This window comes from Pyrus communis, chromosome 17 (genome assembly GCF_041283825.1).
Source record: "Pyrus communis isolate YQ-2024b chromosome 17, ASM4128382v1, whole genome shotgun sequence".
Lineage (NCBI taxonomy): Eukaryota > Viridiplantae > Streptophyta > Magnoliopsida > Rosales > Rosaceae > Pyrus > Pyrus communis.
In genome coordinates, this window is record NC_142581.1 from 23,674,705 (window position 1) to 23,746,793 (window position 72,089).

The window sequence follows — 72,089 nt, forward strand, 5'->3', positions numbered from 1 at the left end:
CATGTGTGGGACCTGTGGATGCAAATTTCTTCCTTCTTGATCTTGGACAAAATTGCACCTACAAAACAAATAACACCTTTGGTCAAGGCCAAGAACCTCACGCATCCACGATGAATAGGGAAGGGGGCTTTGGCCGAAGAACCTCTAATGCCAAAGTTAGAATTTTGAGAGAAAATTGTTTTGGGAATTTTTGAGTGTTTAGCAAGAGTCAAGACCTATGTTTTTAAAGTAAATGAGGTTGAATATATAGTGCATGGCCGATCCCTTTGGGAGAGAAGGTGACCAGCCTTTTGTGTATTTTTTGGGTGTAATTGGTGGTTTAATTGGCCATTAATAGATTAATTAGGTAATAAATCGATTAATTAGCCAATTAACATAATTTAAAAAAAATGTTTTGGGGGTTACCTTATGGAGAGGATTTGATGAGGATGGATGAAATAGGTTTAAAAATAAATACCTATTTGGGCACTTTTGACTTGATAGTGGGAAGTTTGTCCACTGCTCGTACGGAGGAATTCTGGTGCTCCTCAAGGATAATGTTGTCATTTTTGTCTAAAAATCCACGTATTGCCTCTTGATTATTTTTGACTCCACAAATGCCCCCACACCTGTTGGGCTACTCGTAGGAAAGGGCAGCAGGATTAGAGATCTTGCTTTAGGAAACGTAGGATTGTTTCCTATTTTGATGTTGATTCCCTCTTTAATAGGAAATTTGATCCTTCTAGGAAAGGAAAATAAATTTCTCTCAAAACATATTTAAGTCCACCTTAAATGGGTTATTAAATTAACTTTGAAGAGCAATTTATTCTACCTTACAAGAGAAAGAGAGCTTAAAGGATATTTGTTCCCCCTCCTCTAGTAATCTTCTACATATTGCATGTGCAAAGAATCGTCTTTCGTTGCTTTCTTTGTCTTCTCCGCGCCACACCGAGAGAGAAGGTAAAGAGGATCAAGGCGGGTACTTTGGCTCATCTGATCGCTATCGTGGAGCCTACTATGAATGAAGGTGGAAAGAAGAGATTTTCCCTGTCTGCTCAAGAGATGCTTGTTAAGAATAAACTGAAGACTTCCTCCGCTGCTTGTGAGGGTCCAGCTGCTGTCGAGAGGCTTGTGATTGACATGACTTCTTCCAATGGGAAGAAAAATAAGGCTACTAGATCTGAGCCTGTGGCACCTTATATGTCGAGCATGGCTAATTCGATTGTTGATAATATTGCTCAGTGTATAGGTCTTGTCATGCCCCTAGTGCCGAAGTTTATGCTAAGACGTCCGTTGGGAGCTAAGTCAAGTTTTCCTTCGGAAAGGCTTGCTATTATGAAAAGTGATAAGGTGGACTCTGTTGCTAAAATGGCGTTAAGTCTCATTCCCTCTGCTGTTGAGACTGATTCACTTACTGGGAAGGATGAGACTGCTCGTGTGGGCAGCTGTGAGAAAACCACTAAGCCTGCTTCTGGGAAAGCTGTTGAGATCTGTGTGCTTTTGAAGCCAGATCTGCTTGAAGACATAGATGTTTATGCCAAGTTTGTTGATGGCGTTAAAAAAGGTTGTTTGTCCAAGTTTTTTTGCGAAGCATACAACCCAATATAGAATGACTGTTCTACTTGCTATGATGTAGATACAGCAAGGCTCCCAAGAAGGTGGTGAAGATTATGGCAGCTGAAACTTATTCCTCGGCCTAGAGGATCAAGAGGTTGGATTCTGAGCTTGTTGTTTTGAATGGGTCTAATATTTCTGCCCCCACTTCTCTGCAGCTTGAGACTGCTCGTCAAGAGATTATTGACTTGAAGACTAGGCTTGATGTAATCCAAGTTAAGTATGAAAGTGCAGAGAATGAGATTGGATGTTACATACCTTAGATTCAAGATCTTGAGTTTGCAGTTTCTGAGCTTCGTTTCGCTGCTTATACAAAGGATAAAGAGTTAATTACTGCTTATAGTCAAGTAATCCACTTCAAGAGAATCATCGATAGGCTTGAACCCCAAGTTAGTCTGTTCGAGGAGAATGAGTAGCTGAATGATGATATCCTTGAGGTTTCGAGATTTTCTCTATTTCTCCAGAAGATTTGCTTGCTTTTACTTTTGAGGCTTTCATTAGCGAAGTAGTTGAAGAAGTTGGTGCCCAGGCTAAGGCAACCGGGGGTGAAGCGCTGGATAATGCCACTGCTAAGAGCGTCGTGGCTGCTTAAGGTGTGGCGACCGAGTTGTTGTGGGATGTCCAAGCTGCTGAAGTGTAGTCTTCTAAGTAGCCTTTAGGATTTTCTTTGTTTTTCCTTATAGCTTTTGTGTTTCTTGAACTCCTTTGGCCTTTACTAGTTGTTTATAAACATGCTTCCTTTGCTTTTCTTCATCTTCGTTTCTTTTGTTCATACCCTAACCTTTAGACTTTGTAGACCAATGGCAAGCGTGCTACTTTTCTATAAGCAGCTAGGCCTGCGTAGCCTATGCAGCCGTAGACGTTGGTGTAGAACTTTGCAAAGTTGTTAGCCAAAGGGTTGGCAGCCGGATACCTTACTTACAGAAGCAGACAAGTTTGCGTAACCACTAGTCTGTTAACCTTAGCTTTCTCCAATTTCGTAGGTTGCGTAACAAGTATCATAACACTTTAGGACTTGGTATAAGTTGTTTCGCGCTTGGTAGAGGTGAAGCTTATCGACTACGTAGCATGTCGGCAGTGGATAAAGCTTCGTATATGCACGTTAGCTTGTTTAACCTTTCACAAGAATGTGCGGTTGTATAAGTCTAGCGTGGCTTTACTGTTCGAAGGGTAAGCTGTGGGCAGTCTTTTGGAAACTGTAGGCAACCTTAGTGCACTCGGTAGCGACTTTAGGATTCCAGGGTAGCTGTCCATCGAATGTACTGTGTAATGTGCCTCATTCGTCTCTAAGGCCCGATTCCCTACAGATTAGGCCAAGAGACCCAAAATCTTTCAATGGCTACTTCTAAGAATCCCGCCGTAAACCATCGTGCATCTAGTTATACTAGGGTAGCCAGGCTCATCCATATCTGGATATTCGGAGTGTAGAGTTTATCCTTCCTTCTTGGAGAGCTGACCCATGTGGGTGTATGGGAATTGGTTTACCCTCTCGCACTGGAGAGCATAGTTGGTCTCTCGGGAGGCGCAATTCCTGCGATGAGTCTCTAAGAAGGGCGTAGTCTTCTTTTGAAGTGAAAGTATGATCAATTGTTGTAAGCATGCAGCCAAGCCAAGTTATGATTACTTATGAATTCCTCATTAAAAAATGAGTGAAACAAACGAAAACTTAACTGTAAGGTAGGAATTGCATAACAACTGGATAGTCTTCAGCTTGTGAGGTGGTGCCCATCGAGTTGCTTGAGTCTTCAGGCTTTGACGTAGTGGGAGGTCACACATACTTCCTCAGATTGTAGGCACTTCACTGCTTTTTGATCTTTTTGTCGTTTCATGGTGGCGAGGGTATGATTACTCTTGCCGCCTACTCTGCTGATCTTGTACGGACTTTCCCAGTTGTGATCCATCTTTTTGGAGCCTTCTCTACAGGTAGTGATGAAGACTTTGCTTAGGACCAGATCTTCCGGCTGGACCTGCCGAATCTTGGCCCTTTTGTTGTAGTTGGAGAGGAGCTGCTGCTGGTAGGCTGCGATGCAAGTGATGATCTGCTCATACTTCCCCTCTGCCAGATCTAGGCTTATAGCCATCTCCTTACTGTTCTGCTCAATGCTTGGTAGTAGAGCAATGATATTTGGCTTGATGACATAGGGATAAATGATTACTTCTGAGCCAAATGCCAAAGAGAAATGAGTTTCACCGGTTACTCGTCTTTTGGTGGTACAATATGCCTATAGACATCTGAGGAGTTCGTCTAGCCATTTTCCCTTCTTGTTGGTGAGGGATTTCTCGAGGCAGTCGAGGATCATCTTGTTGGATGCTTCGGCCTGCCTATTACCTTGGGATATCTCGATATGGACTTGTTCTGCTTGATGCCATACTTTTAGAAGAACTTTGCCACATCTTTGCCCACGAATTGCCGACTGTTGTCAGTGACGATGGACGGAGGAATGCTAAATTGGTAAATGATGTTCCTCCATATGAAGTGCTTTATGTCTGTCTGAGTCATGGTCATCTTGGGCTCTACTTCTACATATTTGGTGAAGTAGTCAGTTGCCACGATCATCATGCCCCCAGTAATAGGTGGCATAAGTACTACCAGGTCGATTACCCATTGCATAAACGACCAATGACTCGTATGTGGGTGTAGCTTGGTGGCAGGTAGTGCTGGTATTGGCTTGTAGCATTGGCAGCGGTCGCACTTTTGTACTAACTCCTTAGCATCTTGGTGCATGGTAGGCTAATAGTAGCATGCGTTAAGAGCCTTTTGTGCTAAGGATCGACCTCCGGAGTGATTTCCAAAAACACCTTCACGGATTGAGCTTAGAACCTTCAAGTCATTGGGATGCACTAGACAGTAGAGACGTGGTTCAGTGTAGGCTCTTTGGATGAAAATGTCGTTCCACATGTAGTAGCGTGCTACCTTGATTTGAAGCTTCCTAGACTTCAATCTTTCCGTAGGGAATGTGCCATTGATCGGGTAGTCTACAATTAAATCTTGCCAGTTTGGAGTTGTACTAACCTGTGACACCTCGGTTGCTGGCTTTGCCTCTATGCTTGGCTTGTCTATATATTCTTTCGGGATAGAGCGTTTGAGTTGGTGGTCAAAGGCAAAGCTTAGGACAGCTAGTGCGTCCACGTGAGCGTTGTCTGTCGTAAAGTCTTTTGCCATTCGGAGGCTTGCTAGTAGGGTTTCGTAGTTGTTTGGTACTTTGAAGTCTAGAGTGATTGTCTGTTCGGGTATCGAATCATCTGGGGTGACAAGGACTACGCCTGCTCTCAAACCTTTGTAGTTGAATGAGCCGTCAACATGCAAATGGTAGAAGTCTCTATCGGGTAAAGCAAGCGCAGCTAGGGCATGCTCAGCTACCTTCAAGGCGTTGTCGGGCCACTTTGTTGTGTTGTAAATCCGTGGTAGGGAGTCGTGGAGCTGGCGCCATATTACACGTAGCAAGAGATGCTCAACTGCCGGTATTGGACCATTCTAAAGTTAAATTATGGAGTAAGGGTCAGCTAGGGCCGTGTGACATGCAGTAGAAGGTAGTGCTCAACTGCTAGTACATGTTGCTCCTATGAAGAATCTTTTCGGATACGAGGACAAAACTTGCTTCTGAGTGTGTCCTTCCAGTGTTCGGCCAACCTTGGCGTGTTTTTTGGGCCGAGTTGTTGCGTTCGTCAATAAACTTTGCATCCACCAGTGTCTACACCTTTATCGTCGTGCGTCTAGATTGGGCGAAATACTGTGTCATAAGGATAATTATGTGTATCTGAAGGTAAAACTTAAGCTTTCGGGTTACAACAACTATCGCCAAAGTTAGCATTTAAATTTCTGGTAGCATCGAGGAGAGCTTTTGAACTGTGGAATACAGGTAGTTAAGCCCTCAGCTCTTTTCGTATAATGGTAGACCTTATTGCTGCTTTAGATACCGTCAAACATGTGAATAAGTCCTCCACTGCTTTCGATTTGGATAACAGGGAGGTGATGTCAGGTACTTCTTTAAGTACTTGAATGTGCATTAGCAAGCCTCATCCCAAAGTGCATGCTTCTCTGCCAAAACGAAAGAGTCTGCTAAGGTTAGATTTTCTTTCATGATCAATTTTCCGAATAGCAGGAGGTCTGATGTAAGTCATTTTTGGAATGCTGTTTTAGCTATCAAGTCGTTGCATCCGACTATCCTTGCCTTCTCTGCTTTGAACCTCTTCACATAGTCGCAAAGCGATTCCTTTGGGTTCTTCTTGATATTGAATAAATGGTCCGACTTCTTTTTGATCGAGTGATAAGATGAATATTCTTTAGTGAAAACCAAAAAAAGTTTGTCGAAACACTGGATGGATTGTGGCGGCAGGGTGTAGAACCAATCTTGTGTCTCGCCTTATAGAGTGGTGGCAAATATCTTGCAAATGAGATCGTCGTTGTTTCGATAAAGGATCATTGCGCTTCGGTAATGCTTTAAGTGTCTCTCCGGATCTTCATCCCATTTGAAAGATATGAAATGTGGCATGCTAAACTCGCATAGAGGCTCTGCCTGCTCGATCTCGTCCATGCAGGGTGACCTGCTTATGTTGGTTATGTTTCGTCGTAGTGCCTGGTCGACGACCTCGTTGCATTGAAAATTACGTAATCGCTTGGTCAATAGTCTCTCTACTTCTTCCTGAATTTGCCTTTGTTAGGGTAGCAAAGCTCTCAGCTGCCCCCAGCCATGACCTGCTGGTCTAGGCTGCTCTTCGATGTGTTTGGCTCGTCTATGCCGTGGGTGCGATGCGTGTGGTGCATTCCTAGCAGAAGAGCGGGTTCTTCGCAAGCTGCTAGTTGAGCTTAAGCAAGATTGAGTGACTATTTCTCTCCGTCTGTCGTGCTGCCTACTCTGATGTAAGGTGAATAATGCTCCTTGCGGGCTTAGCCGCGAATGAATACTTCACCTGGAAGGTTGCTCATGTTGACTATCGGAGTATGACCTCAACCATGAATGTAGCTCATCTGTGGGCCTAGTTAAGAGTGCACACTCCTTCACGCACTAAGACGGAAGTATACGCTATCTTGAGGGCCTAATCGGGAGTGTACACTACCTGAATGCTCGATTCTGTCTTTCTGGGGCCTTTCATGGGCAAAGTTTGGAATTTGTAGGTCACAAGCTCACATGCAATTCATCTGGGGACCAATATCGAATGTTGGGTGGGAGGTGGAGACTGCTGGTGGGCTTTAAAATGTTCATTCAAAAAAATAAAAAATAAGAAAATGAATCGAACCTAAATTGAGTTGACAAAATTGAATCGAAATTAAACCGAATAAAAAAAAAATAAAAAAACCAAAAGAGAAACTGAATTGGTCTGAATAATGACTTCGGTTTAATTTTTGGTTTCGGTAAAAAATTGAATCATTCAGAACTGAACCCACATCTACGCCCATGTTTAATATTGGCCTTTGATCTATCAATAAAAAAAATGTTGACCCTTAATTTTGTTTGATTTATTCAATCCAATGATCATAAATAAAGAGTATGACAAGTGGGAAAAGGCAAGTGAAGAAGATAGTTAGCATTCATCTTGCTTTGTAGTTAGTCATGCTTTATTATAATATTTTTGATCTAATTTGATTAATACGCACTAGGGAAAACATTTTTGCTCATTACCCCAATTGGTGATGATACTCACCATTATATTTATCACGTTAGATGAGTTGAAATTTCAAAATCTATGTTTTAGACACAAAACTCAAAATTTAATTAAAAACATTAAAAGATAAAAATATTAAAATAATTTAAAATACCAAAACCATTAAAAAATTATAATAATTCATTTACTAATTTGAGTACTAATGTTTCAAAATAATAATTAATTTACAAAGTAATTTAAAACTATCAAACACATTAAAAGATAATTAATTTATGTGACAACGTGGTATGTATATATTAATTTAGTGTTATATTTTTCATTTGATTATTTATTTAAAATATAATTTCTTTAATGAATAACGGGTCAGGTCAAATTTCCAGTAAATATTAACAGATCGAATTCTGATCAAGTCATATTACCTTTTTATTTTAACGGATATTACATAACATAATCTGTTAAAATGTCGAATATAACAAGAAAAATACACAATACAAAAAACGCAACAAAACTACCAGATCTACTAAAAACCTCATGCTTTTTCTCTTTGCGTAGTCGTGGTTATATCTTCATGTACTCTTCTTTAACAAAAATATTCCTTCTCCACGTGGGTTCCACTAATGTTATACTTTCATGAATCTAGATCCTCTTTATGAAGATTTTGAGGATTCGTTTATCGTACATTGTACAATCAATTTTAATCAGATACTGTTTGTGTTCAATTTTAAATAATAAAATTTTAAATAATTTTTAATCACACGATAATCTATCTTATAAAACTTAATACAATGTCGTCATGAAGGAATGGAAAAGTGTAGTTAATAGTCTATCTTATAAAGCTTAATACAATGTCATCATGAAGGAATGGAAAAGTGTAGTTAATAGTCTATCTTGGAATGGAAAAGTGTAGCTAATAGTCTATCTTATAAAGCTTAATACAATGTCATCATGAAGGAATGGAAAAGTGTAGTTAATGGTCTTTTGCTTATATGTCCCACCTGTTTGTTTGGTAACATGCAGCAGTAATGTGTGTGTGAGATGTATATGTAACCATCCAATAAAAAATAACATGCAGCAGTAACATGCAGCAGTAATGTGTGTGTGAGATGTATATGTAAGCAAACAAAAAATAACCATCCAAACAAAAAATAACCATCCAAACCAAGAACTCACCAGTAAGCAAGCAGAATATGATTCAAAATCTTCCAATTTCCAAACTTTCTCAGTAATAAGTGGCTCCGGAATCTGAAACCAATTCCCAAACAATCAAGAAAATGCATATAATATTCTTGGAAATGCAGCAATGCAAGTAAATGCAATCAGAATTCAGAAGTGTCCTTAAATAGCCTAATAAATAACACTGAAGGTTCTCGGTTTAGTTTGCAGTTTTTCTCATGTACTTCAAATTTCAAAATTCAAATCGTGTGCAGGGCCTGCAAGGCAGTAACATGCAGCAACATGCATGCACTCACCATTCATGACATTTTACCAAAATGTTTCAAGAAACTATGCTCTTTTCCATAGGCTAAAGAAACTGTTTTCTGCAATATTGGCCAAGTACTTATTGTGTGTGTGTGTGTGTGTGAGATGTATATGTATATGTATTATATTATATATATATATATATATATATATATATATATATATGCAGGCAGAAGGCCTCGGTTCTCATTCTTGCATTGCATACAGGTCCTAACTTCTAATCCCATTAAATCAGAAAATATGATACATTTTTAAATACTAGATGACAACCATGCATTGCACCACATGCATCCAAACCAAGAACTCACCAGTAAGCAAGCAGGATATGATTCAAAATCTTCCAATTTACATCCAATGTTTGAAACTTCAACGCCTACTTGACAATAAATACAATAAATATTACACCAAAAGCCATGTGTAGAACATATATAAGATATTCTACAAGCAAGTGTTACAATAAGAAATAAATACAATAACTCCCGTCTCACAGAATTCAGGAATGCTAATGAGTCTCCTTTCCATTTAAACCAACAAAAGTCCCTGTTACATACATAGAAGGTGAAAGCACATGCCTAGAAAACTTAACTCTTCCACTGCATCATAATTCAGCTTAGACAAAAGAAGTAAGCATGATACAAGGCAACTATATCAAAAGAAGTAAACAGTTGATGCTCTTGTGACCTTTATTGTATTTATCTTTTATAAGTCGACCTTTCTAGTATGTCGGGTAACAAGATTAACCTTAGGAAGTCAAGAGATGAAATGCTCAAAAGCGTTGTTTCATTTTTAAATCAAATCCGAATCAAACTGTTTAAAAGAAAATGAGATCAACCGTTAACATTGAATCCTTTTTACTAACTTGGCTTTAAGTAAGCATCTGAAGAATGGATATACTTAAAGACAGAAATCTGAGTTCAAACGCCTAGGGGTGTTGAAAACCAAGATCAGACATGAATGGCCAACCATTTCACACCCACAGTCCCACTCACTCATCTCACACTCACTCACGAATTTTAGATACATAACGAAACAAGACAAGAACCCCAACCTCAACATAGCATACCATTTCCTACCTACATTACCAATAAGGAAGCCTTTTCATGCATGGTACCAGTAAAATATGGACCGACAATCCAACACAACGAAATAACAAAATGAGGCGTGAACGAACAAGTAAAAGCCACAAGTGTTAGATACAATATTTCTAACAAGTTACAGAGGAAATTTTCCTTTTCATAATCAAAGCTCAAAAGAGGCGCTACACCTAGAAATGATGATTCTACTCAATAGAAAACTATAATCATGCTGTAACTAGTGGCTTCATCCATGAGGATCTGGCAAACAAAGCAACAAAACCCATAAATTAAATGTCTAAAACAACCTCTTTAAAGTTTAAACCCAGAAGAAGCTATTAACAATTTTAGCTTACATGCATTAAGATTGCAGCTTCAGCCTTCAATTACCAATTTTAGTTCACTGACTGACCATATAATCGCAGCAGTCCATATAATCAAATCGCAGCTTCAGCCTTCAAAACCAATAAACAAGTTTCTGCTAGTAATCAAATCGCAGCAGTCCATATAATCAATCGAAAAGCTTATGCAATCATAGCCCCAAAAACCCTAAATTCCCAAATCAGAAACCCTAATTCATAAATTACCTAGGAATTTGCAGGATGATGGTAGTGTTCTCGACGGCGAGGTTGGTGTCGACCGTGTGGTGGTGGTCGGAACTCACGATTGGGAGGATTGAAGGAGAGTCAGGACTCAGGAGACAATCCTGCGATGGTGATGTCGACAGTCACTGACTCACTATGAGTCTCAGGGAGTCGAGTCAGTACTCAGTAGGGGTCTGAGACTCTGAGACGAGAGAGGAGATGAGATTTGGGGAGTGAGGTCTGACTCTGAGACGGTCGAGCGAGGTCTGAGACGAGAGAGGAGAGGAGATTTGGGGAGTGGGGTGTCGAGTCGAGTCAGTCGACTGTGGGTGTGGTGTGGGAGTCTGGCAGGCAGAGACAGAGTGATTAGATTAAATCAACGGATCAGATTCAATCAACGGATTTTTGGAAGGTGGAAACGGTTCGGGTCGGGGACCCGTTTCTCAGCAATTAGGACCCGTCCCGCCCCGCAAATGACATGGACCCGACCCGCCCCGCCCCGTTTCAGAATTTTAAAAACAAGACCCGCCCCGTACCGGCCCCGAATCGCTTGGACCCGCCCCTACCCGCGGGTCCAGGCCCCGTTTGCCCAGCCCTAAGTCCTAGTGCTGATCCTACTCAACTCTCGTACTAAATTCTGTTTTTCTGGGGCCTTGCATGCCCAAAGTTTTCAATTTGGTTTTTTTAGAAAAAACGATCCCTGAGATTTGCATAAATTCTCAATTTGGTCCTTGAGATTTAAAATCAATAGAATTGGTCCTAAGTTTGTCCACCATCAATCATTTTGATCATTCTTTGAAAAATCTCCATTAAATAAGAATATAATGACCAAAATACCCCTATTTTTTGTCAAATCATTTTGGCACATTGTTTATTAAATTAAGGGTATATTTATCATTTGGATCCTTATTTAACATAATTTTGCACAGAATGACCAAAATGATTGATGATGGACAATCTTAGGGACCACTTCTATTAATTTCAAATCTCAGGGACCAAAGTGATGTGTTATGCAAATCTGAGGAACTATTTTGGCTAAAAAAACCTTCCAATTTTTATGTCACAAGCTTATAGGCACTTCATTTGGGGACCATATTGAACACTGGGTGGTAGGTGGAGGCAGGGGCAAAGCCACATAAGAGCGAAGGGGGGCGGCCGGCCCTCTGCTTGCCAAAAAAAAAAGTCAGGAGTGAGGCTTAAACCCCTCTGGTTCGGCCGAAATCTGGGAACCACGGTCGTGCTAAGTGATTCCTGCACACAGGGTTTTTTTTTTATTTTTAAAATCCAGGCCAAAACGACATCGTTTTGGGCCTGGTAAGAAAAAAAATATTGTTTGGTAAACGGCGTCGTTTTCCATTGATCAAATAAAAAAAATTAAAAGAGGGAGGGACCAGTGGTCCCCATCCCCAATCCCACCCTGTTTCAATTATTACTCCCCACCTTCCCAGATTACAAATCTCATCCCCCCCCCCCCCACCCTTACCCTCTTCCCAGACTTCAATTTTCAAAATTGTCCCAAATCCCAGGATTGAACACAGGAAAGCACAGTAGCCATCCCATTCCGTTGGCCACCAAGCTCCAGACGCCACGCCAGCCACTTTAATTGAGGTAAATTTTTCATTTTTTATTTTTAATTTATGGTTATCGATTATTGAGTATTCATATAAATACTATGATTATTGATTTTTTTTTTTTGAAGTACGTAAAAGAGGATTCATACATTATATATATTATAGGAACTTGAATCACATATGGTCTACCAATAAAAATTGATTGAAGTAACCATTATAAACCCTAATCAACTTACTCAATTTTTAATTGTTGTTTAAAATAAAAATTGAATTCTTGATTATTCATGTAATTGTTCGTATTGATTAATTAAATTCGTGGTTTGATTAGATATTACCTATAGTCTACTCTAGGATTAAGAGTCTAAGATTTTTTTTTTTTTCTTTCATTGTACAGTTACGTAATGGAACTATACTATAAGAAATAGTGCTTAAATCCGTCTCTAAATATTCCGGATAGTCCTCCTCTTCCTTCAAATATTCTGGGTAGTCCTCCTTCACCTTCAAATATTCCAAGTAGTCCTTCGAGTATTTTGGGTAGTCCACAACAAAGTGAGGTTACTGAGTTGGATGAAATATTAGCTAATCTTCCTGCAAACCCTAGACAGAGACATCGAATGCTTGAAAATGAACCTTGTCAACCTAACGTATAAGTTCGGCCCCCTCTCAAGAATTTCTGGCTTCGCCACTGGGTGGAGGCGGCTAGTGGTGTTTTATGATTTTTTTATATTTTATATTTTATATTTTTATTTTTTGTAGAAATAGCAAGTGGAATTTTTTAGGCTCCTTAAGCATTAGCAAGCTGTGAAGTCTAGATTTTTAGGTTCGGTTTTTCTTGTCAACATTGTAAGTGTACCACATACTCAATCTAGCTTTAGACTTTTTTCTGTTTATGGATTGTGTCTACTGGGAAGAAAAGTTCAAGGATGTGGCACATCTCACTTCAAAATGTTTGTTCATGCAGATGCATTTCATGCCTACATTCATGTTACATTTTGTCTAGCTTATTTGTCTAGTCAACCACGCGCGCGAATTTCTAGCAAGCTTGACATGCAATTTAAGACTTGCCCACATAGGCTAACTGATAGATTTTTGGTGTTTGTCTGTTTTTCACCCTTGATCTTTTCAGCTTCTTTTGAAGCTTGACGCGTGCCCTATGTGTTGAAAAATGAACCAAAGGAAAGGGATCCTCTCCAGATCCCTTCCTCCTAATTCACCAAGTCTAGGGATCCGAGTCATTGAAATTTGATCAAACGGCTACAAACAGGGATCCACTTTAAAAGTTATAATAACTTTAGCTGTTGAATCAAATTTCAATGGGGCGGATCCCCGTACTTAGTGGATTAGGAGGAAGGTATCTTAAGAGGATCCCTTTCCATTCTTAAATATACCAATTTGTTAAAAATGCACCCATTTTTTAAATAAAATTGAATACAAAAGGTACATGACGAAAACTAACCGTACAATATACGATAAACGAATGCAATGAAGTGATATCTGAAATCCTCACAAAGAGAATCCTCATCCGCGTTCAGCCCCAAAAAAAACCCAGCCAAACAAACACGCAAAAGGCATAGACAATGAGGTATAAGCAGCAACAACAAAAAGCTAAAATCCAGCAACGTAAAATACCTGTTCTACCGATTTCCGTCTCCCGTAAAAATCCTATAGGCTAGAGGACCAAGTGTTTCTTCTGTTTTGTTTTAGGACCAAGTGTGGACTCCGTAAACTCACAATAACAAATGTTCCGTGTTCATATTAATAGAATGAAATTCTATCTTTATTTGAATTCAAACAAAATTGAATCGTTGAATCGTATCGGTTGATGCGTTTAGAATGGTGTAGTGTGTAATTATTTTAAAAACTGTGGTTGTAAAATAGCTTACGTGGCTGTGAGAGACTAAACACTAGTGGCGTGTTTACGTAACCGTAATCAAAATAGAGGAATTGGATTGAGAAGGAATTGAATTGTGGAGAAATTGAATTGATAAGGAGTCAGAATTGAATTCCCGTTGAAACTATTTACTTAAATGTTCTAGAATCAAAGTAAAAATGAAATGAAATTCATATCAGTTGTTTACTAATTTACCTGAATCGGAATAGAAATCAATATAATTACTAAAATGCCCTTTAGTTCTTTATTTTTATTTTTATTTCATCTATATTTATTTTTAATCACATTTTCATTAGTTACTTTAAAATGGACTCAGATCCAACGGTCAAATTATTTTCACCTCTTTCTCTCTCTCTCTCTCCCCGCTCAACTCTTCTCTTTCTCCCTCACTTAGAAGCACCCACCACCACCACACCTGCATCTTCTCAATCTTCTTCAACCTCAGCCCACCCCAATTAAATTCCTTGTTTATTTTGTATTTCTTATATTCGAATCTTTAATTTTTGCTATATGTTCAGTGATATTTTTGTAGGTCCTTTGAATTGGGACATTATTCAACACGAAGAGGAAGAATTTGCAACATGGGAGGTTGGGGTGGGAGAGAGCCGGAAAGGGTTGCTGGGTTATGTAAGATGTGGAGCTACAGTGCGAGGGTGGATGTCCAGAAAAATATTTTGAAGTATTTATACATCTATTGGAGATTAAATTTAGAATTGGCTAAAATGGCTATTTCTTTAAGGGCTTGTAGAAGGATCCAACACTCGGTGGAAGACCATAGTCACGATCAGAATAAAAATGGAAGTTTTATGGGGAAGTTTGGGATGCTAGTTCAAATTCATCTTCCTAGTTCCAACACTCGGCGGTGCTGCGTCTGTCGAAGCATCTGCGAAGCCTCTTGACAAGAGGGTATAATAGGAAAGAAGAAATGCATTCCCGATCCCGGAATCCAAATACCTCACCCATGGAGGGAGTCCAATTCCTCCAATTTCAGGAATTGAATTCCATTTTTCGTGTGGGTCCCACACATTGTTGATTCCTCTAAATTGTAGTAAACACAAGAGTTATCTGTAATCAGAATTGGAGTCCTTATTTTCATTCCGATTACGGGTGCGTAAACACACCCTAGGAGTATTTTTGCTCATCACTATTTAGTGTGGTGTATGCTTACTACCGTATTTATCATTGTTAAATTAGTTTGAATTTCAAGATTCGTGTAGTAAATAAACACAAATCTTAAAATTCAAACTCATCTAATAGTGATAAATAAGGTGGTGAGCAAAAATGCACCCCCAAATACTAGGAAGGAGGTATATAGTGGACTGAATCCATATGAGGCCTTTAAAATTGGACCTATATTAAAACACCGCTTTAATAAGGATATGGATCTCATCCGGATTCAAATTGTGAAGATCATAGGAATCCTCACATCTTAGTTATTCATTGTACATCGTACAGTAAAAAATTACTTGAATTTTATTATTTAAAATTAAACATAAATAGTACTTAACGAAAACTGATTGCATAATATACGATAAACAATTAAAATGTGAGAATGTTTAAGATTTTCATAAAATAGATCAGGAGAGCATCCTCATTCCTTTACTAAAGTATGCATTTCTTTCCGCACTTCCAAGCATGAAATATGGCTTCTTCCCAAGAAAATGCAATTTCCAGTAATTGGAAGAGTCTGTGGAAGATACCCAGTCAAAAAGTAATGAAGCATTAAATTGAAGGTTGATTGGAGAGGACACGGCAGGATAAGGTCTGCCTTTAATTTACAGTAGATTACGAAATGGACTTTATCGTCTCGAGCCGTAGACTAGATTGTACGCAACCAGCACGAAAAAGAGCATGCGGTAAGAAAATTTTACGGACTGATACTAAGAGTAATTTCAATAGAAATGTTAAAATAGAAATGTCAAACATTGTTTTGATATTTGAAATGGAAATGTCAAAATTTTTCTTTTTTCAACCGAATGTTATTTTGTTATAAATAATAAGAAAAACTAATGAAAATAACTTAAAAACTATGAGCTTTAACAATAAGGACAATATAAAAGGTAAAGTAAATAGTATCATGATTAAATTTTTAGTGTAAAAATATGATTTTTCGTTAAAGTAAACAGTACTAGAAGTTTTTTTTTTTTTTAAAGTTCCCTAAATAATATTATAGAACTCATAGTATTTATATGAATAATCAATAATCATAGTATTTATATGAATAATTTATAGTAGATTACGAAATGGTCCTTATCATCTCGAGCAGTAGACTAGATTGTACTCAACCAGCACGAAAAAGAGCATGCAGTAAGAAAATTTTACGGACTGATACTAAGAGTATTTTCAATGGAAATGTTAAAATAGAAATGTCAAACGTTATTTTGATAGTTGAAGTGGAAATGTTAAAAAAAAAAATTTTCAACCGAATGTTATTTTGTTATAAATAATAAGGAAAATTAAAGAAAAGAACTTGAAAACTTTGAATTTTAACGATAAGAACAAAATAAAGGGTAACGTAAATAGTATCATGATTGACTTTTTTTAGTTTAAAAATGTAATTTTTCGTTAAAGTGAACAGCACCGAAAGTTTTTCTTTAAAGAAAGTTCCCTAAATAATATTATAGAACTCATTATAAAAAGAAATCAATTAAAATAATTTTCAAAATATATAATTAGTGCATTAATGGGATTGACATAATAAAATAAGAGAAATTTTATTCGAACTCTTATAGCCTCTTTCTACACCCATATTATTTTTAACTAAAATACTAATATCTCATTAAACCCAAGTTTACCACCTCATCTATCATCACAAACTCAATTCAACATGTAAAATTTTCTTTACATCTATTTAGAAAATAAAATTCCAATTGAACATAAGCATAAAGTCGTATGGCCTGCTTTCGTTAGTGTAATACAGTATTAAATCGTAATTGATGTAGTACAACATTATTCTGTGTAGAAATTAATAGAATTTCTTAAGATGATGTGCCCCATTGCTGGAGCTGCAACGTACATCACATGGTTGCTAGCTAATTTGTTTGTACTTTGGTGTCTCTTTGTGCACTTCCATGCATGAAATATGGCTCCTTCCCAAGAAAATACAATTTCCAGTAATGGAAGAGTATGCGAAAGATACCCAGTCACAAAGTAATGAAGCACTAAATTGAAGGTTGATCGGAGAGGACACGACAGGATAAGGTCTGCCTTCAATTTACAGTAGTTTACGAAATGGTCCTTATCGTCTCCAGCCTTGGACTAGATTGTACGCAACCAGCACGAAAAAGAGCATGCGGTAAGAAAATTTTACGGACTGATACTAGGAGTATTTTCAATGAAAATGTTAAAATAGAAATGTCAAACGTTATTTTGATAGTTAAAGTGGAAATGTTAAAATTTCTTCTTTTTTTTCAACCGAATGTTATTTTATTATAAATAATAAGAAGAACTAATGAAAATGATTTAAAAACTTTGAGTTTTAACGATAAGGGCAAAATAAAGGGTAACGTAAATAGTATCATGATTGACTTTTTAAGTTTAAAAATGTAATTTTTCGTTAAAGTGAACAGTACCGGGAACTTTTTGTTAAAGTTCCCTAAATAATATTGTAGAATTCATTTTAAAAATAAATCAACTAAAATAAATTTTCAAAATATATAATTAGTGCATTAATGGGACTGACATAATAAAATAAGAGAAATTTTATTTGAACCCTTATAACCTCTTTCTACACTAATTTACTTTCTACACTGTTGACCCTAAAAACTACCAAGCCTACATGGCGCGTAGGCCGAGTAATTAATAAGCTAACTACGTCCTTCGGTTGATTCGAGGCGTGCCAACTCATCGGCCGAGCTCGACCGAGGAGTAAAATATGTTGATGTTACGTTGAGTGCGCTGTTGACTTCTTGATCTTGCGACTACGGCTGAGGAAGAAACACATCTCGGCCTTCGGGTTCTAGAGCCTGAAGACAAAGCTGCTAGTTCTGCAAAGTTCAATATCAAATTTGGCTTCCAATGTGCTGAATGGAGTAACCTGTAACACATCACTTCGCCGAGAAAGCAATGAGATGACCTCTACCAATAAGGATTCGAAAATCTTTCTCGACTGAGACTTGGATAGATAACCAGTCAGCCTCGACGCAGTGCTGTTTATCCAAACTGAAGGTGCTCTACGGTCGGCTGATTCTACAACAATAGTGTTGTTTATCCAAACTAAAGATGTCACCAGTTGCCTTCATAGTGTTGTTTATCCAAACTGAAGATGTGCTGGCGGAAAAAGAAAATAAAAATCTCAAGGTTGTTGAGTGGTTTCGCGTAGAGCGAGAGTTTGCGCATGACAGTTTGTGTGTTGAATTGGAGGGGTTAAATGTTGCCTGCGACTCTGTATTTATAGCTCCCATATTTTTTGCTTGGCACAGCTTGATAGTGTAAAAACTGACTGAAACTCAAACTTGTAGAATGACTGATCCACGACATAGGCGCTACAGCCTATCTTCAGATGATTGACTTTTCAAAGATAATAAAAACCCAACCTGACTTATACCATCATGACTAAAAGCCTAGCCTACCTAGGCTTGCTTATCTTATCATAATTCCATCACCTATCCATGCATCCTGATCCCCATTTAATGAATTTCAAATTCATTTTAATTCATTTTTGGCTACTTGTCAATCTGTCATCACCACCTCACGCCAGACATCCCAAATTAATTTGAACTGTACGCTTGCTTGGGGATATAATCTGCATCCTATCCCGTTTAAGAATATGCCAAGATAATTCATATTAAAAGATAATTATTATGATAAAAACCATTATATTATCCTTTAACAATAACAAAATTATCTTCACTTTTCTATCCGACGGTTGGGAGCTATGCTCACTCAATGGCCTTGATTGCACGGGCCGATGGTGTAAATTTGGGTCCAAGCATTGCCCTCTAGTTTCCTTGATTTTCAGCTTCTAAGTCGAATCGTTAAGGAAATTAATTGTTCGTAGCCAACAAAATCTCGTCGTATCGCTGAAAAAAAAAAACTTTGTTCCTTGGCAATAACATGTCTGTTTTGCTAATGTTGTGGTCTTCCTCGACTGCCACAATTCTATACAAGGCTCGGCGACTTTGCCAAAAAAACCTTCTAATTACTTCGACCATCCAACTCATACGGTCGAATTACAAATGGGGCCGAGAAGAACCTGATTCTTGGTAGCTCGGCCTATCACCCATCATGAATGTTGCAATCACTTTTCTGAAACAATCACATGTGGATAGCTCGGCCAAGTTTGGCCTGTCATTCAGCCATACACTCCTCAGCATTATTATATATATAACCAAGGCCATAAAAAACAAAATCAAATCTTGGCATATTGGCCTATTCTATCCAACTTGGAATGATGTTGTCAACCATGCATATTTCTATCACATTTTATTCTTTTTTGACTCCCAGCTTCACCAAATAGTCTATGGTAAACTCACCGAATAACATCCTTATTTATTTGATGCTTTTTAAGTCCAAAAACTTGAAGAAATTATGGGAAAACCAAAACAAGTGTCTCCATTGAGATTGGGGCCCGAGACAAACCATTCTTGGCAGCTCGGCCTGTCATCAATGAAAGTTAGCAACTTAGCAATCATGGTAGCACACATTACACAAAACACTTTTTCATGTAAGCATATATATTTACTACAGGCCGAATGACCTTATGGTAACTTATGTCGAACACCAGCTCATGCTTGCCGAGCTCGGCAAACAGTTGGCTCTATATATATATATACACCTTAGTTGGGGCTTTAAAACTTCAAAATCACCATCCATTGATAACATAAATAAAATAAAATAAGCTTGTTTTCTCTATAAAAGCTCTTAGGCAGAATGAACGTATGATAAACATTGATTATAACTAGGATTTAATTATTGCGTGTGGGTTTATTGATAAATTTTAGTTTTATGTTGATCTTATTGTGTACTTGATGGTAATTATGCAATATGATAAGAAAGACAATTCACATTTAAAGTTTAAGTTAGGTGTAGGAAGAGGTTATATGAGTTCAAATAAAATTTCTCATAAAATAATTAAAAATTATTTGACATCATCTTTTCTTATATGTAAAATTGAAAAAGTAAAAACTCATGTGTCAATCCACATAGGATTGAGATATTGGTTGGAACTTGCTCCTACCTTCAAATTTGATTATATGTCATTCCGATTAGGATTTAACATCTTTTTTGGAGATGGTCTAAAAGCTTTGCTCAATCACCTAGAGGCCTCATGGGTAGTGGCAAAGCTAGGAATTCTCGGGAAGCGGGGCGAACTTATATGTTAGGTTGACAATGTTCATTTTCAAGCATTCGACGTCTCTGTCCGGGGTCTGCATAAAGATTAGCTAATATTTCATCCAACTCAGTAACCTCACTTTGTTGTGAACTACCCGAAATACTCGAAGGAGGACAACTCAGAATATTTGAAGGTGAAGGAGGACTACCTGGAATATTCGAAGGACGAGAAGGACTATCCGGAATATTTGGAGACGGATTTAAGCATTGTTTCTTATAGTATCGTTCCATTACATAACTGTACAATGAAAGAAAAAAAATATCTTAGACTCTTAATCCTAGAACAGACTATAGGTAATATCTAATCAAACCACGAATTTAATTAATCAATACCAACAATCATATGAATAATCAAGAATTCAAATTTTATTTTAAACAACAATTGAAAATTAAGTTGATTAGGGTTTATAGTGGTTACTGCAATCAATTTTTATTGCTAGACCATATGTGATTCAAGTTCCTATAATATATATAATGTATGAATCCTCTTTTATGTACTTCAAAAAAAAAATCAATAATCATAGTATTTATATGAATAATCTATAACCGATAACCATAAATTAAAAAAAATTAAAAATTTACCTCAATTAAAGCGGCTAGCATGGCGTCTGGAGCTTGGTGGTCAACGAAATTGTCACATCCTGGCCCGAGCCCCCACCACATCCCGGGCTTGACTCCATCGTAGCATGATATTGTCCGCTTTGGGCCCCAACCACGCCATCACCGTTTTGTTTCTGGGAACTCACATGAAAACTTCCCAATGGGTCACCCATCCTGGGATTACTCTCGCGCGAACTCGCTTAACTTCGGAGTTCCTACGAAACCCGAAGCCAGTGAGCTCCCAAAAGGCCTCGTGCTAGGTAGAGATGGGAATATACATATAAGGCTTACAGGATCCACTCCTCTGGGCGATGTGGGATATGTTACAATCCACACCCCTTAGGGGCCCGACGTCCTCGTCGGCACACTTCTGGTCAGGGATTGGCTCTGATACCAAATTGTCACATCCCGGCCCAGGTCCCCACCACATCTCGGGCTTGACTCCAGCGTAGCACGGTATTGTCTGCTTTGGGCCCCAACCACGCCCTCACGGTTTTATTTCTGGGAACTCATACAAGAACTTCCCAGTGGGTCACCCATCCTGGGATTGCTCTCGCGCGAACTCGCTTAACTTCGGAGTTCCTACGGAACCCGAAGTCAGTGAGCTCCCAAAAGGCCTTGTGCTAGGTAGAGATGAGAATATACATATAAGGCTTACATGATCCACTCCCATGGGCGATGTGGGATATGTTACAGAACGGGATGGCTATTGTGCTTTTTTGTGTTCAATCCTGGGATTTGGGACAATTTTGAAAATTGAAGTCTGGAAAAAAGGTAAAGGTGGGGGGATGAGATTTGTAATCTGGGAATAGGGAGTAATAATTGAAACGGGGCGGGATCGGGATTGGGATAGGGATCGGATGGGGACTAGTGGTCCCTCCCTCTTTTAATTTTTTTTATTTTTATTTGATCAATGGAAAACGACACCGTTTACCAAATGAAATTAAATTTTTTTTTTTTTTACCAGCCTGGATTTTAAAAATTTAAAAAAAAAAAAAAAAAGCCCTACGTGCAGAAATCACTTAGAACCACCGTGGTTCCCAAATTCCAGCTGAACTAGAGGAGTTCAAGCCTCACTCCTGACTTTGTTTTCCGGCAAGCGGAGGGGCGGCCACCCCCACCCCCCCCCCCCCTCCCTTCACTCCTATGTAGCTTCGCCCCTGCTCGTGGGATTGAATTAGAATAACACACTGTATTTGAAGTATGTTGAACGAAAAATTAAGGATAAAAGATGTTGCAGTAGCTGAGACTCCTCACAGAGTTGCAGGTTTTCGACCCGACCAGAGGGGCGGACCGTTTCCTGAATATACAAATGTATCATGAAACTCTACGCCTTCTGTTTTCAATAATATTGATATTCAGGAAGTTGTATTATTACACCACAAATTATTACTGTTAAAGGACAAATGCACTTCCTGTAGGCATACGGCAAGTATTTATCGTAAACACAATATCTTCAACTTGCGTGCAACCTTTGGCTGCTAAACAAGCCTTGACTTATACCATTGTCTTATGCAACCATCCACAATATGCACGAGCTTCTCATTGAAAAGAAAGAATGAGAATGTTCTTCGGATTCTCTGTATAAGGATTTTGAGAATCCTTCAATTATATTCATTCATCGTATATCGTGTAATTAGTTTTCATCATGTACTGTTTATATTCAATTTTAAATGAAAAAATTTATAATAATTTCTAACAACATGATGTACAATAAACATACGTGATTGGAAGATCTTTGAGATCCTCTCATTCGAAAAAAAGGTCATGAACACGCAATTTACAATCTATATGGCAGTCAAATACTAGCTAATCAAAGGGACTAATTACAAGATCATAACAGGGACACGTTCAAGCTAACAATAGATCAACATTCGAAGCGTACGTGGACAAGTTTTCTACCATTAACTACTTCATCCCACACCATTGTTTCACACTGTTGAAAAAAAAGAAATATCTCTGTGAATACAGACAACTTTTAATTAAACGACCATCTTCTGAACTGTCATTTCCAATTTACCCCTTTCAGAGGCGAAATGTAACAGTTTGTATTAGTTATTACTTGAATTAGTAAGAATTATAGTCAATTTGAAGTTTAGGCTTACATTTGTTCCATAGCATTTTTGTTCATAACCGTAAGTTAAAGTGTATGTTTATCATGCACCAAATCATATCTTACTTAACTTTGGTTATTTTTTTTTTTAATTATAAAAAATAAAAAAATAAAAGAAACACTTAATGCAAACGTTAACTAAAATTAAGTGAAATGACACGTATCAGATGATTAAATGTAGAATAAAGATACATCATAATTATAGTGGTAAGTAAAAACACTCTCAATTTTATTCAATTTTTCATTAAGTAGCGTCATTTAAGAGTCATACGATTATCTTTCGAGGGCACAAAGTCTTTACTAATACAGGACTTAATATTGGCAATGTTCCTTGTATGTTATGATTTTGAAACTTTCGTAATATAGATACGGACAAATCGAATTTATATTATACGACGGCAATTTGCAATTAGGACCACCCGGTCAGCATTGCAACCGAGGTTGATGAAGGATCCTTTGAATTCTGCAATAGTTTGAGTTTTGTTCTTGTTTTGTAAACGAAAGGTTGAGACTAGAACTATCTTATACGCTTGATGTTTGCCATCTGTCATAGGCTCATGGCAGATAGGTGTGTCAAGTTGGTCCTGTAGATTAAGGAAAGAATATTTGGTGAAATTGAGTTCTGCATTACACATTTATACCGGATTGGATCAAACAAGATTAGGCTATCTCCAATAATTATGTCACTATACATACAAAGAAAAAAAACTAATATCAATCAGTTTACCAATCAGCAGCTTATTTCTTGGAATCCTTTTCAACTGGTTCTTGAAATAAGTGGTCCAAAAATGTCGGATTAGAATTATCTTTTCCTCTTTTTATCTCTTTTCATTTATTGTGCTCACATTCTCTATTTTATCTTTCTTTTCTATAAAAAATTAATATAAAATGTTGATGTGACTTAACCGTAACGTTCAAATAGAAAAAAAGAAAAAAAAAAAGGAAAAAATATAAGAGAGAAAATCCTACTTCAAAAGTGATTCCTTATTCAAATGTCAAAACAGACCAACATCACTTGCGCCTGTTCATGTATAATAATAGCTTTTCACAGAAAAGATATAATAATATAATACTATTATGTGATCAAACATTTCGAGCATACGTGTACAAGTTTTCTACCATCAACTATTTCGTTTTCTACCATCGACTATTTCGTTTTCTACCATCGACTATTTCGTTATGCAATACCAGGCTAGTAATTAGTTGACAATTCAAAATAAAGTAATTAGTTGACAATTCAAAATAAAGTAATTAGTTGACAATTCAAAATAAAGAACACGATTTTTTGAAAAAGAAACAAAGATCCGCCATCCAGAGAAATCGACAACTCTAAATATACATAGAAAGATCCGTCATTAACCCAAAAAAAATAGTTGGCAATTAATGTATTCAACAAGATTTGTTAGTTGACAATTCAAAATAAAGAACACGATTCTTTGAAAAAGAAACAAAGATCCGCCATCCAGAGAAATCGACAACTCTAAATATACATAGAAAGATCTGTCATTAACCCAAATGAAAATAGTTGGCAATTAATGTATTCAACAAGATTTGCAGAGGTCGCTTTTAACGTTTCGTTAAAGTACTCTTCGTGTTATACGGGATGTCATTTTTAATACTGCATTAATTCTTAATAAAATCGCTATCGTTTCGTTTTGTTCTAAAAATAAGTACATATTCTCTTCAATGCTCCTGCATGAAGAGGTGGAAGTACAAATTTACTCTTAAAGGACTAGATTGACTAATTCCTACTAATTTAAGGGGTTAAACAACATTTTATTCTTGTTTAATAAAAGGGTAGTATTAATGAGATTAAATTTATAAATCAAATTTTATAAACTAAATGATATGGATATTGATAATTAAGGATTCGTTTAAATGTGCTTTTAAAATAATTGAAAGCGCTTTTAGAGAAAATGATTTTGGATCCAAAATCACTTTTAAGTGTTTTTTTTACAAGAAGTACCAGTTATGTACTTCTTCTAGAAAACACTTTAAGTGTTTTTCCACCGTTTACTAGCATTTTTACTAAGGATTGTTTCCAAAAATATTTTTAGTTATTTTAAAAGTATATCCAAATGAGATTATTACTTACATGTTGATTAGTGTGCTTATTTCTCATCAGTGAAATATCATTTGAATTTGTACATTTAGTATAAAAATTTAATCTCCTTACGTTATCATTAATAAAAAGAGAGGACGCTTAGCCAAAAAAAAAACTAAAAACTAAAAAAAAACTACTCTTCTAAGCAAAAATAAATAAATAAATGAAATCCACTCGTTTTCCATTTCAAACATGTTTTTCATTTTAAGTATACTATTATTTTCCACCACTCTTTTTCCTTTCAAGCATGGTGAATTGAATTCAAATTCTTTTTCCTTTCTAAATCGGCTTCTAGCCACCGGCATTTTCCTATTCTTGTGGTAACGTGTACAAGCTTGAATCGTCGGTTGTGAGTCCAAAAGATAGTACACTTTTTAAACATAAGTAATGATAGAAAAATTAAATTTGTAAATAATGACATTGAAGTTGATGATTGAATTATTATTTAAGCGTTAATAAACGTATTCATTTATATTGGTGACATATCATTGAGTTTACAAATTTTATCTATAAATTTAATCTCTCTAAAATTATCCTTTAAACATTACTCTAACATCTTAACTAAATTTGCAAAAAAAAATAATTTCTACGATTTTGTAGTCACTTAACTAAACCAAAATCTACCCACAAAAATAAATGTTCAACAAATTGATGTGTATTTAATTAAATGAAATCATTAATATCGCGACCTGCCTGTAAAATAAGTACGAGTCACGGAAATTAACAACTTGCATGTGGTGAGCAAGTTCTGGGTACTGTCCATCCACGTCATCCCTCTCGCAAGCGTTACCGCGGGCTCAACCAAACGCTTCTCGACCCAGAGAACACGTTCAAATAAGACCGCACAGACATAATGTTAATAATGTTATTCTTATCGTATTTTTATATCATAATTGTATATCATCTTATGTGATATATGATGTAAACAGCCACATCATCTAAATTAATTAATATTTAATTTTAAAATATTAATCAATAATTAATAAAAATATTATTAATTAAATGATAATTGTGGTATACGAAATGTTTTCTTCTGCCACGTAAGATTACACAAGTGTTTTAATTAATAAAAAGATTGAAATTAAATGATGTAGTATGTACAACTTATCTGCTATCTAATATGGTAAAAAAATATGATATAAAATTGTAGTAAATATACCATTACCAGTATGTTATCAGCTATATAATACGCGCTCATTGCATGAAGCTAACAGCATAATAATCTCTGGCCTTCACCAATTTACTAAAACATGGCGGTAAACGTTAGCGTGAGGGAGTCAACAATCGTCAAGCCGACAGAGGAGACGCCGAAGCAGGTTCTGTGGATGTCCAACTTGGACTTGGTAATTCTGGGCAAGCACACCCCCAGTGTATATTTCTACCGGCGAAGCCAAACCGGCAGCCATCATGGCAACTCGTTCTTCGACCCGGCGGTGCTCAAGCGCGCCCTCGCCAAGGCCCTCGTGCCCTTCTACCCATTGGCGGGGCGCCTCCAGCAGAACGAAACCGGCCGTTCCGAAATCAACTGCAATGGGGAGGGGGTGCTGTTTGTTGTGGCGGAGACCGCTTCCGTCCTCGAGGATTTTGGCGATTTTGCGCCGACTCCTGAGTTCCGGAAGCTCATCCCCGTCGTTGATTATTCTGCTGGGATTTCCACATATCCCCTCTTGGTGGTGCAGGTATGTATATGTTGATCTAGTGCATCTTTGCTTCCGCGTCAGGTGGTGATAATACTAACCTGTATTTATTATAATTGGATTACTTTAAATTTTGAGATTTGTGTTTATTTACTGTACAGATCTTAAAATTTAAATTCATCTAACAATAAGAAATAAGATGATGAACATCATCATTACTTGAGGTAGTGAACAATCCCATAACTTAAGAGTTAATTGTAGCAATAATTATTGAACTTTACTTATAGTTTTACTTTAGTTAATAAACTCTCATATATATTAATTATTGAACTTTACTTGTAGTTTTACTTTAGTTAATAAACTCTCATGTGTGTCTGTGTGTTAGTTTCTTTAGTTTTCAGACTTAATAATATGTTGTATCTTGATCATTTTCACTAACGGTGTCTAATTTTTCATTAAAATTAAGGTATATTAAGAATTTCATTACACATCAATCAAAATAAATTTAAAAATGAGAGAAAAAGAAGACCTAAGAAAATCATATTTCTTATTCTAAGAAAATGAATATATAAGTTTTTTTTTTTCCTGTAATTTAATATGTGATTTGTTAATTGTTTAAGTCCGGTCACAGTTTGATCTCATACCAACTTTCAAATAACATTGCCTAGCTAATATTTACAAGTTTCTAAAGTTCAATCATTTTTATTTAGTATTTTTATACTTCAGATTTCATTTTGTTTTAAGTTATAGATTTTATTAATAATTTTTTTATTTTTTAAGTTTTTGTTTTTTATTTTTTATTTTTATTTTTTTGAAGTTTTAAGTTGAAAGTTCTAATATACCTCTGTATTTTTATGCCTTTAATTCTTTTTTTTTTTTTTTTTTTGAACTCGTTCAACCCATTGGTGTTCATCCACATAACAACACATCAATCGAATTACAAATTACGCACTAATTTAATGAAGATGTGAATAATCTGTTGGACAAAATGTATGAATTAAAAATAATTTTCTAGAACTTAAAAGTCCAGTGCGAAAAGTTTAAAACCTCGTAACCCAATTTGAGAATCGCTCTAAACGTTCAACTGTGCACCAGAGCATGTGTTGTACAATGTTTAAAGTAGTCTAATTAGACGGACCAGTCGTTAACCAGAGTAAAATTAAAAGTAAAAAAAGAACAGAAAAAATCTTGGCCTTGCATTAACTTGTTTTTAAGAAGTTTAATTTGACAGACTCGTTAACCAAAATTAAAAACCAAAGTAAAAAAAAAAAAAAAACAACAGAAAAGTCTTTTGGTCGCCAACATAGGGCTGGTTTGGTATTGCTGTGCTTTAAAAAAAAGCTGCTTCTGCTGTGCTGTGAGAATAAGCAGCTGTGAAATAAAGCAGCAGAGTATTTGGTAAACTTTTTTGTAAAAGTGCTTTTGAAAAAAAAAACAGTATTAGAGTGCTTGGTAAACTTTTATGTAAAACAGATGTGAAAAAAAGCTGGTTTTTCAAAGCTAGGTTTTGCAGCTTCTTGTTTTTGGCTTTTTTTCATCCAAAACTGTGAAAAAAAGCTGAAGTTGAGTGTTTACCAAACACAAAAACAGCTCCCAGCTTTTTTTGATAGCAGCTTTTTTCAGAATCACCTCAGTACCAAACCAGGTCATAGAATGTCGGTAGGAAAATTGCCTACCTACTTGTCCACTTGTCATTGATGAGAATATGGTTGGTCATCAATTGAGGCAGCAGCATGTGTGGGTCTGCATTCTTTTCAGGTTTTCAATGTAAAAATGCAGGTGGCCGTGAGAGCACGTCATTAAATACCACGAGCGCTTTTTAAGATTAAAACCACACGAGAAACGCTACAGAGACTCTGACTCTCTCACTTTTATCTAATCGTGTTTTTAGTATAATGTTTCAATGTTAATATGGAAATGAATTTTAAATTATAAAATGATAGAGAATTTTACTTTAAAGTAGTCTTTTTAGCATTTCTCAAATGGGGTTCTTTTATGCACAATACTATTGTTTATATTGAAAGTATATTTCTCTATGATATATTTATTGAGTACAATTTTTGTATGAAAATTATCTTTGTAATATAATATCATCTAACAATAGATATAGAAGAATTTAAAGGAAGATATATGTCAAAGAAATAACAATTTTACCCAAGAAAAATGTAAGCATATAAAAAATACTGTACTATAGAAAGCGAAAAATATCTTGGATATTTTTTTAATTTGTACGTAATCAGTTATGCATATATTAGAAATATATTTTTTTTGGAAATATATATAACTGAAAGTTGTGGGCTCCTTGAAGATGGGCCATGTCACATGCTATTCTGGAAGGACACTCTTGTTTTTTACTCGAAGTCAAAATAATAATGTTCCGTACTATGATGAGCTGGAGCGTGAATGGCGGTGATCAGTTAGATAGTCTCAGACTTTCACGCTCAAATGTAATTTCTGCAAGAGTCTGAGGGCCTTCAACTAAGTTTCCTAAAGTAAAAGTAAATCGACTGATAACTTCATACCATTAATGCGTACATAATTGTGCGAGATTAGTTTGAAACAAATTCATCACTAAATTTTACATGTAAAACCAACTTTTGCCTAACTTTCTTTTGAACACGGGTTACTCTTACAATATATTTCTCTCCATTTACACTGTTTGCAGGTCACATACTTCAAATGCGGTGGAGTGTCACTTGGCGTCGGCCTGGAACATCGGGTGGCAGATGGGTGCTCAGGTCTCCATTTTGTAAATACATGGTCTGATATCGCTCGCGGACTTGACCTTACAATCCCACCTTTCATCGACCGGACATTACTTCGTGCCCGAGACCCACCTCAGACAACATTCGACCACGTTGAATACCAACCTGATCCGCCCTTAAATACTCCTCCGCCGAGCACAAAAGATGGTGATGCTGAGAGCACAACAGTCTCCATTTTCAGATTGACGCGGGAGCAACTAAGCGTCTTGAAAGCCAAGTCTAAGGAAGAAGGGAACTCAATCAACTACAGCACATATGAGATGTTGGCAGGCCATGTTTGGAGATGTGCAACCAAGGCACGTAATCTCCCCGATGATCAAGTGACCAAACTGCATGTTGCGGTTGATGGACGGTCCAGACTGCAACCCCCACTCCCACCTGGTTTCTTTGGCAATGTGGTTTTCGCAGGCGCACCATTCGCTACAGCGGGGGATCTCAAATCGAAACCAACATGGTATGCTGCAGGCCGTATACATGATGTTGTGGTGCGCATGAACAACGATTACCTTAGATCATCTCTTGATTATCTTGAGGTTCAACCTGATCTGTCGGCCCTTGTTCGCGGAGCTCATACTTTTCGGTGCCCGAGACTTGGGATAACTAGTTGGGCTAGGCTGCCGATCTACGATGCAGATTTTGGTTGGGGTCGACCTATTTTCATGGGTCCTGGTGGAATTGGATACGAGGGGTTGGCTTTTGTGTTACCAAGTCCAACAAATGATGGGAGTTTATCAGTGGCCATCTCCCTGCAGTCTGACCATATGAAATCATTTGCCAAGTTGTTGTATGACATATGAGGAAATCAAATGCGTGAACCATCAGCCTGAAAATAAAATGACGTGTTTGTGTCTTCATTGGTAATGTACTCTTGTGGTGAACTTCTTGTCTGAGTTGCCTCCATGTTTTCTTGAAATAAAAGATAAAACAGTTTTTTTAATCGGTTTGAATCCCATGACCGACGGGCTAGAGCAAAATTATTTTATTGTGTGGCTTAGCTTAAATCAGCTCACCCGTATAGGTAATTTGGTTTTAAAACATGTGTGAGTGAGAAATGTAAAAAAAAACCCACAGTTGGAAAAAGAAAAAAACCAACATCGGCAACAATAACTGAAAAAGAAGGGAAATCAGAGAGCAATAACAAGGGAAAAAGAGAAATATTTCTGAGTAAAGGAGGGATTCGCGTCTTCGTCTTCGGGTACATGAGCAAATGGGGGAATTACACAACTTAACCGAAAAAAAAAAAAACTTAGTCACTAGAACTAAATAAATCCTATTACTATAAATAAAGGTACCTCTCTTTCTTCTCTTTTTTGCCGCCTGCCCTCTCCCTCTCTAATCCTAAATGTTAACTACATTGTAAAATATTAAGAATTGGTACAGACGAAGAGGAAGAGGAAAATGATAGAGAGAAACAAAAGAGATTATAAAGAGAGAAATATGATTTGTATTAACTGACTAAATGAAGATTACACACACTGTTTTTATAAAAAAAATCCTAACAACCTTACTAACTATATTACTAATTGTATTACTTTTTTACCCTTAATACTCCCCCTCAATCTCAACTGGGGAAACCCAGTTGAGATTGGACAAACATCTACAATCACTATTATGAAACCCAGAAAAACAGAACAGCTTGAACCAACTGCAACCTTGATTTTGCAAATACGGAAATTCTCTCGAACCTTTTCTGAATAAAGAGTTTGTTATAGCTGCAGAGCAAAGGCACGAGTGTTATATCAACAAGAACCTTTTATGACAGATACAAGCTGCAGAGCAGCGGTGAACATCAATCTACCCCAAATATATTCATTGACTCACTACAACAAACTCATTCTGCCCCAAACTCAATTTGCAAGCTCAATAGGAAGCACATCCAAAAGTCTAATATTCCTCTGCCTTGTGCAGGAGCTTCAATTAAATGACAGCCTCTTGTAAAGTTGTAACACACCCTCATGCCGGTTATAACAATTTCTTGCGGGTTTACCCTTCGCGGGATTTACCGTCAACAACCTCATTCAACTTGGCTTCGGCCTTTAATATTTACAAAAACAGAAAATCAACAAACTATAATGTGGCATTGACCTTAATTATAGCACCACAGGATCACCCTTTGTGGATTTTACAAAAAAAAACACCTTCTTTGAACAATGGCATCGGCCTGCACAATTTCAACAACTGAAAATCAACATCTATGTAGGATTACCCTTCGTGGGATTTACCTACTCAAAACACGAGATTACCCTTCGTGGGATTTATAGTTAACAACTTCTTCTACCCTTCGTGGGATTTACCTATTCACATCACAAAATTATCCTTCGTGGGATTTACCGTTTACAACTTATTCAAACTTCATCGTATAACCGGACTTACAGTAGATTCATGCTAACAACTGAGTTGGTTAGACTCTGAAATTATAGGCTGAGATAAGAAAAGATACAGCACAAGGAATGCATGAACAATAACAAGAAGAACTTGGTCTAGGTTGGTCTTATGGAAATTATGTACCTGTTGATCACCTGTCACCAGTCCTGAGCCTCCGAGACTCCATTCAGTTTCAAGAACCTGCTGCTGCCCTATATGCCCAAGAAGCCACTGCAGTACGACAAGGCATGACCCAACAGACACAAGAACGAGGCATAGGTTCATACTATGGAATTCATAACTCTGTCACTTGTAATATCCCAAATATCACAAACACTGATCTTGAAATGAAGAATCTTGAAAGCAAATATCACAACCAACTGGAAGAACCCAGAAAATGAATGACTCCATATCAACTGAATAACTCCACATATCAACAATTTTCATAGGCAAGAAACATATATGGCTTTGTGCCTCAACAATTTTCCAAACAATTCAACACTTTTCAACAACTACAAAGACTGGAAGTGGCTTTGTGCCCAAATTTTAACCTCAAGAACTGATCAATTTTACTGAGAATCGAAAAGAAATGACTTGATTTCACGATTGTCTGCAGTTTCCAAACGCATAGCCATTGCTTCAAGAAATAACATCTTAAGGGAAAGAAAGAAGACCTCTGAACCAGATTTTTTTCAAATACCCATCTTGAAAGAAAAAAATTGCAGAGCCCCAAGAAACCAGCAAAGAAGAAAGAATCTCCAGCATCGACAAACAACACCATTTCGAACAACTCCGATTTGAAACAAACTTTGCACCGATCTTCACATGAAAATTATGAGTTGGACATTTCCTCAAACACTTGGGCTGCACATAGGTCTAAACGTTCTTCCATACCAGAGAACAGAACACGGATCAAAATTGCAGAAATAAAATTTAGAAATCCAAGATCTCAATCAATAATGCAAAGAATTAGTCTTGCATCGACTTATTTCTCAGAAATCCAAACAACCCATTTCTCCAAGAAATAGCTGAAAGGAGCTTACTTGCCGCCATACATTCACCACCTCCGCTGGCACGGCTCGCTCACCAAGCTCACGTTCCGGTCCTTCGTCTTCCTCGGCATGATCTTAAACTTCTTCATCCGCTTGTCGTCCTTCAATTCTTTGCCGTTCTGTATTCATTATGCTTAGACACCGATAGCGACTGCCTAGTACTCGTTGGACTCCGCCGTATACGAACCATGGCCAACACTGCTCCGGGAACCAACATATCTCAATTTTTTTATGGCAAGTCTGTCATCAACAAGGCTGCTACCTGGTTTCCCCAAGAATGATCAACCAGAAAACATCAAAAAATCAACCCACAAACAATCGTAGAAGCACCAAAAATCTATTGGAAATTGAAGAGAAACTACACTAAGAAAAAAAATGTAAACTACTACAAAGAGAGACCACCAGAATCCATAGCGTGAGCCTGGTGGCTCTGATACCATGTTAACTACATTGTAAAAGATAAAGAATTGGTACAGAGGAATAGGAAGATGATAGAGAGAAACAAAAGAGATTATAGAGAGAGAGTTTATAGAGAGAAATAGGATTTGTATTAACTGACTAAATGAAGATTGCACACACTATTTTTATAAGAGAAATCCTAACAACCTTACTAATACAGTTCAATAAATTAGGCCTACAACATATATATATATATATATATATATATATATATATATTATTGGAAGATACAAGTCAACTTGGTTGGGCTACTTCTTGTAGGTTGGCTGTTTACATCAGCTAAGGAGTGTAATCTCCATTAGCTGTCTTGTGTCCCTAATTCAAGGGACATCTATCTTGTGTCCTTAATTCAAGGGATTTGTCTTAGCTGTAAAGTAGTTTTAGGTGTGTGTTATGGGAGGTCAGAAGGTTGTGTCTTCTACCTTGCCTATATAGTGTAACCAAGTCTCTTATGCAATATATAATGTATAACATACAAAAACCTTCAAATTACAACATGGTATCATAGCAGTGACCCTAACAGGCTTGTCTCTGTATATCCTCATGTGTTAAACTCTTTCTCAATCTTCTACATTGGCTGAAGAGAGCTCAGTTAATCTGGAAACAGAAAGCTCCCATGTTTCTCATTATTCCATCTTGTCCAATGCTGATGTAAACCCAAACCAACGTTTAAGTTCAGTGTTATTAAATGAATTTAATTATCTTCCATGGGAAAGAGCTGTGACACTTGCTCTGGGAGGACGATCGAAACTCGGTTATATCAATGGAACCATTCCTATTCCTAAAATCGAGTCACCAACGTATGAGGTATAGCTCTGCAAAGATCAACTTGTCATGTCATGGTTGCTCAACTCTATGGAACGAAAGATTGCTGAGATCTTCAGCTACGTCGAATCTTCCATGCATCTTTGGAAAAGTCTTAAAGAGATGTATGGAAATGAGAATAATGATGCTCGAGTTTTTCAACTCAAGAAAGACATTGCTGGATTGCAACAGGAAGGGAAATAATTTGTACAGCACCTTGGAATGCTGACAACGATGTGGAATGAACTCAATGTCTATCGCCCTCACACCTTCGACACTAAAGTGTTGCTGAAACGAGCTGAAGAAGACAAAATATTCCAACTATTGGCAACCTTAAGTTCAGACTTTAAGGACCTTCGAAGTCACATTCTCATGAACACTGACCATCCTTCTTTTTCAAACATCTGTGCTACTATTCAAAGGGATGAAGATTGTAGAAAAGTGATGAACATGGAGGTGAAAGCCAACCTACCTAAAACTAGGGCTTATGCTTCCAATTATAAGTCTATTAAGGAAAGAAGTTACAAAGGAAAGCGAGGGGATCTAAAGTGCAGCTACTGTAATAATGGTGGTCACTCAAAGGATAGGTGGTGGATTCTTCATCCAGAATTACAGCCTAAATTCTTGAGAGATCACAAGGCTCCCTCAAAGGCTACTTATGGCTCACCTCACAAAGAAAATCTCGCAGCTTCTGCCACCTCAGATGAGCTGTCCAAATTCGTTGCCAATCCTGTAACTTTGATCAATGACTTTGCAACCTTCATTCACAAGAAACAAGGGGTCAGAGATGGTGAAGAAGGTTCCTCAAATCAGACAGCTCTACTTGGGCATTTTGCAGGTTTTCTAGCTGAGAATAAGAACATTGCTTCCAAAGATATCCCAAGTATTCTGAAATCCTTTTCAACTGCTCTCTTAGTTAGTAGTGCACATGATTATTAGATTGTAAATTCAGGTGCTTCTGATCACATGACGAATAAGGTTACAAACCTACATAATTTTGAAACAATATCCGCACCTTTTCATGTGTCAGTTTCCAATGGCAAAGGGGCTTCAGTTCTAGGGAAAGGGAAAATAAACTTGATATCCAACAATGTTAAGTCAAATGTTCTCTATTTTCCGTCATTTCCTTTCTAGCTTTTATCTGTTGGACAACTCACAAACTCACTCAAATGTCTTGCTATTTTTCCTCCCTGCAATGTCCTGTTTCAGGATTTAGTGACCAAGAAGAAGATTGGTGAAGGTTTTTATTTAAATGGTCTCTATTATGTGTCCAGGGATATCCAAGTACCCAAAGCTCTTCAAGTTAGTACAAGCCAAGCTCAAGAACATTTTTTGTGGCACCAACGATTAGCACACCCCTCTAAAAAGGTCTTGACCTCATTGTTTTCTAACCTATGCAAAAATGTAAACCAATGTGATGTTTGTCACTTGTCTAAGTTTGCTAGGTTACCCTTTACTTCTTCTATGTCTAGGGGTAGTAATCCCTTTGAAATCGTGCATTCTGATATTTAGGGACCAGTTTTAAAGTCCTTTGATGGATACATATATTTTGTAACCTTTGTGGATGATTTCACAAGGATCACTTGGTTGTACCTTATGAAATTTAAGAGCAAAGTTATGGATGTTTTCCAAGATTTTCACAAACTTGTCACTACTCAATTTTCGTCAAAAATTCATATCTTAAGATCAGATAACGGCACTGAATATATGTCCAATAAGATGTCGCACTATTTGAGCACACAAGGTATACTACATCAAACAAGTTGTGTTGGAACACCCCAACAAAATGGGATTGCCGAAAGAAAAAATAGGGACCTTCTTGAGAAAACTAGGGCTCTTATGTTTCACATGAATTTGCCAAAGAAGTTTTGGTCCCAAGGAGTGCTTACTGCTGCCTATCTCATTAATAAGTTACCAAGTAGAGTTTTGAATTTCAAATCACCTCAAGAAATTTTGAAAGGAAAATCTCTAAATCTATCACACTTGAGAGTATTTGGTTGCACATGTTTTGTTCATGTCCAAACACCTCATCGAGACAAGTTGGATTCAAAGGCTACAAAGTATGTGTTTATGGGGTTATTCATCCACTCAAAAGGGTTATAGATGTTACAATCCAACAACAAAAAAATTGGTGATCTAAAGAGATGTAAAGTTTGATGAAAACATGCCCTATTTTTCTTGTCCAACTAACTATTCTAGACAGGGGGAACACTTGATGGATCTTTTTCCAATGCCTCACTTGGGTACCATTAAGCATGACGTCTTAGAGCCCCTTCCAAGCCAAGTAGCTCCCATTGTTCAGGAGGAATTTGATGAGCAGGAAACATCTTTGGCACTTGAATAGATCTCCAGTCAAAATGATATCATCCCCTCAATGTTGGTTTTCAACGGAGCAATGCAGATTCATCTCTCTTTATTCGTATTGGTTCCACTGGAAAACTTGTTGTACTCATCTACATCGACAATCTTATCCTGACCGGTGACAACCTATCTGAGATTCACTCCCTCAAGTATCTTCGCAACAAATTTGCTCTCAAAGATCTTGGTATTCTCAAGTATTTTCTGGGTATTGAAATGGCTCGTTCTAGCAAAGGTTTATTCCTAAACCAACGAAAGTATGTTCTTGATCTCCTTCAAGAAGCTGAAATGTCAACATGCAAACCAGCTCACACCCTACTGGACAACAACCTTAAACTAGACATTCAAGGAGAGCCACTCACAAATTTGACCTACTATCAACGAATGGTTGGCAAGCTCATTTATCTTACCATTACAAGACCTGACATCTCATATGTCATGAGCCTTATCAATCAATTCATGCATTCCCCAAATACAGCTCACTTGAAGATTGTACATTGCATTCTTCGTTATCTCAAAGGCTCAGTTGGTAGGGGCATCTTGATGAAGAAGAACAACTATACACAAATCATAGGCAACACTGATGCTGATTGGGCATGCAACTTTATTGATCTCAAATCAACCACAGGTTTTTGCACATTTGTTGGTGCAATCTTGTCACTTAGAAAAGAAAGAAACAAAGTGTTATGGCCCGATCTAGCGCAAAGGCTGAGTATCGTGCCATGGCATCCACGGCCTGTGAACTAATTTGGCTTAAAGGTCTTCTTGGTGATTTGGGTTTCTCTCATACTCAACCCATGTCTATGTTTTGTGATAATCAAGCTGCAATGCACATTGCATCCAACCCTGTGTTTCACGAACGTATAAAGCATATCGAAGTTGATTGTCACTATGTTCGCACCTAGGTTCAGTCCAATATCATTGATACCCACTACACGCGAAGCCATGATCAGTTAGCAGATATTTTCACCAAAAGTCTTGCTTCTACTGGTTTTCAACATATTTTGTTCAAGCTTGGATCACTCAACCCATTTGATCCAGCTTAAGGGGGAGTATTGGAAGATACAAGTCAACTAGGTTTGGGCTACTTCTTGTAGGTTGGTTGTTTACATCATCTAAGAAGTGTAATCTCCATCAGTTGTCTTGTGTCCTTAATTCAAGGGATATTTGTCTTGTGTCCTTAATTCAAGGGATTTGTCTTAGCTGTAAAGTAGTTTTAAGCGTGTGTTATGGGAGGTCAAAAGGTTGTGTCTTCTACCTTGCCTGTATAGTGTAACCAAGTCTCTTGTGCAATATATAATGTATAACATACAAAAACCTTCAAATTACAACATATATATATACACACACACAAAAATGTTATTCTTACCATTTAGTTGTACCATCTTTGTAATAGAAATGCTCATGCATTGACTGACCTTACTTTAATGGAGTAGGATTCTCTCTCCCTCTTTTTTCTCCTCCCCTTTCCTCCCCTCCTATTTGAACCGTCATAGTTAAGTCGCGTCAATATCTTGTATTAACTTTATATAGAAAGAGAAAAATAAAATAGAGAATGTGAGAGGAGGGGAGAGAAGGGGAGAGAATCCTAGTCAAAATTGGGTCTCCTCAGGTTTTCTTCTGGTTGCAGTAAAAGAGAAAAGTAGTTAGGCATCTCTATGATAAACAAAAACTGAAAAAAGATGGCCGAGAAGGTGAAGGTGAGGGTGACGGAGTCGATAATGGTGAAGCCAGCCGAGGAGTCGACGCCTCGGAGCACACTATAACTCTCGAACTTGGACCTGGAATTGCCTTCTTTTCACACGTCAGTGTCTACTTCTACAGACCCAGTGATGCAGATAACTTCTTTGACCTGGGTTTGCTTAAGAAAGCACTCGGGAAGACCCTCGTGCCCTGCTACCCATTGGCAGGTCGCTTCAAGCTCAACGGCGAGAATGGTCGTATCGAGGTTGATTGCAACGCGGAGGGAGTGCTCTTTGTTGTGGCAGAGTGCAGGCTTCAAGCTCAATGGCGAGAATGGTCGTATCGAGGTTGATTGCAACGCGGAGGGAGTGCTCTTTGTTGTGGCAGAAAGCAGCTCCGTCCTGGATGATTTTGGCGATTTTACGCCCACTCCCGACTTCCTAAAGCTCATTCCTACCGATGATTACCCTGCTGGGATACTCTGCTGGGATATCCTCATATTCTATTTTGGTATTACAGGTATATATTAAAAAAGAAAGCTGTTATTAACACTTTCAAAATTTATGCACTTTATATCAATTGTTTCAAGGAGAATTTGGATGCACTTCTTAGCTATCAATGTTATTTGACTGGAACCTTGTTGGTTTTTAGTTTTTTATCGAATTCCCTAATATTAATGAAATAATGCATTTCTATGTAGTTATTATATTTTAAATTAAAAATTGAAATTTATAGTTGATTATATTAATGAGATTTTAAATAAAAACCCGTAATTCATGAGATTAAAAATATTATTAATAAATTATACTCTCTAATATATTGTGGGTATATTCATCAAAATTGACTGAAAATTTATTGTACCAAAAAAATTGATATAGATATATTCTCAAATCAACGAAACAGAGTGTAACCATAAAAGTTTAAAAATGGATTAGAAAAAATTTGAATGGATTATATATATATAAAAGGGTGCATTTTATATCACAAAAATGGTACATTTTACATATAACAAATTGGTATATTTAAGAATGAGTACATTTAAGATTAAAAAAAAATTGAAAAAGTATATGAACGGGTACATTTACACTATGTTTGGATGAAAAAATTTAAGATTACTAAAGAATTTTAAAATGACGGAAATTGAAATGACAGGATTTTATTTTCTATAATTTGTGAATTTTTTTGTTTGGCTAACTTAAAAGAACAAAGGAATTGAATACGGAATTTGTTATTTTTAAACTCTCAATCATAGAAATTGGGAAATGACACATATTCACATGGAATTTAAACTTGAGAATTGGAGGTCCTAAATTCCAAGTTCTTTTTCCATGTAGAAATTCTAAATTTCTATGTTTATAAATCCAAACAAGGGAATTGATGCATATCAATTTATAAATTCTGACTTTTACCTAAATTCCAAGTTTATTTTCCACATCCAAACATAGTGTTAAGATTAAAAAATTGAAATTCTTTTTTTTTTTTTTTAAATTAATGGTTACATATTATTCTATATATATATATTTTTTTTTTTTTTAATTTTGGATGTTTTAAATTGAAAATTAATTAGGATAGTTGATGATTTATTACACTTTGATGATTATTGTGTACCTAACACTAAAGGATTTGTATTGATCTGATTTTCCTCCATAAGAATATTTTGTGAAGGTAGTTGCTGGTGTACTGAACTCAAATATTATAATACTCATAAAAGTTTCATAATCAAAATTGTTTAATTTTGTTTTCACACTGAAGAATTAAGGGACTTGAATGCGACTATAAGGAATTAGACTACTTTTCTTATTGCTAAATGATTTTAGAGTGGAATTTCAGTTTCCTACATAATTCACGTGTTTGGTTTGAGTGTTGCCAAACATGATAGGGCTTCTGAAGATATGGAGTGTCATCCCACATCAAATGTTATTCATGTTTTTGACTAGACTGTCTCCAAACAGAGGGGCGTTTGAGAATGCGGAATGTTGTCCCACATCCAAACTTTTTGGAAACTTATATGTGCTTCTAAGAATTGAGATACTCTCTTAATGCCAATTGGTTTTTGAAGAAAGTAGCTATATCTTCACAATACCAAGTATTGACAGATTGTGGGGGTTGAAGAAAGGAAATCTGAATTGAGAAATAGATTTATCTTCATAAAAGAAAATCCATCAAAGCATGGGATGTGATATCTTCACAACAAGAAAGTAGCGATGGTTATTATGGTAAGGGAAGACAGAAAATCTGAAAAAGAAAATAGTGATCAAGGATGGATTACATAAAACAAAATTAATGGGTGCGCTATTCATATCAAGAGACTCAATTTTAGATTTCATGCGTCGTAGAAATATGACTCTTTGAATTAATTAGATACAATGTTTATAATAATGTGTGTGTGTGTGTCTATACACACACACACACACACACATACATATATATACTCTTGCCGATCGTTCGCGAGTTGAACTCGCTCTCTTGCCATGCCTTTCACTCACTCCCTTGAGTTGGACTCAAATCATTTTTTTGTTTGGAGGATCATTTGTTCTTCACTCTCTTTATATTACCTGCGGGGAGCGCAGCAACCAAGGTGCATACTATCATATAGAAACAAGCGAAGCATAGTGATTCGTACTACCGGAAAAGTTTCGCTAACCGGCAGGCAATAGAGTCCGTCGATATGTCCAAGCAAGCGTAGCGAATCACATAGATAAGCCCCTACCTACCAACGTGCGGATAGATAGGGCGAGTGAAGCGCAAAGAGGATGGATGTTTGAGCGGTTGAAAGAGTCGGTCTTGAAAACCAAAGTATTGATAGGAATACCAGGGGTTCGAATCCCTCTCCATCCACGAAGTCATAAGTTAATATATATGTAGAGTTTGTTTGCACCTAAAATGTGTCATTCGGGGCTAAATGTGGCAAATATGGCTTATGGAGGATGATGGGACAAAAACATTGAACTTGGAAAGATATTTGGCTGCAAGTGCGATAGTTTGATATTATAATAATGTTTTTCCTTATTGTTTGGGTGGTGGAGGTTTGCCAAGAGCTTTGTTTAAACAACAATTGCATGTTTTCCTAATGCAAGTGGATGGGAAGACACAGACATTCTGACAGATGTCATGTGAAAGAAGCCAGCTTGCTTCTTTTAATTATTAGTTTATTGCAAGTGGTGGAGACATGTGGTGGAAGTGCAAGTTCCCCTTTTAATATTATTTCACAATGCAAGCTGGCCAAGCTTGTTTAGGGCAAGATAATTGTTCTCAGCAATGGGGCTCTTTCAAATCTCTATATAAAGAAGCAGAGGCAAAAAGATTATGGACACTCAAACAACCAATCAATCAACTCTACTCAAATCAGCTCATCAACTTCCTTGTAGACATTTAGCTTTAGCCAAGCATCCACTGTTTCCTTGTTTATTAGCTCTACTGCTCACTAGTAGTATCGATCTCATTTATAGGTCATGTACAACCCATTTTCAGTCATTTAAATTACAAGCAATTTACAATACCAATCATTTACTTTCCTCTGTCAGTTACATTTCCAGCAACCTTGCCATTTACATATTGTTCCATCACTCCATATAAGTAAAGTCCTTATCTTTAAGGCAAACAAAGAACCTTGATTTGAGCCACTCCCACTCAATGGCACAATCTCTTGGTTTGAAGTCAAATTCAGGCGCAACCTCAATCATTTAGATCTCGTCTACTAGCGGCATCTAGTAATGGCATGCTTGCACCCACCAATTTCATGTTTGAGTAAATTCCTGGCATGCCCGTGAGGCCCATGGCGAATTTAGGGAGAAAACATTTTGGCACGCTTGATGGGACACTTATATGGAGTTAGATCATGAACAATCCATATGTTCATGATTTTTCTCAACAAGTTTTCGACCACTACATTCCGGAGTGGGAAGAGGATGATGGTGTTGAAGCATGCCCAAGCTATGGCTATGATGAAAATCACTTGGAGCCAACCTATGAATTGCCAACTTATGGGTACATGGATGAGGAGTACTCAAGTCCCATGGGATATGATTGCCGGCCAACTAATGGCTATCAACTAAAGAATAATAATCTTGAACTAAAGAATAATAATCTTGAGGATTGGCCAACTTATGGCTATGATGAAAGTTATTATTCGTTTGATAACAATCACATTCATGAATACTATGATAGGCCAACATATGGCTTTGAATAACAATCACATTCATGAATACTATGAAAGGGCTCTCTCTCTCTCCTTTTGCTTTTTAATTTTAAGAAAAAAAAAACAATAAAAAGCAGAAAAGAAAGATATAAAAATCTGGATAACCTTTTTCAATTTGCCCTAGTGGGCATTTCTGTTGCCCGACAAGGGGCTTTCTTTTGTTGTTTTGGTTTGCCCGAAAGGGCTTTGTTTTTTTGTGTGTTTCTTATTGCTGTTACAAAGAAAAAGATATAAAAATTAAAATTTCCAAAAACCACAAAAACACTTTTCTTTCTTGCTTTTGTTTCTTTTTCTTGCTTTCTTTGCCTTTTCGCTTTCTTGCTGGGGGGCTTTACAGAAAATATAAAGATTTGGGCAGTTTGCAAGTGGCATTTTCACTCTTCTTTTCACTTTTCTCTTATTTAATGGATGTATTTAGCCCGAACCCAAAAGTTATAAAAAGCCAAAACCAATGGCTAATCATCCATAAATTTCACCGAGATTCATGGAATTGAAGGCTTTATAAAAGCCAAAAACATGGCTTTCCTGTGCAAAATTATATCAAAGAGCTTCTTAATGGCTATTCCAAGAAGAGTATGGGGTTATCTTGCTCGACTGGTGATGCCTGATAGAACCATAATTAGGTCACCAACAAACTCTACATGCCTCCCCAACTCTCACCAGCACCTACGACCAAAGCTCGGGCTACTTCAGCAACTACCATCCGCGAAGTCATAAGTTAATATACATGTAGAGTTTGTTTGCACCTAAAATGTGTCATTCGGGCTAAATGTGGCAAATATGGTTTTTGGAGGATGATGGGACAAAAACATTGAACTTGGAAAGATATTTGGCTGCAAGTGGGATAGTTTAATATTATAATAATGTTTTTCCTTATTGTTTGGGTGGTGGAGGTTTGCCAAGAGTTTTGTTTAAACAACAATTGCATGTTTTCCTAATGCAAGTGGATGGGAAGACACAGACATTCTATGTCATGTGAAAGAAGCTAGCTTGCTTCTTTTAATTATTAGTTTATTGCAAATGGTAGAGACATGTGGTGACACATGTGGTGGAAGTGCAAGTTCCCCTTTTAATATTATTTCACAATGCAAGCTGGCCAAGCTTGTTTAGGGCAAGATCATTGTTCTCAGCAATGGGGCTCTTTCAGATCTCTATATAAAGAAGCAGAGGCAGAAGGATTATGGACACTCAAACAACCAATCAATCAACTCTGCTCAAATCAGCTCATCAGCTTCCTTGTAGACATTTAGCTTTAGCCAAGCATCCATTGTTTCCTTGTTTATTAGCTCTACTGCTCACTAGTAGTATCGATCTCATTTATAGTTCATGTACAACCCTTTTTCAATCATTTAAATTACAAGCAATCTACAATACCAATCATTTACTTTCCTCTGTCAGTTACATTTCCAGCAACCTTGCCATTTACATATTGTTCCATCACTCTATATAAGTAAAGTCCTTATCTTTAAGGCAAACAAAGAACCTTGATTTGAGCCACTCTCACTCAATGGCACAATCTCTTGATTTGAAGTCAAATTCAAGCGCAACCTCAATCATTTAGATCCCGTCTAGTAGTGGCATGCTTGCACCCACCAATTTCATGTTTAACTAAATTCATGGCATGCCCGCGAGGCCCATGGCAAATTTAGGGAGCAAACAGAGTTTGATAAAAATCATGTGAAAGGAATTCTAAATAATTATAATAGATAATTACATTCCTATACGGACTATATGGAGAAGATTCCGAATTAACCAAATCTATTCTAAAAAAATAATACTAAACGTGTTACTAAATTTTGTCCCCCAATTGGATTGAAAATTTACTCGAGGATCTACACACCTAATTAACACTATGAATTTGTGTTTGACCTAATATCTTCTACCACAATATTTTGAGAGCAACTCGTTGTGTACTGAGCGAGACCTTGTGTTTACAAAGTATGGTTCTGAAATTGAGTCTTTTGATATGCATGCAGGTCAAACATTTCAAATGCGGCGGAGTGTCGCTTGGTGTTGGCATGGAACACCTCATAGCAAATGGAGTTTCAGGTCTCTTCTTTATAAATACATGGCCTGATATGGCTCGTGGTCTGGATCTTACAGTTCAACCATTCATGGACAGGACATTACTTCGTTCCCGAGACCCACCTTAGCCTGCATTCCCTCATGTCGAATGCCAACCTTCTACCCAAATGAAAACCCCTCATCCACAGAGCATAAGTATTACTGATAATACAACCTCCATTTTCAGATTTACGCGGGAGCAGCTCAACATCTTGAAGGCCAAGTCTACAGAAGATGGCGGGAATACAATAAGGTATTGCTCATTTGAGATGTTGGGAGGTCATATTTGGAGATGTGAATGCAAGGCACGTCAACTTCCCGATGATCAAGACACCAAACTTCATATTACAACTGATGGAAGGTCTAGATTGCAACCCCCGCTCCCACCTGCTTACTTTGGCAATGCTGTTTTCAGAACCACACCAATTGCTGCAGCAGGGGATCTGCTATCAAAACCGACATGGTATGCTGCAAGCCGTATGCATGATGCTTTGGTGCACGTGGACAACGATTATCTTGGATCAATTATTAACTACCTTGAGCTTAATCGTCCTCGTCTTTGTGAACTTGTCACTGGGCCTTCGTCTATATGGTGCCCGAATCTTGATATAAACAGTTGGATTAGGCTGCCGATTCACGATGCTGATTTTTGGTTGGGGACGACCTATTTACATGGGACCTGAAACAATGCCATTTGAGGGAATTTCTTTCATACTACGAAGTGCAACAAATTATCAGAGTTTATCGCCGGTTATTACTCTGCAACCTGAGCACATGAAATCATTCTCCAAGATGTTGTATGACATATGAAGCAAATGAAACGCTGGAGATTGAATTCCTGCCATGCACTGTTGGCAGCCGAGGTCATCCTCAACAGCTGTTCAAATGTTTTGTGTTTTCACGGTACATGTGGACTTCTGTCCAACACGGACCACACCACTGGTTGTATCTTCTTGTCATTCTCAATGGATTCCCTATCTTTGAGCCTAAATTTGTCTAAAATTTACTCATTATTGGTTGGTATCATCAAGATAATTTTTTGCTACTTAAGATATTAGTTAATATTATCTCATTCATAAACCCTAGAGTATGGCCGGTGGAACTGCATGGTTCAACATGTTCATTTCCTTACGGTTTGATCCCTATATAAGAAAGGCAAAGGCTAAACGATAAGGATCTCTCAATCAAACAAATTGCTTAAAACCCCAACCGAGTAAACATTTCCTTCATCAAACAAATTTGCATTCGTAGCTTAAATCGGGTTCCCTTTTTTTTTTTTTTCCTAAGTGGCATTCTTGCAATTTCTAAATTCATGTTCATGTAAATTCCCAACCTTCCATGGAGAATTTTGGGGGCAAACTCCCTTTCATGTGAAATAAAAGACATTGAGTTTATAACAAGTCTAATCTTCTGAAATCAAATTACTCGTATACCATATATGCTTCCGGATTACTGACATTGTGATTACTTTTCCCACATTTTCATGTGAGGGAAATCAAGAGCGCATAGAGTTCCAACGATTTATGGCTCATTTCGATGTGCTTTTAAAATAACTGAAAACGCTTTTTGAGAAAATCTTTTTGGGTTTGAAAAGCACTTGAAGTGCTTTCTACAAGAAGCACCAATTATGTGCTTCTTCCAGAAAGCATTTAAGTACTTTTCCAAAATTTACTTGCATTTTTATTAAGGATTGGTTCTAAAAACATTTTCACCAAAAGCGGTTTTAATCATTTTAAAAGCACATCCAAACAAGCTCTAAATCATCTTCATCTTGCTCAACACCAACATAAAATTGAAATCTAAACATTGTGGGCTCAAACTTTTCATCGTTATGGAACAAAGAACATCAACAGAAGAGACCAGAAAGAGGTTACTTCCTACATTGTTGGACCTCGTTTTGGGCCTACATGTTAAGCCCTTCGGCTTCTTGAGTTTTCTATGAATATTAATAAAAAGGATATTGTGGACATCATGATTTGTATAAAAATATAGAGTAGTGCTATTTATACATCCATTTTTATTTTTCACACACACCTCTCAATTTTTGGTTGTCAGATCGAATAAATTGAAAATGATCAATAACCAAAAATTAACAAGGGTGTGTAGGAGATATAAATAGGTGTGTGAATAGCACTATCCAAAATTTAATTAATAGTTGGATCCTAAAATGAATTGACTTTAAATACATTTTATATGTTTTTATTTATTTATAAAGATATTCTAAATATGAGTCTAAAGTTCTCCAATGCACCGAAAATTTAGAACTTATATATAAGTCTTCGGGAAAGTTGAGAACCAAATTTGAGTTTCAATATGAGACTTCAGCCCAAGGTGGAGCCCATATTATCTAGGAAAAATGTTATTGAAAGATGAGATTTGAGTATTGAGTCCAATTAACTCCAGTACACATAACCAAATTGTTTAAACTCAATTATGGGTTTTTGAGTCCAATATTTCTCCTCCAATGCAAGGACTCAAATCTTAAAACTCAAATGAGTCTTAGATTCCGTATTTGCATTAGAGAAGAAAATCAAAATACATAAATCCACCACCATTTTTAGACCCAACTATAAAAATATAAGTCTAGAATTTGAGACTTTGCATTGAAGATGCTTTAAGAGCATTTCAACCAGTGTGGACTTCCCTAGGAATATGTCGTGCTCCAGTCTCAGGGTCTATAGAAAACTTGAATTCCAAATGTAGCTAAATTGAGTAAATAAAAAGGTTTTTATGACAAATGATCCCTAAAATTGAAAATTAATCAATGTAATCCCTAGAAATAGGTGTCGCAAATCAATGTGGTATTTCTATCACAATTCTATAAAAAATTATGTTATATACTAATGTGACACATAAATAGACCCGTAAGTCTTTTTTTTTTCAATCACAAATGATCCTTGAAATTGACCCAAACTATCAAGATTGTCCTTAAAATTGAAAATCAATCAATGTAATCCTAAAAATAGGTGCCTCAAATCAATGTGGTCTATCACAATTCTGTCAAAAATTTTGTTATATGTGATGTCACACATAAATGGGTCCCACAAGTCTAATCAAATAAAAAAAATAGAAACCAATTTAATAATTAATTTAAAAAGTTGTCAATCCAGAAACCCAGTCCCCCAATTACCTTTAATCTCAACCCACACTCATCTACCTCTATCTGTGGTATCCTTTTCCATCTCTTCTTTGGAAACAAAAATTATCAAGATACCTATCTTTACACCCTTCACTGAATTGGACCAGGATTTAGACCACCTTTGATAACAGCTTGGATTGGCGACGACTTATGTGACATCAGCGTTAAAATTTGGGTGATCGACATCCTCACAACCTTAATCATGGAAAGCTTGTTGGGCGCTCCCTCGGTGATCTTGATGATGCAAAAAGCGGGCAAGCTTTGCCTTGAGATAATCTCATTATGCAAAAAGGTAATTTGACAAATTTTTAAAGTAATTATTAAAGCCATAGGAGCACATAACAAAATTTTGGGTAAAGTACAAAAAACTACCTTAACTATTGGTGTCACGACACTTTCATACCTCATCTTTTAAAATTGACAATGTCATACCTCATCTTACGAATTTATGCCAATGTTATACCTTCCGTTAACTTGGTGTGAATTTCTCAGTTAAATTGCTGATGTTGCTTGATCCGGGGCCCATTTTCTATTAAAAAATTATTAAAAACTAAAAAATATCATTTAATATTTTTTAAATATTAAAATAATAAAGAAAAGTTATAAAAAATAAATAAATAACAACAACAACACTCAGTTCGTCCCCTTCCTCCCTTTTCTCTCTCTTCTTCCCCCTTCCTGCAACTGCAACCCAGAAAAAAGAAGAGGAAAAAAAAAAAAAATCCAATTTGTCTTCCCCGCTCCCCACCCCCTCTTCTCCCTGCACCCAACCTCCGCACCTTCGCACCCACCCTCTGCACCCAACCTCACACCCATTACCTGCAACCCAAAAAAAAAAAAAACCCAAATCCCGTTGGGGTGGAATCGGGAAACCTTCGCCAGGACGATTCCAAAGGTTGAGAACCTGGGCGCGGAGAAAATGGGGGGAATGGGTGTGGAGGGAAGAGGGTGGGTCTGGGGGGGAGGGGGACGGACGAACTAGGTTTCCTTCTTTTTTTTTTCCTTCTCTCTCTTCTTCTTCTTATTCTGCATGTTGGGGGGAGGGGGGGAGGGGGGACGGACGAACTGGGTTTTTTCCTGGTTTTTTTTTTTTTGGGTTGTAAGTAGTGAGTGTGAGGGTGGGTGCAGGTTTAGGGAAGACGGGAGGGGGGAAGAAAGGAAGGGGGTCGGGGAAAATCGCGAGTGGGGGGGGGGGGGGGGAGGGCGGAAGATAAATTTTTTTTTTTTTTTTTTTGTTCTTCTTCTTCTTTTTTCTGGTTTGCAGGAAGGGCGCTAGAAGGGGAAGAAGAAGAAGATGGGGGAGAAGAGAGAGAAGGGGGGGGGGGGGAAGGGGGCGTGAGGGTTTTTTTTTTTTTTTTTTTAATTTTAATTTTTTACTTTTCTTTATAATTTTAATATTTAAAAATTATTAAATGATTTTTTTTTTAGTTTTTAATAATATTTTATTAATTTTTAATAGAAAATGGATCTGGATCAAGCCACGTTAGCATTTAACTAAGAAATAAACGGCCAAGCAAATGGAAGGTATAACATTGGCACAAATTCGTAAGATGAGGTATGACATTGTCAATTTTAAAAGATAAGGTATGAAAGTGTCGTGATATCAATAGTTGAGGTAGTTTTTTGTACTTTACCCCAAAATTTTTGACAAAATAATGATGGAATGGGTGCTACAACTATTTTCAGAGATTATATTGATTGTTTTTCAATTTCAATGATCATTTTGATAGTGTGTGTCAATTTTTTATACCATTTGTGATAAAAACATGTAAACCTTGTAGAACACATTCATTCAAAGTATATTCTACCTAGTTTGCTTGATCACTCGCTCAAAAAATTTTAGTTTCGTCACAATGTGCATATGATCTTACTGAGCACTTGTGGAATCGACAAGGATAATATGAAGAACGCCAATGGTGATTCTTATGTCATGGGATAAAATGTATATTGAAGAAAACAAAATTTTTAAGTTTTGCGTTCAAACCATTTTCGGCACAAGAGTTTAAAGTTTAAAGTCAAAATATACATTGAAGACCGATATAACTTTTGAAATCAAATGTGAGGTCAAATATAACTTTATAACTTAGACAAGCGCAAGGGGAAAAGGCCAAATAGGGGGCATGAAGCCCAAATCTGAGATAAACTCAGAGAATAGTTGAGACCCGACTAAAAGTAAATTGTGGTAAACTCAGGGGAGAACCATGAATAAAAATGTAGGAAGAATACTGGAAAGGGATCCAGGTTTGAGGAAGAAGAGGAGGATGCAGGGACGGGGATAGACGGAGGAGATGAGAGAGGACGAAAAAGATGGAAAAGGCAAAGGAGAGAGGAGGAAGGAGGGGGGAAGCAGGCTGCCGCCTACCTCGAACAAGAAGAAAGGGCGATGGATGAAGCTTGAAACTGAGGATAGAGCTCGTGGATCTGGAGAGAAAAACAGAGAGAGGGAACGCGTTGGTGGAATCCACATTGAATTACCAAAAAAAAAAAAACTATTATTTAAGAAATTGGCTAGCTTTATGTGCTTACCGCCATCACCTGCCATCATTGCATACTATAAACTTCTTGCTTAATGGCCACTTTTTCGTCCCAAAGAGTTGCACCCCACATGTGTTCCATGACCATCATTGACATCTTGCTGAAAATTAGCAACGCTTTCAAAAATGTCCTATCAATACGCACATTTCTTTTCATTCAAATTATATTCTACCTAGTTAGCACCACTCGCTCAGATTTTTTTAGTTTCGTCACAATATGAATATGATCTTATTGAGCACTTGTGGAATCGACAAGGATAACACAAAGAACACCAATGGTGATTTTTATATCGTTGAATAAAATAGATGTGTTATGGTGATTTATGATTCAAAATAAATTAAAAATAAAACAAAATTTTTGAGTTCAAACATCTTCAGCACAAATGTTTAAAGTCAAAATATACATTGAAGATCATATAACTTTTGAAATCAAATTTGAAGTCAAATATAATTTTATAAGTTTTAATTTTAAGTCGAAATTAACCACCAAGCACAAAAACGGAAGAACCTGAATTCTATTTCCCAACCCACCAACAAGAGGAGAGGCCTCACCAACTCCAGAAGCAGAAGCAGGGCAGCGTCCACTTTCTGACTTTCCCAAACGCACATTATCAATAAAATAAATCGTAATTATTTAATAAATAAGTAATTAATCCCAATGCAAATCCAAAGCCCCTCATTACATTTTGTGATCCTTATCCAGAAATATTCAGTCACGCTGACGCTACCCCCAACTAACAGACCCACCTACCCCGTTATAACGTCGAAACCCCAACTGTTCCGTTTTCCTCATTTCTTCTACTCCCATCATCCCACGTGTCCAAATGTGTCCTCTCCGTCCGCAATCCAATCCCCAACCTCCAATGGAAACCGGGGATATGAAAGTTCAAACATAGTGGGAGCCAATACTCTTACCTTTGGGTCCCACCCACCAACACCCTCTTTTCTCTCCTCTTCTTTTTCTTTCTATTGTCCTATGTCTAATTCCCTCTTTCTTTTTCTTTTAGATGCGGCAAGGGTTTCAATGCTTGGTATGTCACGTCTTATTTATGAAACATATTAATTTCGGAATTTTTCGTTCTAGTTGTGTGATTTGTGATTTTGGTTCTCACCCACCAACACCCTATTTCTTCTTTTCTTCTTCTTTCTATTGTCCTAAGTTCAACCCTTGAAGATTGTCTTATATGTTGAGGTACAAAACGAGTTGAAAAATAGTAGCATAATAATAATGTAAAAGAAAAATTACAAACCAAGTGCAAAATTGCCTGTAATTATATGTCGAAGTGCAAACCAATATTTGGGAATTTGGTTTGAGAAATACCAAATATTAACTTGAATCTTCTTCTTAGTCGAAATACAAAAATTGCTTGTGTTAAGATTTAGAGTTTTATTTGATATCAACTTTAGAGAGATGTTAAGAGGACTATTTCGAATATCACATGTTGTATAACATCATGTGAAGGAAATTATTATTATAGATTTGGATTAGTGGATCCTCTTGATCAGTATTAGTGGATCATTGGATTTTTATCTAACGATTATAAATAGAAGACCCTCTAAAAGTTATAATAATTGTTGATTAGGAGGATCCTGACCAGTTGCCTCGAAGAGAATCCAAATCCACTTGACATTTGTCAATTTTTCTATTAATTTGTTTATTAAATACAAATTAGACTTAAATGAGATCCACTCTCTATCTTAACTGGATTAAAAAATTAATTAACTATTAAATTTTATTTTCATAAAAAAAAAAAAAAAAGGGGGACCCATCCTACAAACCCATACCTTCACTCTTCTTCCCCAACCTCACCACCTGTTGCTCCCTCCACCTTAACTGCCTCCGCCACTCATTCGAATCCCCTTCCCTCCGTTGCTCTCCTCCCCTTCCTTCTACCTCCACCCAAGTCCTTTCTCTTCAGGAAGAAGCATGGCTCCATGAAGCTCTCCCCCAACATTCTCCTCTTCTGGGACCTCTTCGAAGCCCAGTTCGATTCCAGACCCGAACTCCAATCCCGGTTCTACATCCTTGTCGTCGTCGACAACAAGATGGAGACGGGTCAGACCCGTTTTCCGTCGACAAGAAGGGAATACGGCATCGCTCGTGGATCGTAATCGGGTCGGGAAATAGACAGACGGCGGCGTGTATTTAATGAAGTGTTTGTTTTTGTTTACATAATGGAAATGGTTTGAAAATTTTAAGTTTTAACTATAAAAGTAAAATAAATAGTAATAAAATTAATTTTTTAATATAAAAATAAATTTTTTTTTGTTAAAATAAATAGTATTAGAATAACACTTTTTGTTTTTTTTCTGGTTTGTTTAATGAAATGAAATCTGTATTGGAGGTATTAATTGGGAAGTTATACCAACATTTTATTTGAATTGGTCAAATAAGTAATGATCATATTTCTTGGTAGGTAATAGGTTCCACCTAAATCAGCCTATGTCATGTTGTGATAAATTTAGCAGTTAAAATGGTTTTCTTTTAGAGTACAATTTCTAAGTTTCGAGTACGTACAACTACACGTGTGAGTGAGTGACTGTCAATTTTAAATTTTAGGTAGCAATTTTACTTGCGCTTTGGCAATTGGAATTAGCTTTATTTGATATTTGTTTGCATCACATATATGAGGCTCGTTCAAGCGGGGTGCAAAAGTTTGGCTTTTGTAAAAATCGATATTTGAGTCAAAATCATTCTTGACATTAGCATAACTCTTTTGTTTAGATCCTGACAATGAAAATCTACAAAGAGATGTTAAGAGGACTGTTTCGAATATCACATGTTGTACAACACCATGGGAAGGAAATTATTATTATTATTATTATTAGGATACTGCTTGTGTTCTTCTCATGGGAAAACTATTCGTTTCTCTACTTATAATTAACGTATGTTCACCTTGGGAACATTATAATAAGAACCGTTCATTCTCTTTATCTGCATCTAAATATCATATTTGCAAAAAAATAATTCAATTTCAAAATTGTTTAGTCATTCATACGTGTTAGACCATTGATGGTTTTGGCAACAAATAAATTCCTCTTGATGAACCGTCCATTTGTTTGATCAATAAGAATGATTAAAAGATCTCCAAATTGATTTTTTGCAGATATGATCTTTAGATGATGGTAAAGATAATTAATTGCTCTGATTATAATGTTCTTAAAGTGAACATACATTAATGGTAAGTGGGGGGAATAAGTGGGTTCTCCGTAGATGGAACACAAGCATTATCCTTATTATTAATATTTTGAAATGGAAGAAACTTGTCATGTTGTATTATTAACATGTCATATAATCTCAAAAAGAAAATTGTCCAAGTGCAGATTAGGAATTTCGTCATGTATAAGGAGATACGTGTGAATGCAGAAATGTCATATATCATAAGGTTAAAAAAAGAACCTTACAATCAAGGGCTTCAGGTCAGAATTGAACTTGTAAGCAGGAGTATAGATTAATTGAACTTTGTTTAAAGTCCCTTAATGTTTACCAGGTATTAGAAAGTTGGTGGACGGTAGGAGTTCAAGGAAAGCTAGAAGAAAGACCTCTCTTAGGTTTATTTATTTATTTTGTTTTGTTTTGTTTTTCTTTTGCCTCTTGATGTATTTTCAAAATATAAAGAAAAAAAAAAAGAATATTATAGGTCACCATCTTACCAACTCTACTCTTGCATTACTTTCAACCTAGACAAACCGAAAGGTACAGTGTCACCCACCAACTCCAAGCATCACTTACGTTCGTCCTAAAGCAAATTCTTTTTTTTTTTTTGTTTTTAAATATAAAAAAAATGATATTATTTATATGGGAGGGGATAAATGTAGTCTCATAATAAGTTAACAATAATGTGGTTTAAATTCATCTTTAGCAGAATTGAATTTAAAATCTCTTACTTACAAGTGGAGATAAATATCACTGTACCCTAGTAGTTAAGTGTGTTCTAAAGCAAATTAAACCCACATTTTTTTTTCCTTTTGCAACAAAAATAGAGAAATGGGGAAAGGGCTGTGCCGGGTGGGCAAGGATTGCAATTTGACGTGGCATGTTGTGAGTGGCCAAAGTTGGGTCACACGGTAGGTGAGTGACAGATGCTTCGCTCCTGCGCGCTCGCTCGAGATTATATCCACTTAGTTGGAAAGCGTCACCTACCCCCTCCCCTCCCTCGTCCTTACTTAATAACCACTCTTCCTCGCTCTCCTTTCATTTTCTCTCCCAACTCCCAAATCTCAAATCACCCTTTCTTTGCGCCTCTTATTACATCTCTCTCTCTCTCTCTCTCTCACAACTCTCTCTGCCTTCCCTCTGCTAAAGTACGTCGGTATCACAAACCCTACATTACAAGGTAATTACATCGTTCCTTGTTTTCTTTCATCTTTTAACGTTAGACGACGGCGCATGTTGGCCACGACGCCACTTTTTTGAAAACTACGGCGGACTTTAACGGAAAACGTGAGAAAGGAAAGAAATGGGATTTTTTACTTTAATTAAATCCGGCAAGTACGTTAGCCCTGACGACTAGGTTCGTGTATCCCTGTATTATTTATAAAGAAAAATATATTCGAAAAAGGTAAGCCTGAGAATGTTTTTTTATTTATTTTTTTAACTTTCAAAAAATTAAATTAAATACAACCAAGGACGGCGCACGTTAGCCGAGGAGGGAATATATTATTATAACAGTGTTTTGTTGGGGTGCAATGCAGGTGTGCCAGGCGGGGCCCAACGAAGCGCGAAGATGGTGGTCAACGTTACTGTGAGGGAGTCAACGTTGGTTAAGCCGGCGGAGGAGACGCCAAAGAAGGCGCTGTGGAACTCGAACGTGGACCTGGTGATTCCGAGCATCCACACGCCCAGCGTATATTTCTACAGGCCGAATCCAAACGGTGCGTCCAACTTCTTCGACCCGGCTGTGCTCAAGCACGCTCTGTCCAAGGCTCTTGTGCCGTTCTACCCTATGGCGGGGCGGCTTAAGCGCGACGACGACGGTCGTATTGAGATTGACTGCGGCGGCCAGGGTGTTCTGTTTGTTGAGGCGGAGACGGGCTCCGTCATCGATGATTTCGGGGATTTCGCTCCCACGCTGGAGCTCCGGAAGCTCATCCCCTCCGTTGATTACGCCGCCGGGATTTCGACTTATCCTCTCTTACTGTTACAGGTAATTTACTTATCGGTATTTTGATCCAGTTGCAAAAATTTGAGGAGTTGCTGAAATAGACTAGTTTTTTTAATTTAATTATTTTTATTCAAATTTTAATTTGAATATAAGAAAATTTATATGTCATCATATATGATATCTACACTAAATGTGATAAATTGCGTTTAATATTTGATAGAGGTATCTATGAAAATAAATAAAATTTAATATACCTATCATTCATGAAAATAGTTCAAAGAAATTGCCTGTTCCATGCATTTCTAAATTCATGCTATTATATATGCTGATATATATAGTACTACAACATAGATTAGTTAACACAATTAATCTGTAAAGGAAAAAAAAAATTTGAGATACAGAATAGGACTAAAAAAGAGTGCTTTAATATTTAATTTTAAAATTGAGTAAAAATAAATTTGTAAATAAGAGATGACACATATCATAATTTAATAAAAAATAATAAAAAGAAGGTGACGTATATAACCAATAAGACAATCTCCAAAGGAGATGTTAAATTTTAAACATAAAATTTAAATTTGAAGTCCTACGTGGCATTTTGGCATATTTTAAACTTTTAATCTCCAACCGATATGTCAAATTTTAAATATAAAATAACAATTCATATGTATTTTTTTTGCATTGAAAATGAAAAGAAACAACGGATAATGGTTTAAACCAATAAAAAATTAATAAAAAGCATTTAATAATTAATTAAAAAAATATGAAGGTGCTATCAAATTTGACAGTAAGGGTGAGATATGTCAATTCATGTCATGTCACATTAAATTTGGCTTTTCGGTTAGAAAATATTAATACGGTTTTTTGTTACTATTATTGTTGATTTGGACATTTTAACATTTCATTTGGAAATACTCTAAATGTTCAAACCCAACTAAATAAATTAAACCCAATACTAACTTACAAAAGTAAAGATTACTCTTTACTTTTTAAGTGTGTAATTTTTTTTATAGTGTTTCGGGTGGTCGTTTTCAGTGTTGGCGTGGAAGTTATAGCATTTTCTGGTTTGTTTAATGAAATGAAAACTGTATTCGAGGTATTAGTTGGTAAGCTATACCAACAGTTATTTGAATTGGTCAAATAAGTAATGATCATATTTCTTGGTAGGTAATAGGTCCCACCTAAATCAGCATATGTCATGTTGTGATTAGTAAATTTACAAGTAAATTACAAAAAAGCTACTTGATATGGAATTGGATTCACTCCGAGGCAACTGGTCGGATCCTCTTGATCAATATTAGTGGACCGTTGAATTTTTATCCAACGGTTGTAATTATTATAACTTTTAAAAGATTTTCTATTTGTAGTCGTTAGATAAAAATTCAATAATTCACTAACACTGATAAAAAGGATCCCAATTAGTTGTGTTGAAGAGGATCCAAATCCACTTGACATTTGTCAAATTTTCTATTAATTTGTTTATTAAATACGAATGTGACTTAAGCGGCGGCATCCATTTTTTAGCCTAACCGGATTAAAAAATTAATTAACTATTAAATTTTATTTTCATAAAACAAAAAAAAGAGGACCCATCCTACAAACCCACGCCTTCACTCTTCTTCCCCAACCTCACCACCTCTTGCTCCCTCCACCTTAACTGCCTCCGCCACTCATTCGAATCCCCTTCCCTCCGTTGCTCTCCTCCCCTTCCTTCTACCTCCACCCAAGTCCTTTCTCTTCAGGAAGAAGCATGGCTCCATGAAGCTCTCCCCCAACATTCTCCTCTTCTGGGACCTCTTCGAAGCCCAGTTCAATTCCAGACCCGAACTCCAATCCGGGTTCTACATCGCCGTCATCGTCGACAACGAGATGGAGACGGGTCAGACCCGTTTTCCGTCGACAAGAAGGGAACACGGCATCGCTTGTGGATCGTAATCGGGTCACGAAAAGAGACAGACGGCGGCGTGTATTTATTGAAGTGTTTATTTATTTATTTTTATGAAAATTAATGAAAATGATTTGAAAATTAAGTTTAATGTAAAATGAATAGTATGAAGATTGATTTTTTAATATAAAAATATTATTTTTTTATTAAAATAAACAGTATCAGAATAGCACTTTTTGTATTTTTCTGGTTTGTTTAATGAGACGAAACCTGTATTGGAGGTATTAATTGGGAAGCTAAACCAACATTTTATTTGAATTGGTCAAATAAGTAATGATCATATTTCTTGGTAGGTAATAGGTCCCACCTAAATCAGCATAACGAGTAAATTACAAAAAACCTAGTTGACATGGATTTGGATTCTCCCCCAACATGAAGCTCTCCACCAACATTCTCCTCTTGAATACGGCATCGCTCGTGGATCGTAATCGGGTCACGAAAAGAGAGACGGGGGCGTGTATTTATTGAAGTGGTTTTTTTTTCTTTTGACGAAAACTAATAAAAATAATTTAAAAGTTTTGAATTTTAACGATAATAATAAAATAAAAGATAAAATAAATAGTACTACAATTGATTTTTTAATGTAAAAATGTGATTTTTGGTTAAAATAAATAGTATCAGACTAGCACCTTTGTTTTTTTGGTTTGTTTGATGAAATGAAATCTGTATTGGAGGTATTAATTGGGAAGCTACACCAACATTTTATTTGAATTGGTCAAATTAGTAATGATCCTATTTCTTGGTAGGTAATAGGTCCCACCCAAATCAGCCTATGTCATGTTGCGATAAATTTAGCAGTTAAAATGGTTTTCTTTTAGAGTGAATACGTACAATTACACGTGTGAGTGAGTGATGTCAATTTTAAATTTTAGGTAGCAACTTTACCTGCGATTTGGCAATTGGAATTAGCTTTATTTGATACTTGTTTGCATCACATATATATATATATATATATATATATATATATATATATATATGAGTCTCGTTTTTATTGTTTTAAACTTACGTGAAAAGATCTACCTGGACAAGCGGGGTGCAAAAGTTTGGCTTTTGTGAAAAGGGATATTTGAGTCAAAATCATTCTTGACATTAGCATAACTCTTTAGTTTAGATCCTGACAATAAAAATTTATAGAAGTGATCTCTAAATTTTTCCACTGTAAATCATTTTGATCGTTCTATAATAATTCGTTGTTCTCGTTAACTTGTCAGGTGAACGATTACCGTGACCACTTTTTAAGGGTATTTTTGAAAAACCAACTCCTCCACTTAATGAGGATGTCGACAAATATTTTCACAGAATGACCAAAATGATTTACAGTGAACAAACTCAATGACCACTTCTATTAATTTCATTGTCAAAAAACAAAATGAGAAGTTATACTAATTTCAGATACCATTTTAACTAAAAAAGTCGTAAAAAGATATTATCATTTCATTAAGTTTCATACGTTTAATATGGTCAACTGGTGGATGTATAGTTTAGAGAATGTGGGTATAGTTGAGATCATTTGTTGAGATTTTGGATTAGTGATGTTGTAGCAGACTTTTTGGCTTGAGGAAAAGTCAATCTAGCAATGACTTGTGAACCATCTCTGTGTTGACATTTGGAGCAAACTGTGTTTAGATTATAATATGGTGTTGAAAAAACGTACTAGTTGTGTTGCATACGGATTAGGATTATTTTTCTTTTCTCTTTTCATTTTTTCCCTTCTCTCTCTTTCTCTCACATTCTCTATTTTGTATTTCTCTTTCTATATAAAATTAATATAATATATTGACGTGACTTAATCGTGACCGTTCAAATAAGAGATGAGAGAATCCTATTCCGTTGTACACGTTGCTCCATTTTCCTTTGTTATAATTTCTTAAGGCTAAATTAAGGTTTCTTAATTATATTATTGATTTGAATTTGAACTTTTCCACATTTACGTAGAGGTCCTAATCTTTAATCAGACGTGTGCCATGTTGATGAAGGTTGATAGAAGAAGATACTTAATTATGAAAATAAGGGTATTTTATCAGTGCCGGATTCAAGATTCAAACTCTGGGTTCCAAGGTTTTTTTATTTTTTTTGTTTGAATACAACAATATATTTTACATTAAGGAGAGAGGGAGTTTGGTTTAGCCACACAATGGATAACCTAATTTGGTATCGAATTCCCCATCCACGAGATTTGAACCTAAGACCTCTCACTTATAAGTGAAAATAAATAGATTAAATATTATTTGTGTTGATCGTGACAAATATTATTGAATTTAATCATTTGTGTGGGAATTGTTATTAACACTCCAAAAATCTCATTTGACACTCCAAACTTTCTGTAATTACAAAGAAAAATACATTTATGAGGAGTGTAAAATGAGATTTTTTGGGTGCTAATAATAGTTCCGAACATATCAATAGTTTGAAGATGTCATCCACTTGACTTGGTTAAGGGTTAAAACTAATAGATTAAATTTAGAAGATTGTTTTGAAGATGTCATCCATTTGACTTGGTTGATTGGTTCCTTGGGGATATTAGTATATGTTTAATACTATTTAATGTTTCAATCGTTTGACCAATTGGAGGCAGGCTATCTCTAATCTTGCTTAGAATCCTCAGCCTCGTCTTACATTTTACCTCAACTTACTGAAGTCGTGGAATTGTTCAACAGTTAAACTTACAAGGAATGGTTTGGGATTTACTCTTTGCAGGTCACGTACTTCAAATGTGGAGGAGTGTCACTTGGTGTTGGAATGCAGCATCATGCAGCAGATGGATTTTCTGGTCTGCACTTTATTAACACATGGTCGGATATGGCTCGTGGTCTTGACCTTACACTTCCACCATTCATCGACAGGACATTGCTTCGTGCCCGAGACCCACCTCAGCCTACATTCCACCACATTGAATACCAACCTGCTCCACAGATGAAGACCCCTCTGCAAAGCGCAAAACCTGGTGCTGCGGATAGCACCACAGTCTCCATTTTTAGATTAACACGGGATCAGCTCAACATCTTGAAATCCAAGTCTAAGGAAGCTGGGAATACAGTCAGCTATAGCTCATATGAGATGTTGTCAGGTCATGTTTGGAGATGTGCATGCAAGGCGCGTGAACTTCCCGATGATCAAGACACCAAACTATATATTGCCACTGACGGAAGGTCCAGACTGCAACCACCACTCCCACCTGGTTACTTTGGCAATGTGATTTTCACAACAACACCAATTGCTGTTGCGGGGGATATCCAATCAAAACCAACTTGGTATGCTGCCAGCCGTATCCATGATGGTTTGGTGCGTATGGATGATAGTTATCTTAGATCTGCCCTCGACTATCTTGAGCTTCAGCCTGATCTGTCTGCCCTTGTTCGTGGAGCTCATAGTTTTAGGTGTCCAAACCTGGGGATAACTAGTTGGGTTAGGCTGCCAATCCATGATGCCGACTTTGGATGGGGTCGGCCCATTTTCATGGGACCTGGTGGAATTGCATTCGAGGGGTTGTCGTTTATAATACCAAGTGCAACCAATGATGGGAGTTTATCGGTGGCCATTTGTCTGCAAACCGAACACATGAAATCCTTTTCGAAGTTGTTGTATGACATGTAAGGAAACGATATGCGTGAGAAGTTTAACCTGGCTTGAGTTACTGCCAGCTCGGTCATCATCTGGTTTGCATAAATTTTCGAAAGTGGTCGTGTTTCTTTCCTAGTGCTTTTTTGCTCATACATGGTTAATGCCATTGGGTATACTTTTGTCGGTTGACTATTTGCTCGACCTGATATAGAACATAAGTTGTACGCATCTAAGGACTTTGACAACAATTGTATTACGCATTGATACTAAATTTACATAATGTTTAGTTTTGTTATATCTCTTTGGTTGCGCGAAGGATAATTGTCTGTGTTGAAGCTATATAAGTTCTCGAAAATTCAGAATCATATATGCAGAACCTAAGGATCTGTTTTTGTTTTATTTTTTACTGGTGTGATCTTGCTCTAGTCATATACATTTACCATGTTTCGTGCTATTGATCGTTGCATATCTTTTCGGTTCTTTGGTTCAGGATTAAGGAGCTCAATTTTTTTCCGAATTTGCGGAAGATGCAAAAATGTTGAAGTCCTGTTTCAGAGAGAGATTAAATGAATATATAGCACAACAATCCTGGTACAAGCTTACAAACAATTTCTGAGAACTTACCAATAAAAAATAACAGATATCAGCACACATCTACTTACAAGCTTAATTACAACAGATAGGATTAACAGGAAAACACCTAAGAAACTGAGAAAATTTCCCAATTAACAAAGCAAAGCTTATTGACCACACTAAAACACACCAAACCTGCATATTCAGTATATGTCTCCGACGGATCGGAACATGTCAAAGTAATTGAAGGGGAAGAACAAGAATCAAAGCAGAGGTTACTTGCAGTATGGTTTTAGTGAGGAGAAAGGGCTGCTGGGACCTTGCTAGCACCGGTGTTGCGCTACAATTGTCAGTTGGGTGCCGATGAACAAAATCCACACGGCCATTTCCCCTTTTACATCTTTGGTTCTTCCTTGAATCATCCGTTTCATGTTTTTCTCCATACAGATTGACTGAGCCACCCGCACCAGCACGCCTCACTACCACTGAACATTCAGTGCAACATTAGTTGGGGGTTCGAAATATCAATCAATTGAAATAATAAAGAAAGTTAAATTCTTATGAAATTCTAGTACTTGTACACCATGTTCGTGTTCTAACTTGAAGACGCTTGTGCAAGGCAAGGTTGAAAGGGCATAAGTGCATAAGATGAAGAAGAAGCATGTAAGTAATTACATTCCCATTCCCTTCATTTTGTTTGACTGCCAAAAGCTAAAGGCTTAGGCCCTAGCCTTAGGGATGCTACATTATATATTCTCTACTTTGTAGCTAGATATTTAGAGAATCTAAAAAGGAACTCAGCAAATGGTAGCGTCAAAGAGGAGCAATACATATCTTGGATAGGAAGGCACATTCCGAAAACCCTACCATTTTTGCATTGGAGGAATATTTTTACACTACTGTTGTGTTTGTTAAGCTTAGCATAGGACCAACACCATGTAATTCATGTTGTCCCATCGTCAAGTCTTCACTATATTCTATATATCCAATAACAACAAACTAAACTGATCAACGAGGAAAGGGGGTTCGAACTTGAGGCCTCTTCCAAGTTCCAACATTGGGATGAGAATTACTACTCATACAATAACACATTCATTTACTAGTTTATGTGACTGCTAGGAATATGATCGTCTGATCATCTGATTCTGAAGGGAAATGAACACGTACGTAATACACTGGTTTTGGATACCGCCTGGACTGTTACAATTTCTGTTTGATGTGAACACGTACAATATTTTTCCATTGATGGTGTCTTGTTTTGCTGTTTATTGCAACCTCACTCTGCCTCATTGGTTCTTCTATTCCCTTATTTGATTTACTGACCATGCACGTTAATTCAGTCTTTTCTTTCATTTTGCAGAAGCATATGGATGCAATGCAATTGTTGCAGAAACATAAGAAGACAGAAAGAACAAAAACAAGGAAAACGGATAAAAGGTGATGAAAGAAAATCAACAATCCTGGCAAGCTTTCAAACAAACTTGCCAATAAAAATAAAGATATCAACAAAAACTTGCCCTAAACCCTTAATAATAGTAACAAATAGAATGGGAGAAAATTTCTCAATAAACAAAGCAAATTGACCAAAAACAAAAACAATCCAACGCTTCATATCTGTTTCCGACAAACCAAAACATGTTTAGAGTAATTGAAAGGGAAGAATTCAATCAAAGCAAAGGTTACTTGCAACATGGTTTTGGTCAAGAGGAAGGGCTGCTGGGACCTTCCAATCATTGGTGTTGCACTACTTTTTGGGCACTGATGAGCAATATTTGAACCAACCCCTTTCCCTCTTTGGATCTTCCTTGAATCATCCGTTTCATGTTTTTCGCAATATGGCTCGATTGAGCCACCAACACCAGCATGCCTCACTACTTCAGAATATTCACTACAACATTATTCAGTGGTTCGAAAGATCAACCAGTTAAAATAATAAGTGGGTCAAATCTCTTACCATGAATTTCCCGTCCTTGTACATCTTCAAATTCTAACTCGAAGAAGCTCCGGAGAGCCGAGCTTGAAAGGGCATGAGTGCATAAGCTGAATAAAAAACATGTGTGTAATTGCATTCCCTTCATTTTTTGTAACTTGGTTGAAGGGGGTAGGGAAATACCTAGGGAATTAGGGGTAGACTCTGCCAAAAGCTAAAGGCTTAGGCCTTAAGCCTTTAGGGATGCCACGTTATATATTCTCTAGTTTGTAGCTACATATCTAGAGAATCTAAAAAGGAACTCAGCAAATGGTAGCGTCAAAGGGGGCCAACCATGTATTGGATGGGCAGGCACATTCCGAAACCCTACCATTTTTGCTTTGGCATAATATTGTTAGACTACTGTTCTGTGCAGACCTGAGGTCAGTACATATACACGTGTTAAGAATGAGTCCCACATTATTAGAAGGAGGGACTTTGCATAGACTTATAAGAGGTTATGCTACTCCCCATATTACCAAATGGTTTTATGATAAAACCCAAACTTTCTTCATGGTATTAAAGCAAGTTGTCCCACGTGTGAAGCCAAGCGGCCACATGTGCTCTGACACTCTCGACCCTTATATCCTCCAAACCAGGGTAGGCACGTATTGGCCGACACCCAAAGGTGACGAAGCCATACTAATATGCATGAGAACCAATGAATATAAATAAGACTTATAAATTTAAATACAATGATTATGCAATTGAGGAACGTGTTCAGAGTATACAACTAATCTAGAACACTAAAAAGAAATCATATATAATTTAATGAACAAGGAATGGGTCCTACACCGAGAGAACTTGAAGGTGCCGATGTGGGAGTGCCTTGACGTCGGGATTGTACGTCTCTATTCTAAGTCATGAGGGGGCGCAAAACAAAACATGAGTGGACCAAGTTGATATATAAGTAGTACAAACATAGTTATTCCATAACGTACTAACCCCCAAAATTTATGAAAACTAATAACATAATATGTGATAGGTTTTCCGAAAGCCCTAGCATGCCATAAAACCTTTCATAAAACATATATCATATATAGTGTGCTAAATAGTGGTATCATAATCGCCCGAAGGTAGGACATATGCCCGTAGGCAGAACATACGCTCGCAGGTTGAACATACGCCCCTTGTAGGCAGAACATACGCCCGCCTGTAGGCAGAACAATGACCACTAGATAAGCACAAAAACATTGAATATAATATTTCCAACATAAGTACATGTATCTCAACGGAGCACCGTAGCTCAAACATCATATCTAAAAACATCTTCATAGTATATAGTCATCCATCATATATACTACCAAGAACATGAAATCGATAAAGCATGCTATTCCAAAATATTCTCAGTAAAGCATGATATCTCATAAAAAGTAAAATCTAATTTACTCATAAAATATTTCATAAAACGTAATCATTAAATCATGTTTTTCATTTATGCATTAATAATAGTAAAATTATGCATTTTGGAAGGGGTCCACTCATTGATATTTCATTGTCGAAGAGCCATACAAACTAGCGAAGACGGAAATGCCACAATAAATGCACCTAGCACATAAAGGGTCCAATTGATAAAACTCTACTTAAACAATTGAATTTCGAAAAACGGACGTCATAAACGGATTCAGGATGTTGAAAGACATAAGGACCTCGGGTACTCCACATGCTGTTGTAAAGTGGCGGCCTCAATGGCCACAAGCCAAGATGGGTCGCCGGAAAGTTCACCAGAAAAGTTGTCATGGACGGCAGAGCATAGTGCCTCTGGTGAAGTTGCGTGTGCTTTATGTGCCGACACAGGGGCACCCACGCGTAGGTCTATGCGCGGACCCACCCTCTGACTAGGATCTGGGCTCCGACTGGGTTTAGGCCTGGGCTTTTGGTTCCCAGTTGGGCTTGGGTTTAGTTCTGGGCAAGCCCAAGGGTTTTTGGGTTGGGTTAACAAATGGGTTTGGACCTAGGTTCCTTGGGCCGAAGGCTTGGGTTTGCACGGCCCAAAAGCCTGAGTTATATTGGGTTTAGGCTTAACAACTGGGCTGGGTTCATTTGGGTTTGCCCTGGTAGCTTGGCCCAAGGATTTGGGCCAGGAAATAACTGAGTTTCCGGGCGTGGGTCGTTTTGACCTGGTTTCGAAGAAGGAGAAGGCCGAAGCTTTCCGAGCTCTGATCGACTTCGATTCTCAACCATACTTGGCGATTAAACCAAGGAAATTAAACTACGAGTGATGGGAAGTGAAACAAACCATTTTTAGGCCCAGCCGCGGCATGGAAGTGGTTAGGAAATCCAAGTAAACTGCGGTCCATCGCCAAAGAACATTATTGGGTTCTCTATACTTCATAGAGGAGAGAGAGAGAGAGGCCTATCACGATGGAGGTGGTGTCGTCGTTTGTCATGGTTCCTTGGGTGTGTGGTGCTCGGGGGAAAGGGATGCAGCAAGGGAGAGAGATGGAGAAAGTAAGTTGTGAGAGAGAGCTCGGGGAAAACACAGAGAGAAAAGAGAAAAGAGAAAAGTAAGGGAGAGAGAGAGAGAAAGAGAGAGAGAGAAGGGGAGTGTTTTGGGCTGGGGGACAAAATCAAGGGTGGGCCCCTTGGGCACACTAAACAATATCCAAAAGCAAACTCAAAATATCTCTCAGGCATGAAATGTCCAAAATGCCCTCGTTCTAAAATTCTTAAATAAAAATCAGAACGGGTTGTTACATGCTCCACATCAGTCCGTTGTGTTGTCCATGTGTTAGGTTCGAAAATTAGCCACGCGTGAGAGGGCGTGTTGAGAATGGGTCCCACATTGATGGGAGGAGGGACTTTGCATGAACGTATAAGAGGTTGGGCTACTCTCCATATTGCCAATTGGTTTTATGGTGGAACCCTAACTTTCTTCACACGTCATGTTCCTTTATATTTGATAATGGCATACTAAACTAATAAGTTTTCTTTTATTAAAAGGGAAAAGGGGGTTCAAGCTTGAGACCTCTTCCAACATCAGAAAGAAATATCACCTGGTAGGATATGGCTATTTGTGTAGGATAACATATTTGTTATTAAATTATGTGGCTGCTAGTAATAAGATCATTTCATTCCGAACAAAATGAATACACACAAAAATACACCTGTTTACCAGTACCACCTGGACGATTACAAGTTGTGCTTGATGTGAGAAATTGAGTCAAAAATATGTCCTTTATGGTTTGGTTTTGAAACTATAACGTCCATTACGTCGAATTTCTGGTTCATTTGTCAGAAACATTGCTTGAAATCAATCTCTAGAAAAAGTAACCATTATTTTTCAATTGATGGTGTCTTCTATTGCTCTTAGATGATTTAATCACCATTTATTTCGTTTTGCAGAAGAACATACCTGCAAATGCGATTATTGCAGAAACATGAAAAGAAAGAAAGAACAGAAACAAGCAAAAGGGTTTAATAAAAAACGATGAAAACAAATCATGTACTATGCTTTCAACTAATTCAACATTTATTTGAGTAATATGATCATAATTTTGGGTACAATGATCATTAAACGGACACTTCTACGGTTGTACTATTGATGTAATACAAAATGAAAAATTGGAATTTAAAGAATGAAAAATATGCTTATCATGAAACTATACATTGTAAAGGTCATCTTCACCAGCCCCAGAAGCAGCACCTCTACTGGAAGCATCGTTTGCAAACTTGAAATATGTTCCAAACCCTTTTGACTGCTGCAGTGTCTGCGCAAATGCCTGGTACTTGTAGATATCTGCATCATTAACACTCCTACGAGCATACTTCATCGATTCCTCAAAATGAGTTGCCTTGATCTCTGCTACTTCATCAATAACGTCCTCCTCCATTGCCTCAGGATTCTGATTTCTCCTCATCTCCCTCTCAATATCATTCTTAATGTTCTCTCAGCACGCTAGCATATTTCCATTATATCTGCACCACTAAAACCGATAGTTACTTGGCAAAGGCTCTGCTGTCCACATCTTTAAAAAATTGGAGACTTCCTTAAGCAAGACTGGAATACTTGATAACGAGATTCCTCATTAGGGAGAGGAATGTAAATATACTGATCCAGACGGCCTAGACACAGAAGTGCAGGATCTTTAATATCCAGTCTTTTGGTGGCCCTGATAATGAAAACAGATTTCTTTGCAAACATTCCATCCATTGAGCATAGATTGAGGCAAGAGACATGGGTTCAGACAACCATTTCGGGTCTATGCTAGGGCGCTCAACCATGGAGGCAATCTATATTTTACGAAGATTGATGGAAAGATATAGAGATAGGAAAAAAGATTTACACATGATCTTTATAGATTTGGAAAAAGCATATGATAGGGTCCCAAGGGACATTCTTTGAAGGATTGTAGAGAAGAAATGAGTACGAGTAGCATATATCCAAGCTATAAAGGATATGTGTAATGGAGCAAAGATTGCCATAAGAACTTATGAAGGACAAACAGAAAGCTTCGCCATAACTGTAGGGTTACATCAAGGCTCATCCTTAAGTCCTTACCTTTTGGCATTGGTAATGGATAAGTTAACGGGACATATTCAAGATGATATTCCTTGGTGTATGCTTTTCTCAGACGATATAGTGTTGATAGATAAAACTCAAGAAGGGGTAAATGCGAAGCTTAACCTTTGGAAAGAAGTATTGGAATCTAAAGGTCTTCGCCTAAGCCTATCAAAGACAAAATATATGGAGTGCAAGTTCAGTGTAAATGGAGGGCAAAATGAGTTAGGGGTGAGGATCAGAGATCAGGAAGTACCAAAGAGCGACCGCTTTCACTACCTAGGATCTATCTTGCAAAAGTACGGAGAATTAGATGGAGACCTTAACCATAAAATACAAGCTAGATGGATGAAGTGGAAGAGTGCATCCGGCGTGTTGTGTGACTGCCGTATGCCACTGAAGCTCAAGGAAATTTTTTATAGGACGGCAATAAGGTCGGCGATGTTGTATGGCACAAAATGTTGGGTAGTGAAGCATCAACACATACATAAAATGGGTGTAGCGGAGATTAGGATGCTTCATTGGATGTGTGGGCTCACAAGAAATGATAAGATTAGGAATGAGGATATCCGAGGTAAAGTAGGAGTAGCCGAAATTAAAAGAAAGATGAGAGAAAATCGGTTACTGTGATTTGGACATGTGCAAAGAAGGCCTACTAACACTCTAGTTAGAAGATGCGATTACGGGACAGAAGTCCAGGGCCAAAAGGGTAGAGGAAGACCCTGAAAAACTTTGGAAGAGACTCTTAAAGACTTAGAGTATTTGGATCTAACGGAGAATATGACACATAACTGAACACAATAGCGTTCTAGTATAGAGTATTTGGATCTAACGGAGAATATGACACATAACTGAACACAATAGCGTTCTAGTATTCATATAGCCGACCCCACTTAGTAAAAAAAGGCTTTGTTGTTGTTGTTGTTTGTTTTGTCCATTTTCGTTCTGTGAAACCTTTTTGTTTTTTGGTTTGGGTTAACCTTTGTTTGTTGTTTAAAAAAACAAAAATATGTTAAAGTTTGGAGCCGGAGTCGCACCAAGCCACCAGCCCTTCGTTGCCCCTGCTGTTGTCCACTGCTATGCTTGTTCCGATTCCCTTCCCAACGATCTGATCACTGGCACCGTGATCAGACGTATTCATCACCATCCACCCATGTTGTCGCTGCAATCAGGAACCCTGAACCTGACCCACTGATCCGTATTCATACCATCACCCAGATTCGATTGATCTAGGATTGCATGCCCGCTGCTCATCACGTCCTTGTTGCACTGTTGCACGGACGACCACTGCACAACTGCTATACCACAGACGTTACTGCACGCACAGTCAGATGATCGCCTGATCAGAACCTCCTTCGCACCCGGCACCCGACTCGCTTGTCGTGTCCGCCTAACGGAGCTTGCGTTGTCAACCTGTCTAACGGAACTTGCATCCACATCTGCTTGTTGGCAAACTCATGACGTGTACCACCATGAGTTTGACGGGGATGTTGGGAAATTAGTTATTATTTTATTATTGTTTATGGCTTTCTTGTGGGCCAAGGTTATTAGAGTTTCTTACCCGTTAGTTTATTTTAATTAAGTCATTCGCAATGTGGTCTCTTGGGTTATGTAGCCGTCATGGCAATCGTTCGTTCACTTAATAAAATTATATTAGTTTATAGTTAGTTTGTTCGTTTGTTAATCATGCACTCTTATATTCAACTATAACTAGTTGGGTTAGGCTGCCAATCCATGATGCCGACTTTGGATAGGGTCAGCCCATTTTCATGGGACCTGGTGGAATTGCATTCGAGGGATTGGCGTTGATAATACCAAGTGAAACCAATGATGGGAGTTCATCGCTGGCCATTTCTCTGCAAACCGAACACATGAAATCCTTTTCGAAGTTGTTGTATGACATATAAGGAAACGATATGTGTGATAAGTTTAACCTGGTTTGAGTTACTGCCAGCTCGGTCATCATCTGGTTTGCCTAAATTTTCGAAAGTGGTCGTGTTTCTTTCCTAGTGCTTTTTTGTTCATACATGGTTAATGCCATTGGGAATACTTATGTCGGTTGACTATTTGCTCGACCTGATATAGAACACAAGTTGTACGCATCTAAGGACTTTGACAACAATTGTATTACTTATTGATACTAAATTTACGTAATGTTTAATTTTGTTTTATCTTTTTGGTTGCATGAAGGGTAATTGTCTCTGCTAAAGCTACAATCTGGTATAAGCTCTCGAAATTTCGGAATCATATGTGCAGAACCTAAAGATCTGTTTTTGTTTTCTCGCTTACTGGTGTGATCGTGCTATAGTCATATACATTTACCATGTTTCGTGGTATTGATCGTTGCATATCTTTACGGTTCTTTGGTTTAGGATTAAGGAGCTCAATTGTTTTTCCTAATTTGCAGAAGATACAAAAATGTTGAAGTCCTGTTTCAGAGAGAGATTAAATGAATACATAGCAAAACAATGCTGGTACAAGCTGACAAACAATTTCTGAAAACTTACCAACAAAAAAACAGATATCAGCACACATCCACTTACAAGCATAATTACAACAAATTGGATTAACAGGTAAACACCAAGGAAAATGTGAGAAAAATTCCCAAATAACAAAGCAAAGCTTATTGGCCAAACAAAAACACACCAAACCTGCATATTCATGGATCGGAACATGTCAAAGTGATTGAAAGGTAAGAACAAGAAAGGGCTGCTGGGACCTTGCTAGCACCGGTGTTGCACTACTATTGTCAGTTGGGCGCCGATGAGCAGCATCTGCACCGCCATTTCCCCTTTTCCATCTTTGGTTCTTCCTCGAATCATCCCACACCAGCTCGCCTCACTACCACAAAAAGTTCAGTACAACACTAGTCCGGGGTTCAAAAGATCAATATAGCTCGTCCTTGTATGCCATTTTCATGTTCTAACTTGAAGACGCTCGTGTGAGCCAAGGTTGAAAGGGCATAAGTGCATAAGATGAATAAGAAGCATGTAAGTAATTTCATTCCCATTCCCTTCATTTTGTTTTAGACTGCCAAAAGCTAAAGGCTTATGCCTTAGCCTTTAGGGATGCCGTATTATATATCCTCTAGTTTGTTGCTACATATTCAGAGAATATAAAAAGGAACTCAGCCAATGTAGCATCAGAGATGAGCAATCCATATCTTGGATAGGCAGGCACATTCCGAAACCCTACCATTAATTTTGCTTTGGAGGAATATTTTTACACTACTGTTGTGTTTGTTAAGCTTAGCATATGACCAACACCATGAAATTCATGTTATCTTCACTATATTCTATATATCCAATAATGACATACTAAATTGATCAACGAGGAAAGGGCCGGGGGTTCAAACTTGAGGCCTCTTCCAAGTTCCAACATCGGAAAGAGAATTACCACTCATACAATAACATATTCATTTACTAGTTTATGTGACTGCTAGTAATATGATCATCTGATCATCTGAGTCTGAAGGGAAATGAACACGTAATACATTGGTTTTGGTATTACCGCCTGGACTTACGATTTGTGTTTGATGTGAACACGTACAATATTTTTCCATTGATGGTGTCTTGCTTTGCAGTTTATTGCAACCTCTCTGCCTCATTGATTATTCTATTCTCTTACTAGATTTACTGACCATGCACGTTAAATCGGTCTTTTCCTTCGTTTTCCAGAAGCATATGGATGCAAATGCAATTGTTGCAGAAACATGAGAAGACAGAAAGAACAAAAACAAGGAAAACAGATAAAAGACGATGAAAGAAAATCAACAGTTATGGTACAAGCTTACAAACAAACTTGCCAACAAAAATAAAGATATCAACAAAAACTTGCCCTAAACCCTTTACCCTTATTAATTGAAACAAATAGAATGGGAGAAACATTCTCAATAAACAAAGCAAATTGACCAAAAGCAAAAACAATCCAACGCTTCATATCTGTTTCCGACAAATCGAAACATGTTTAGAGTAATTGAAAGCGAAGAATGAAAATCAAAGCAAAGGTTACTTGCAACATGGTTTTGGTCAAGAGGAAGGGCTGCTGGGACCTTCTAATCATCGGTGTTGCACTACTTTTTAGGCGCTGATGAGCAATATTTGAACCAACTCCCCCTTTCCCTCTTCGGGCCTTCCTTGAATCGTCCGTTTCATGTTTTTCTCCATACGGCTCGACTGCGCCACCAACACCAGCATGCCTCACTACTAAAGAATATTCACTGCACCATTATTCAGTGATTCTAAGATCATTCAGTTGAAATAATAAGTGGGTTAAATCTCTTACCATGAATTTCCCGTCCTCGTACATCTTCATGTTCTAACTCGAAGAAGCTCCGGAGAGCCGAGCTTGAAAGGGCATGAGTGCATAAGATGAATAAAAAGCATGTGTGTAATTTCATTCCCTTCATTTTTTGTAACTTGGTTGGAGGGGCC

General features: G+C 37.2%; 2 protein-coding genes, 4 long non-coding RNA genes and 2 pseudogenes across 8 annotated transcripts in view; 4 read left to right on the forward strand and 4 right to left on the reverse strand.

Moving 5' to 3' along the window:
* The first annotated feature begins 11,815 nt into the window (after positions 1-11,815).
* LOC148689647 (uncharacterized) lies at positions 11,816-14,890 on the forward strand. 2 transcript variants are annotated; one of them, XR_015958299.1, is made up of 2 exons: positions 11,816-11,941; positions 12,299-14,890. It is a non-coding gene; the product is annotated as an uncharacterized LOC148689647 (long non-coding RNA). The 2 variants fall into 2 exon arrangements; XR_015958298.1 differs by having other exon boundaries at positions 14,314-14,890.
* Positions 14,891-26,119: 11,229 nt separating this feature from the next.
* LOC137749539 (shikimate O-hydroxycinnamoyltransferase) lies at positions 26,120-30,201 on the forward strand. The gene is made up of 2 exons (XM_068489646.2): positions 26,120-26,624; positions 29,248-30,201. The coding sequence occupies exons 1-2, from the start codon at positions 26,196-26,198 to the stop codon at positions 30,142-30,144; spliced, it is 1,326 nt and encodes a 441-aa protein (XP_068345747.2). The 5' UTR covers positions 26,120-26,195; the 3' UTR covers positions 30,145-30,201.
* A 573-nt stretch (positions 30,202-30,774) lies between these two features.
* LOC148689648 (uncharacterized) lies at positions 30,775-38,564 on the reverse strand. Its single transcript, XR_015958437.1, has 2 exons — positions 38,144-38,564; positions 30,775-33,341 (listed from the first exon to the last, which is right to left on the reverse strand). It is a non-coding gene; the product is annotated as an uncharacterized LOC148689648 (long non-coding RNA).
* Positions 38,067-45,381, forward strand: LOC137749226 (shikimate O-hydroxycinnamoyltransferase-like; annotated as a pseudogene).
* An 8,800-nt stretch (positions 45,382-54,181) lies between these two features.
* LOC137709566 (shikimate O-hydroxycinnamoyltransferase) lies at positions 54,182-60,908 on the forward strand. Its single transcript, XM_068448645.2, has 3 exons — positions 54,182-54,339; positions 54,698-55,149; positions 59,750-60,908. Exons 2-3 carry the CDS (start codon positions 54,730-54,732, stop codon positions 60,644-60,646), a joined length of 1,317 nt encoding a protein of 438 aa, XP_068304746.2. The 5' UTR covers positions 54,182-54,339; positions 54,698-54,729; the 3' UTR covers positions 60,647-60,908.
* Positions 60,909-61,162: 254 nt separating this feature from the next.
* Positions 61,163-63,355, reverse strand: LOC148689649 (uncharacterized). 2 transcript variants are annotated; one of them, XR_015958606.1, is made up of 3 exons: positions 63,141-63,355; positions 62,874-63,060; positions 61,163-61,671 (listed from the first exon to the last, which is right to left on the reverse strand). It is a non-coding gene; the product is annotated as an uncharacterized LOC148689649 (long non-coding RNA). The 2 variants fall into 2 exon arrangements; XR_015958605.1 differs by having other exon boundaries at positions 62,870-63,060.
* A 3,249-nt stretch (positions 63,356-66,604) lies between these two features.
* On the reverse strand, positions 66,605-67,308 carry LOC148689650 (cell division cycle protein 48 homolog pseudogene; annotated as a pseudogene).
* Positions 67,309-71,405: 4,097 nt separating this feature from the next.
* LOC148689651 (uncharacterized) overlaps positions 71,406-72,089 on the reverse strand; it is a 1,071-nt gene continuing 387 nt past the window's right edge. Inside the window, exons 1-2 of the long non-coding RNA XR_015958309.1 lie at positions 71,941-72,089; positions 71,406-71,861 (exon numbers count right to left, since the gene is read on the reverse strand). The exon at positions 71,941-72,089 is cut by the window's right edge and continues 387 nt beyond it. This is a non-coding gene — a long non-coding RNA (uncharacterized LOC148689651). The remainder of the gene's footprint in view (positions 71,862-71,940) is intronic.

Coding starts and splice junctions, on each gene's coding strand:
- LOC137749539 (XM_068489646.2), top strand. CDS start 26,196: ATGGCGGTAAACGTTAGCGTGAGGGAGTCAACAATCGTCAAGCCGACA. Junction 26,625..29,247: donor ATCCCCTCTTGGTGGTGCAG/GTATGTATATGT, acceptor CACTGTTTGCAG/GTCACATACTTCAAATGCGG.
- LOC137709566 (XM_068448645.2), top strand. CDS start 54,730: ATGGTGGTCAACGTTACTGTGAGGGAGTCAACGTTGGTTAAGCCGGCG. Junction 55,150..59,749: donor ATCCTCTCTTACTGTTACAG/GTAATTTACTTA, acceptor TACTCTTTGCAG/GTCACGTACTTCAAATGTGG.